The 71,745-nt window shown below is 32.5% G+C and overlaps 6 protein-coding genes across 10 annotated transcripts in view; 3 read left to right on the plus strand and 3 right to left on the minus strand.

Annotated features, from left to right (window-relative positions):
- The first annotated feature begins 7,697 nt into the window (after window positions 1–7,697).
- Window positions 7,698–23,890, plus strand: LOC145319123 (uncharacterized). Its single transcript, XM_080160983.1, has 24 exons — window positions 7,698–7,784; window positions 8,314–8,414; window positions 9,020–9,090; window positions 11,604–11,671; window positions 12,330–12,418; window positions 12,679–12,738; window positions 13,183–13,242; window positions 13,775–13,837; window positions 14,434–14,513; window positions 15,590–15,662; window positions 16,388–16,462; window positions 16,773–16,838; window positions 17,820–17,951; window positions 18,382–18,483; window positions 18,657–18,699; window positions 19,102–19,165; window positions 19,624–19,692; window positions 20,262–20,364; window positions 21,447–21,553; window positions 21,677–21,744; window positions 22,146–22,229; window positions 22,578–22,615; window positions 23,091–23,150; window positions 23,766–23,890. Exons 1-24 carry the CDS (start codon window positions 7,700–7,702, stop codon window positions 23,835–23,837), a joined length of 1,833 nt encoding a protein of 610 aa, XP_080017109.1. The 5' UTR covers window positions 7,698–7,699; the 3' UTR covers window positions 23,838–23,890.
- A 1,950-nt stretch (window positions 23,891–25,840) lies between these two features.
- LOC145319124 (uncharacterized) lies at window positions 25,841–31,317 on the minus strand. Of its 3 annotated transcripts, none has more exons than XR_013879694.1 (4): window positions 30,859–31,317; window positions 30,309–30,389; window positions 28,495–29,727; window positions 25,841–25,960 (listed from the first exon to the last, which is right to left on the minus strand). XR_013879694.1 is itself a non-coding variant. In XM_080160984.1 (3 exons), the coding sequence occupies exons 2-3, from the start codon at window positions 30,384–30,386 to the stop codon at window positions 28,900–28,902; spliced, it is 906 nt and encodes a 301-aa protein (XP_080017110.1). In that variant the 5' UTR covers window positions 30,387–30,389; window positions 30,859–31,317; the 3' UTR covers window positions 25,841–28,899. The 3 variants fall into 3 exon arrangements, 1 of the variants encoding a protein (XP_080017110.1); XR_013879695.1 differs by having other exon boundaries at window positions 28,473–29,727; XM_080160984.1 differs by having other exon boundaries at window positions 25,841–29,727.
- A 1-nt stretch (window position 31,318) lies between these two features.
- On the minus strand, window positions 31,319–33,780 carry LOC145319125 (uncharacterized). 2 transcript variants are annotated; one of them, XM_080160985.1, is made up of 3 exons: window positions 33,685–33,780; window positions 32,316–33,180; window positions 31,319–32,049 (listed from the first exon to the last, which is right to left on the minus strand). In XM_080160985.1, the coding sequence occupies exons 1-2, from the start codon at window positions 33,757–33,759 to the stop codon at window positions 32,542–32,544; spliced, it is 714 nt and encodes a 237-aa protein (XP_080017111.1). In that variant the 5' UTR covers window positions 33,760–33,780; the 3' UTR covers window positions 31,319–32,049; window positions 32,316–32,541. The 2 variants fall into 2 exon arrangements, with proteins under 2 accessions (XP_080017111.1, XP_080017113.1); XM_080160987.1 differs by having other exon boundaries at window positions 31,319–31,986; window positions 32,173–33,180.
- Window positions 33,781–37,199: 3,419 nt separating this feature from the next.
- Window positions 37,200–55,446, minus strand: LOC145319126 (galactose-3-O-sulfotransferase 2-like). The gene is made up of 11 exons (XM_080160988.1): window positions 55,370–55,446; window positions 54,108–54,210; window positions 52,635–52,753; window positions 50,535–50,613; window positions 46,230–46,327; window positions 45,209–45,293; window positions 44,466–44,596; window positions 43,589–43,639; window positions 41,977–42,863; window positions 41,067–41,170; window positions 37,200–37,766 (listed from the first exon to the last, which is right to left on the minus strand). Exons 1-9 carry the CDS (start codon window positions 55,444–55,446, stop codon window positions 42,755–42,757), a joined length of 852 nt encoding a protein of 283 aa, XP_080017114.1. The 3' UTR covers window positions 37,200–37,766; window positions 41,067–41,170; window positions 41,977–42,754.
- A 6,219-nt stretch (window positions 55,447–61,665) lies between these two features.
- LOC145319129 (uncharacterized) lies at window positions 61,666–67,954 on the plus strand. The gene is made up of 6 exons (XM_080160991.1): window positions 61,666–62,865; window positions 63,163–63,341; window positions 64,081–64,227; window positions 65,560–65,652; window positions 65,991–66,068; window positions 66,320–67,954. The coding sequence occupies exons 1-6, from the start codon at window positions 62,766–62,768 to the stop codon at window positions 66,473–66,475; spliced, it is 753 nt and encodes a 250-aa protein (XP_080017117.1). The 5' UTR covers window positions 61,666–62,765; the 3' UTR covers window positions 66,476–67,954.
- Window positions 67,955–68,657: 703 nt separating this feature from the next.
- Window positions 68,658–71,745, plus strand: part of LOC145319128 (zinc finger protein 532-like) — a 15,315-nt gene continuing 12,227 nt past the window's right edge. For both annotated transcript variants that reach the window (XR_013879696.1, XM_080160990.1), the window contains exons 1-4: window positions 68,658–68,764; window positions 69,873–69,940; window positions 70,298–70,441; window positions 70,928–71,017. Coding sequence is in view for 1 of the 2 variants with exons in the window: in XM_080160990.1 (XP_080017116.1) it covers window positions 68,662–68,764; window positions 69,873–69,940; window positions 70,298–70,441; window positions 70,928–71,017 (405 nt within the window). In the remaining variant the exon portion in view is untranslated. The remainder of the gene's footprint in view (window positions 68,765–69,872; window positions 69,941–70,297; window positions 70,442–70,927; window positions 71,018–71,745) is intronic.

A 71,745-nucleotide genomic window follows, 5' to 3' on the forward strand; every position in this document is an offset into this window, starting at 1 on the left:
CCATTTTTGCTGCTCTTGTTTGCTAATAATTGAACTTGTGTAAAAAGAAATTAGATTGATTTTTAAGCTTTAAATCACGCTTGTCCATTTTTAAAAGCGAAGCTTTTCTATAATTAGGGTCGGCCCGTCCGTACGTCCGTAACGGATAGCTTTTTTCGTTAATTTAGGCATGTTAGAATTGTCCTATCGATTTCAAACTTTGCATGGTGATTCCTGTAGTAGTTAGGTACAATTTAGAAAGCGAAGCAACTCTATAATCATTACCAGAATGTCCGTACGTCCATTTTAAATATGTTGATTTTTTAACTTTTTTAACGACAAATTTTTATGTAATATAATTATCCGATTGATCTGATTTTTAGTATACTGATTCAAAGGGACAACAAATTACAATATTATAAGCGAAGCAACACTATAATCAAGTCCTAAAAATGTAAGTATGTACATAAACAATATTCTGTATCAAGCAGTTTTTCAATAAAGAAGTTGTATCAACTTTTTTGCTTTTTATTTAAGATAGCTAGCCGGTCCTTTCAGTAAGTAGTAGATGTAAAATTTTTCATAGAATTCAGATATGCAATCGGTTTTTTTGTAGACCTCTTATTTTTTAAGTAATTTAAGTTTTTTTAAAAAATAATTAAGTCGGTTTTAATGTACTAAAACGCAACAAAATAAAAGAAGAGAATGGCCAGTATGAACAAAAATAGTAAGATCTTTAATTTGACACCTTACTTTTAAAATTCTGTTGAGTAATTATTGAAAAAATCTATTTTTTTAACCTCGGTTTAATAAAAACTTTAGACCTAAATATTTTCTCAAACAGACATAAAAAACATGGGTTCATATATACCTTTAGAATCAGAAAAATATTACGAATCTATTCTAAGCAAAATTGAAAAAGTTTTATAAAACTATAATAAAAAAAAATAAGTTTATTTTAAGAATCATAATTTTCGGCTTTAAAGGGTTAGCTTGAACCAAACCTGAACAAAACCTAAACAAAAGACAATGCAATGTAGCAGATATTTTTTAAACACAAGAAACAATAATGTATTTTTAACTGCATTGTTTTGAAGTTTATAAACAGACTGATGCATATTTGTTCATAATTTTTCATTCTTTACATGTTCTTTAATATCACTATATTTATTGTAGTATCTATTGTATATATTGTATGAACGTTCTCCTTTTTTTCTGGCAATTCTATAGGTTAATTTTATAGATTAAGCTTCCCAATTCGTCAATTTTTGAGATTTGTGATTGGCTAGTTTAGTAGTTACAATTCTTAAAATAACTTTTTTATTTTTTCTATTTTTTATTACAATTTTTTTAAACTTTTTCAATTTTGCTTACAATGGATTCATATTATTTTTCTCATTCTAAAGGTATATATGAACCCATATTTTTTATGTCTGTATGAGAAAATATTTAGGTTTAATGTTTTGATTAAACCGAGGTTAAAAAAATAGATTTTTTCAACAATTACTCAACAGAATTTTAAAAGTAAGGTGTCAAATTAAAGATCTTACTATTTTTGTTTATACTGGCTATTTTCTTCTTTTATTTTGTTGCGTTTTAGTACCTTAAAACCGACTTAATTATTTTTAAAAAAAACTTAAATTACTTACAAAATAAGATGTCTACAAAAAAACCGATTGCATATCTAAATTCTATGAAAAATTTTACATCTACTACTTACTGAAAGGACCGGCTAGCTATCTTAAATAAAAAGCAAAAAAGTTGATACAACTTCTTTACTTACAATTTTGCATAGACTATTATACATTTAAATTCTGATTATTCAGTTCTGATTCTATACAAATGTTAATGTCCGTATGTCCTACCGTTTCAGTGCTTCGCTTTTATGGATGTTGTCATCCTTGTTCAAATGCATATTTACAGCATTTATTTGATAGTTAAAAGAGATTGGGAGTGACCTAAAATCTTAAAACTGACCTATAAGTTGCTTCACTGTAAATAGTCAGATTAGCCTAGTGGTTAGTGAGAACTTTCGATACATACAGAAAGACAGACATTCTTCCTACCTCTTATATAAAAGGATTAACGCCCAAACATTAAGATCAAACTTAATAATATATAAACGATCAAACAAGAACAATAGTTTACAGTTTTGAACAGATCAAAGAAGATATAAGTTTCTGTTTGATAATAAAGACAATTCGAGTGGCTTTTTGACGGCCAAGTACAAATATACACAAGACATTTAGCAGCTGCCCTACTTAAAAAAAATTGCAGCCTCTAGGGGCACTTGAAGGTTGTATATGTGGGCGATTTATCTAGAGAAGTGGTGTTTCTCTGCCCCAAAATAGCTATAAACCTTTCCTGGACCATTGAGAAGCTTCATTGTAATTAAGAACCATATTGTTTCAGTGGTTTGCGAGATCCTTGGGTACACACAGACAGATATCCTTTAATTGTTATATATTTTCATTAACAATTAAATTGTTTAGGTAATATTTATGTTGTTAAAAATTTGTTCAATTAGGAAAAAGGCTAAATATAACGATTTTCCTTTTGAAATATCTGAATAACAGTAATTCTTAAATTAATTATGAGATCTACTTATACTATTGTTTGTTTGCTATTTAGACAGACGTACGAACGTAAAATATTTGTGTGTAAAGAGGCTTTGCTATTTAAATTTACAAGTCATTACTTAAACATCTTAAGAGCATAATCACATGTATATTAAATATACACTCTTAAACATTGGCTTATATGATATTAATACTTTTAAATATATACTCTTTAACTTCGACTTAAAATATAGTTTTTAATAAAATTATGAAGAGCTACTAAATACAATAAATGTATTAAGTATAGCTGTATAACCAAGACCTTGTTCGCCTGCAAACAAATTGCTTTCTGCTCTTTTGTAGCGACTTGGCTGTGTTAATACATAATTTGCGTAGCTATTGGCTAATAATCAAAGACCCAATAAAAGTCGGCACGGGGTCCACGGGTTGGAGAAATACAGTTATCTTAACCCTTCCACCTCTTTGTTTTATTCTAATATCATAGGCTAATCAAACGTCAAAGTAAGTTTAAAATAATAGACTATAATTTACTTGTGTATTGGCGGATTTTAAATGATTAAAGCATTTATTAAATTTAATTAGATTTTAAAAATATATTTAAATAGTATTTATGTTTACTAAATATTGAATAATAAAAAAAAGGAGACACTCTATATTTGTTAATCTTCGTCTGTCTGACTGATTTGATAATGTAATGTTTAAAAGAATATTATAAAATATATCATATTTTAGAAGCTAGTAGTGCAGAAAATACTTCTTATTAAAATGAGTAATGTTATAGGTGCAATAAAAGTTAACTGTACAAAAATCAATAATTTTATCAATAAAATTTGACCATAAGATAGGAATGATATATATATTTATTTCCATTCAAGCATCAAAGACCTAAAATTATCGTTGTTCCTATACTATAACAAATAATTTGCTTTACTAGATACCAAATTTAGGAGTTATATTTAAATTGTAAAAAACCACGTCATTAGGATTATTAAAGCTTGTTTGGGAAGGAGGTGGGTTCCAACTTGGACCACAACTTCTCTTAAAATATCTTTTTTTGTGTTGCACGACACACAAACTATAATATGTTATATAACACCTCTTGTATAAGATCGTGTCATCAAAGGGTTGATTGACTGTTAAAAAAAGTGTTTTTTTTATATTACGGTGATAAATATAGCGATTGTAAAATTAAAATCTTATGTATTATTGATATTAATTAGATTATATTTATATAAAATCTTTACTTGGTTAATGTTGGCTATTTTAGATATTTTCACTTCAATTTAGACATACTAAAATTATCACCTATAAATTCAGAAATAGGCAAATTTATGAAAAATTAAGCCTCTGCAAAATAAAAAAAAAAACTAATATAAAATATAAAAGCCAGTGCAGTGGTAGGATGGAAGATAAATTATTGTAATCATCAATTATGATAAACAAAATTACCTCTCTAAACAAAATTATGGATGGATACTTTAAGATTTAAGCAAAACTCCCAAAGTTTGTAAGCTAACAAATGACAGAACAAGTTTTAAAACCTTTGGGGAAGTATTTTTAAAAGTCTATTTGCTCCTCTCTCCCCGACAAGGACTCTTATTTTTGTGCTTCTAAAATGATAGAGAGATAAATTTTCTTCCCTTTATCCCAGACAGTAACCTATAATAATAACAATAGTTGCCAATTATTTTACCATTCAATTTACAAATATCACACATAAAACAACGAAAAAAAAAAGCACAAAAGAATAGACAACGTTTTTGTATGAAATAAGGCTTCATGGAATATAATACAAAGACTACTTTTCAAAAATTAAATAAAACAAGGATAATCTTATCCAAAAGTAGCGCGACAATAAGAATAGAACAAAAGTCATAACTTAATTAAGTATCTGCTCTTATAATACAAATATCAATAAGTAATTTTAAAAATAAAGACTATAAATAAACTGACCAAATTCACAAAATTGTACTATTATATTAATGTGGGATGGGGAAAAGTCGAACCCTGTACCATATTCAATTTGAGTTCGAAAATGTAGATTTTTTGAAGAAGTGTTAGATTTTATTGGGAGTTTGAGATACCCTTCCCAAAAATAGTTGAAAACCTTCCCTGGACCTATAAGAAACTTCACTTGCTTGAAGCTTGGTTTTGCGGTTAGTGAGATCCTTCGCAACAGAAAAAAAGCTTACTACCTTATATAATAGGAGGATTAAATTTTGCTATTTTCGTTATTTCAAAAATCTACGATTTTGTATTACTATCTTAAATATTATATTTATAGGCGTAAACTGTATTATTACATAACCTGAAAACAATTACTAAGGTTTATTTCAAGCTAATTCGGACAACTTAGTCATTTTTATGATTCTGAGAGATAAGACAACTAGCAAAACAATATGACTTATTCTGTGTTGATAACAATTATTGTTTTAACAGTTTGGACACAGCTAGTTGAAACCAACCAACGAATGAGGAAATTAATTAATTAAAACTTTTATTACGAACAGGTTCCTATCAATACAAAAAAAAATCTATCTAGCATCGTATTATATCCAGTTTTCTACAAAAAAATAAAATGTACATTGTATATGTACAATCATAAGAATAAAACCAGTTTTGATCTTATAAGTGTATATTTTATATCCGCGGAAAGCAGTTTATAATTCGATGCGAGAAATAACTATTTATTATATATTTATATGTCTAAGACAACAAAAAGGTGAATAGACCAATGGGTCCCATACCTGATAAATAGACATTATTTCACTTCTATTGGCCTATTCATGTATATTTGTTTATTTATTGCATTGTCCGAAAGTTTGATCATTTAAAACAAAATTATGAAGTTCATAAATGGAAGTATAATTGTTTTATCAACAAATATACCAGCTGTTAACTTTATATACTGAAAGCTACACTCATAGACTGCAGGAGTTAAATTTAAGAAGAGGTATTTTGTTATAATTATTTAAAAATTTTCTCGGAGCAATGTCTTAAAAAGATAGAGATAGATAAACGACCCTTCAAAATAGCCTAAAAGCTGACCTGAAATTGTGGAAGGAATCATTAAGCCGTCTAAGTGCTTTTATCAGGCATACAATATATTCCCTGAGTTATCTTTTTTAGGGCAGCTTCACATTTGTCATAGGATGGTTATATGTTAGTTTTCTGCACCCACCTTCACCCTATAAATACAAAGCTACTATACAATAGGAGCACAGCCACTAGTTATATAATACATTATATAAGTACCCAAAGAGTTAGGTTATGAATAAGAGAATGTATTTATTAAGCTTTGGGTAGCAGTATAATTTTAAATTTACAGTCCAATCCTCATTCTTTATATCAATTGGGGAGTGTGCATCTTTTTTCGTCCATTGTCTTATCTTTTAAGTGTAATTTTTTGGGAAATTTAGAATTTTCCTTCAATTGTCCTATCCCTGGATTCCTAAAGGACCTAGTTATCTGTGTATACAAATAATGTTATCCCCGTGTGATAACTTGTTCACACCCTTACTCATAAATTCATACAGGGGCGTGCAGAAGGGGATGTGGGGTGGTGTATCCACCACCCTGGCAAAATTACTTTAAACCCTGTGCATGCCACTGTATTCTTGTAAATCTATTAATACACAGTAGTAAAGTTTTTTTTCTATGCGTTAGGATTTTGATAACCACTTAACCGACATAGTTCTCTTTTACATTGAAGCTTCAAATATTTCAAAGGATGGTTTTGGGATATTCTTCTTTTTAGATTTAAGTCTTAGAGTGGTTCTGGGCTAAATAATTAAGTCCTTTCCTACGCCTTCGAATATAAAGCCCATAGATGCAAGGTGCGCAATGCCTATTAATTTATATCGTAATTCCTCAAGAAGGAAGGGGGACGTTAGACTGTAAAATGTACTGGTAATAGGGAATTTAGTGATTTTTGATTGGTTGGTTTATTAAGTCGAGTGTTCTGTTCAAACGTTTCAGCCACTAATTTTGATCAAAAGAAGGGGTAATTTTGTGTACCATAATTGGGAATGTATATCAATTTATCGGCCATTGTCTTATCCTTTTAGTTCCCTTAAAATTACATGAAAAGAAAGAAACGATTATTTAATTCTTTTGATAAAATATGAATAAAACAGGTAGGAAATAAAAGGAAAGCTGCGGTATTTACATAATAAAATAAATGAAAGGTTTTTAAGTTATTCATATTCTGACAAATATTTTGAGAAAGCCCTACAGTAATATTTTAGTATCCCTTTAGTAGTTATTTAGTATCAACATTAAAAATAATAAAAATATATCCTTAATAGTTATTTCTCGCATCGTATTATAAACGGCTTTCCGCGGATATAGAATGTACAATTATGAGATTAAAACTAGTTTTTTTAGCCCCGAGGTGACGAAGTCACCGGCTAAAAAAAATAGTTTTAATCTTATGATTGTACATTTCTATATTCGTAGAAAGCTGGATATAATACGACTCTAGACATAGTTTTTTCGTATGGATGAGAACCGGTTCCTATCCACCGGATTCGAATGAATACGAGAAAAGTTATTATTGGATTTGAGTGTTTTTTATTATTTAGTTTTCCGAATCTATTAATTGGTTTAGGAAAATTTTTGAAATCGATTAGAATCATAATAGTTTGTGTTTTTTATTTAGGAGGTAAAACAGTTTTTTTTCAGCCTTCCATTTCATGCATTTATTTTTGATGATAATGATAGAATTAGCAGTTACAACCAATATTTTAGTCTACAAAAGGGGTGAATTTGTTTGTCATCATGGGATATATACAAATACATACATCCTGTCTTACCCCTTCAGATCTCTGAACCATCCACTTTAGGCAAACAGATAAATAGCTGTTTTAATAGAAAGCTCTGCTGTATTAAACTGTATTCTTTTTATTCCTGTTCAATATATGTACAAATAAGAAAACTAAAATTTGTTTAAATTTTACTAGATACGTGATTTTGCATCTATAGTTATCAACCGATAAAAGTGACGTCATACTGGCAATCTATTGGTCAATTGAAATGTATAAATAAATCTGTGTATTGGCCTATTATTGGTCATTTGTATTGTATAACGTCATTTTTATAGTCCCTATAATTAGCTTCTTATCAATTTATTTCAGTGAATAATGGATAATAATGAGAGTAAGTATGAAGACGCGGTTGCTAAATTAAAAATTCTACTCACTGCTAGTCAACATCAGCAAAGAAAAGGTAAACAAGGTTGCCAAGTCTATTTTGATAACAATTGCTAGCCAAATCCAACAAAGGAAAAAAAGCACGGTTGCCAAAAATTATGAAAGTTTCACCTAATCTTAGTCAAATTCAACAAGCAGGGTTGACATATTTAAAATACTAGCAACTGCTAGCTAATGCTAACAAATGAAAGTAAACGCATGTTTACCAAATAATATAAATTATAAAGACGCAGTTACCAAATTAATAAGTTTACTCACATCTAGTTTACAAATTGATGCCAATTTGATATACTAGCAACTGCTAGCCAACATCACTACTAAATATAGTAAATCAAGATCCCTAATCAGTAAATTTGTCCAATTAGAACACAGTGTAGGAACAATCCGGCCATATTATTGGTTAGCACATTTAAAATTAAAGGTACAAAAGGGCAATTATTTTTTATTTCATTCATATAAGGTCAGCTTTAAATAGTTGATTTTTTAGGGAAATTATATGGTCTAATAATTGTGTGTCGCAGATTCTTATAACGTTTTTTATTTAGATAATGATGAAGAGACTGGTACAAAATCTAGATTATTCCAACAAAATAAATCGGGAGGAGTGGCAAGAAATAAGCATACTGTTTATAATAATGAACCTAAGGTAAAATAAATCAAGAGGAGTGGCAAGAAATAAGAATACTATTTATAATAATGAACCTAAGGTAAAATAAATCAAGAGGAGTGGCAAGAAATAAGAATACTATTTCTAATAATGAACCTAAGGTAAAATAAATCAGGAGGAGTGGCAAGAAATAAGCATACTATTTATAATAATGAACCTAAGGTAAAATAAATCAGGAGGAGGGGCACGAAATAAGCATACTGTTTATAATAATGAACCTAAGGTAAAATAAATCAGGAGGAGGGGCAAGAAATAAGCATACTGTTTATAATAATGAACCTAAGGTAAAATAAATCAGGAGGAGTGGTAAGAAACAAGCATACTATTTATAATAATGAACCTAAGGTAAAATAAATCAGGAGGAGTGGCAAGAAACAAGCATACTGTTTATAAAAATGAACCTAAGGTAAAATAAATCAGGAGGAGTGGCAAGAAATAAGCATACTGTTTATAATAATGAACCTAAGGTAAAATAAATCAGGAGGAGTGGTAAGAAATAAGTATACTATTTATAATAATGAACCTAAGGTAAAATAAATCAGGAGGAGGGGCAAGAAATAAAAAATCATTTAAATTTTTTGTAGTTAAAGAAGAAAAGATACAATTCATGGCACAATTTATCAACTCAAAATGATGCCACACAGACAAATTTTAGGTAAATATTTTGGTGTTTGCCCTGTCGTGCAATTGACCCCACCACTTAAATTTTAAAAAAATGACATTATGGAGGGTAGGTGATCTTCTCCAGTGATCTATAGGGAGAAGACGGTGGCTGATAAATTTATGTAAATCCCCATTCCCCATAGATGATACACAAAATTAACCCTGCTGTAGCATACAATAAGTGGTTTTAACGCTTGGACATTTAACTTAATGAACCAACCAATTAAAATTCAATAAAACTTTGGGGATTAATGTAATAAAAACCTAAAGGCTCCTCTCTCCCTTGTTACCCCTATTATAAAGGTATTAGGAAACAAAAAATTAATAACAGAAAGAAGGTGTATCAACTTTTTTTTTATAGCTAGCCGGTTCTTTTAGTAAGTAGTAGATGTAAAATTTTTCATAGAATTCAGTTATGCAATCGGTTTTTTTGTAGACCTCTTATTTTTTAAGTAATTTAAGTTTTTAAAAAAAAAATTAAGTCGATTTTAAGGTACTAAAATGCAACAAAAAAAAGAAAGAAAATGGCCATTATGAACAAAAATAGTAAGATCTTTAATTTGACACCTTACTTTTTCAATTCTGTCAGGTAATTATTGAAAAAATCGATTTTTTTAAACCCACGAGAATAAAAACTTTGAACTTAATTTTATTATTTCACAGATAAAAAAATATGGGTTCATATATACCTTTAGAATCAGAAAAATATTACGAATTCATTGTAAGCAAAATTGAAAAAAAAAGTTTACAATATAGTATATAAACTACAATAAAAGGAATTATATGAAAATATCATATTATATTGTACAGGCAACGTCTTAATTCTTGAATTGAGTATAAAAATGGGAAGGGGGTAAAGAGGGGGTAAAAAAGGGAAGACGATAGTGTTGCCTGAACAAAAAATACAATTGGCCATTTGTTTAATTTTTTATTTTTTTACTTTTTTTCAATTTTGCTTACAATGGATTCGTAATATTTTTCTGATTCTAAAGGTATATATGAACCCATGTTTTTTATGTCTGTTTGAGAAAATATTTAGGTCAAATCAAATCAAATCAAATCATTTATTAACCATAAGATCATACAGCTTTATCCCCGATCTTTGGACACTCCGCCAATCGAGTTACTAACATGTTATTTAAATATTCATATTACACATAATTTAAGTGATGGGTTAATTTATTTTCCATCTTAATTCATTGGACTAGTTCGAGAATAAAATAAAATAAGTCCTACTCGAATATGATTTCGAATAGAACAACATATAAACAACATATAATAATAATAATTTTCAATATTGTGGCAGGTGTCCTGCGCGTATGGCCAGGTACAGTCGTAGCCCTTCAGGCTGGAGCGTGACCTCGGTGTTGGCGGACACTATTGCTGGCCAGCCATATGCAATTATGACTTGACTATCTCTGTTTTATTATAGCCAAAAGAACATGTTATTATCTTGCTTCCCCGTGCCAGGCTATACCCCTAGCTTTCTCCTCAGCCCCTCCCTTCTGGATTCCCGTACCACCTGCGAATGCCGTCGTGCACAATCTAAACAATATAGTTAATACTCTTGTAACTCACGAATGATTTACATATATGTTATCAAGTAGAATTAACAAAGGATAGGTGAACAGCAACTTTAAATCCAACCCGTTCAAAATACATCATAAAATATTTAAGAAAACCTAAGAAAGTTAAGGAAAACCTAAGAAAACTTAAGAAAGAGAGTCGTAAGAAACTACCTAAGAACTATTAATCCATTCCGGAAAGAAAAGAATTTTATTTCGGGATGATACCTAAGAAAAATATACCTAAGTAACTAATCTCTGCTCTCGGACAAAAAATACCTAAAGAATACACCAATCCCTGCTCCCGGATAGAAAAGAATTTCATTCCGGAGGATGAAAAACTGTTTCTTTGAGCGTTTAAGTTAAATAATAATGGTTTATGAAGAGTAAAGAATACTTAAGTAGTTAATCTCTGCTCTTCGGACAAAAAAAATACCTAAAGGATACACCAATCCCTGCTTTCGGATAGAAATGAATTTCTTTCCGGAGGATAAAAAAAAACTGTTTCTTTGAGCGTTTAAGTTAATTAATACTGGTTTATGAAGAATATAACTTGCTCGTAGCTTTCTAGAGAAAATTTTCCTGAAGATTTTCCTAAAGTTTTTATTAAACCGAGGTTAAAAAAATAGATTTTTTCAATAATTACTCAACAGAATTTTAAAAGTAAGGTGTCAAATTAAAGATCTTACTATTTTTGTTCTTACTGGCCATTTTCTTGTTTTATTTTGTTGCGTTTTAGTACCTTAAAACCGACTTAATTATTTTTTTAAAAAACTTAAATTACTTAAAAAATAAGAGGTCTACAAAAAAACCGATTGCATATCTGAATTCTATGAAAAAAATTACATCTACTACTTACTAAAAGAACCGGCTAGCTATAAAAAAAATAGTTGATACACCTTCTTTTGAAGTAATACCTAAATATTTATTGTTTTTATAGAGATTTACAGAGAAGAGAACTTTATGGTTCACAACCATTTCAATTTGAACATTTCCAACAATTACAAGGTAAAAAAACTTTACAAAATTGAACAATCATTACCAGGAATCTTAAGGGACAGGTCAATAGAGAATTCAGATAATAAAAAACACACCTTTTATCAGGGACAAGGGAATGATATTCTGACAAACAACTCTAAAGGAAAATTTTCCCACAATCCCCTTCCCATTATCCCCCCCTTCTTTCCCACCCCTCTTTAGTTACATGACAAAACAAAATGTATTACCAGATAAATATAAGGTTTTGTGATTTTTTGTAGAATTGTCGGTTAGAATAGCTATCCCTGACTTTTGTAGATTATTAAACTATTGGTAGGAAATTTTAAACAATTCTAGTTAGTATTACCTAACCATTGTTGTGTGGAGCAACTGAAGGAGGGAGGGGACATTGGGCTGTTTATTACAATGGTCCCCAAAGTCGTATAATAACGATTTCCTAACAATATTAGGGACTTTTATAGAATTTTGATTGGTTTCGGTTCATTTAGTGGAGTGTCCAAACGTTTGGAATTTACAGAAGGGGTAATTTGTATATCATCATCAGGGATGTTATTCAATTATTATCAGCAATTGACTTATCCCTTTAGGTCCCTGGGAGCAACTGCAGCAAAAATAAATTATACCAAACCTGAAATAACCCATGTTAACCTAACCTATCTATATTAAGCTGGTTATGAAAGAAGCCAAGTTGGAAGGTCAGGAAATGTACCACAAGAGGATGCTCTCTTTGATCACTCTAATACAAGAAGATTTGAGGTATTTGAGCATAAAACTTTTTGTGAATAATTTGGCTTTTCCCTTAATATGCATTGTTGCGCACAAATAATACCCCACTTATTTTTCAGATGGGGCAGTCTTTCGTTTCTTTGTACATTAATTTTTGTCAGGCTAGGTTAGTTTATTTATGGCAGTGGGTAGCCTCTCAAGGTTAGGCATATTTTTGTCCACGATTTCTAATAGCTTAGTATTCTTTGCTTTTTATAGAAAAATTGTTTATGAATCTTATCAAATTTAAGGACTTTGATTTTATCCATAATGAAGAGAAAGAGATAATGAAAATTGCTTTGCTGAAACAGGTAAAATTTTTAGGTTGTGAGTAAATCATCCTTCTCACATACTTGTCCTGACCTGATGGATTTTTAGTGAATGTTTTTATCCATAGGAAATCCTTATATTAAAGTAAAGGGATCTCTGTTTGTACCGAAGGATTTTGCTAGCCGCCGAACCGATATGGTTCTCCTTTGCAGTTTTGCTTCTCATACGTCCTGGGAATATCTGTAGCTATTTTGGCTGAGGGTACCACGATCCTCCAAAAAATCGCAAAAAATATTTCTAAAGTCCTGCTTGTCGGCGCACCTGAGTGACTTGATTGTTTTCCCTTCCTACAAGAGTGACGAAACTTTATAATTCCAAAACTTATATTGAAAGTAGGGGGGGGGGGGGGGAGGGCCCGGGGCACTAGTAAACTTCAATGGAAATAATACTATTCTTTTATCTGCAATATATTTTTTTTTATTTAGGAAGAGTATATAAAACAACTGGAACAGGAAATCAAAGTAGGTCGTGGAAACCTGTCACAGGTAAAAAAAAATAAGCTTTTATAAGGGGAGGGAGATTTCAATTATAGTTTTTAAAGTAAATAAAATAAGGGGGCGGGTTTTAGGAGTGATTTCTCTTAGAAGGATGGTGGTACTCTCCTCCAAACTAGTTTTAAACCTTCCCTAGTCCTATAAGAAGCTTTACTCTAAAGGAGAACCATATGTAGATGTAGATGTACACACAGATACACGGACTGACATCCTGTTACTTTTGTATACAGATTTTTTAGCTATAATCTTGTGGCCAAAATAGATTTTTGACCATAAAATTTTTTTTATTTATTTAAATAAAAAAAAGTAGCGGATTTCGTCGCATTTTTACAGTAGCTTTTGATAAATTATTTTAAGTTAGGTTAGGTAGATGTTAATGATTGCCCCGCAGGGTTAGGAAATTGGTGCCGCAGTATTAGATCCCCCTGCAGCGGCTAGAAATAGGAGAAAAGCTACTGTGAAAATACGACGACACCCGCTATTTCGTTTTCTTTTCATGATCCAAAAGCATTTCTAAATTAAGGTTATAGAATCAGCTCGGTCCATGATGAATGAAAACAATATGTCATCTCTTGGACAAAATGAGGTACAGTATTGATAAGTCACGTATAATTACAAGTAGAAAATACTTTTCAGTATGGGTCCGATTGATATCCGCTGGATTATAACCGGTTCTATGAAGAAGAAAAAAATAATTTATAGCATCGTATTGCAGACAATTTCCACGAATATCAAAATAAAAATGGTTTTAATCTAATAATCTTTGATTTTAATAACCGCGGAAAGCTGACTATGATACAATGCGATAAATACCTATTCCTTCCAGCCTGTTAGCATTACAGGCTGAACGATCTACAAACAGACTTCCACTAAGAAAGTGAAGATTAGCTTTACAAACAAGGCCATAATCTTCATAAATAAACTATTAGCTTTTCATTTAAGTGATTATCACATAATTACGAGGAGGGAGTGGACATTAGATTGTAAATCATATTGTAATTTTTTACTGTTATTTTAAACTATTTTAAACTGATTCTGCTATTCGTTGAAAATAAACATTGGGATCTAAATTTTTCAACCAATTATTTCAATTAACAGAAGGTTTTTCATAATAGGAAGTTAGTTTAATCTATCGACCATTGTCTTACCCCTATGTATCTATCTGCATAATTATATTTTAAGTTTTCTGAGTTTATAACTGGATTAGAAGCTTTATCTGGAGAACTCAAAGAAAGTGCAAAACTGAAAGATGAAATTAAAAGGTGATAAAAATAAAAAATACTTAATTTCATAAAATAATGGCGTTATCCCTCAAAGTGTCTTATTAAGCACAAATGATCCACTTATTTTAGAAATGAATAGAAAATAGTTTGTTTTTTACTTTAAGCCAGGTTGGCTTATATTATGTACTGGGCACGCAACCCTGCAAGGTTAAGCTTGGGGAAAAAACCCGTTATTCAAAATTAAGGGGGGGGGGGGAGAGTTTTGTGCTCGACAGACACTTTGTGGAAAAGCATTAAATAAAATATTTTTTTTTATATAGATTCAATCATTCAATTCATTGATATAATTATGGGCCATTTCTCCAAGCAAACCTTATTCCTAATAATAAAAGGGGGGAGGCGGAAGTGACACTTTTTAAAACCAAAACTAAAAGTCAAAGGAAGCCAACTAAATAAAGAGTTACAGCTCTGAGATTTAACATGGCAGTTGCTTTAAAGAGGTACAATATGGAACTGTGAAGAAATGGCGTCGGAACTGCCACTCCGGTCGAAAACCACCGTTTCCTGCCGATTTTTTTGCTTTTTTTCGCCAAATTAAAATAAAAGGAACGACAGGAAAGTAGAAGGCTGCTCATGCATACTAGAAGTATGATGCCGTTTGATATATTTGCACTTGACACTTTTTTTGATATTGACATATTTTAAATATTACAAGTGTCAAGTGAAAATATAAGGAAAGTTTTATGAAATAAAAAGTTTATCTCAGATGATTGAAAATTGTCTAATTTGGCTAGAAAATGCAAAAAAAACGGCGGAAAACGGCGATTCCACCGCCGTTTCTACACAGATCCATAATATACCTCTTTAAAGCAACTGCCATGCAAAATCTAAGAGCTGTGGCTCTTTATTTTGTTGAGTTCCTTTGACTTTTATTTTTTGTTTTAAAAAGTGTCACTTCCGACCCCTCCCTTTTAATGGCTGACATCATATAAATTATACTTTTAAAACCTGCACTTACTTATCAAAATGTGTACACATTCTAACCAATATTGTGATTGAATTGTTTCTGCACGTGACATTTTTATGAGAATCCAGTTAAATCATAAAAATTTCAGGTATAAAACTGAGCTGGATGCATTGAAAGTAAAATTGGATCAACAGGCAAACTTGGAGACTGAGGAAATATTGGTAAGTTATCCTTCTGGGCGAGGTAGAATAAAAAAGAAGAGGAAATTGTAATAAAGTAATATCCTATGACATATCCATTGTAATTATTAATATTAGAAATAACCGACATACAAAAAAAGGAAGAGTATTTACAATAGTGTATTTTTTACAGAACTAACTACACAATAATAATGTACAAAATAGTAGGGTTAAATGAATAACACACAATAATTATTAATTATTGATATGCATATAACTAGGGCATTTCAGGGACCCTTTATCCCTCCATACCTGCCCGTGGGCTAGAGGGGGGGGGGGGGATTTGGGGCACCTAGCCCAGGTGAAATAACATAATACATTATTTTATACACAAAAGGGATTCACCTGCAGTCTAAATTTATAATACATATTTAACCCTTAAAATTAAAGGAGCGTAGCTACTCTAAACTTACGTGTTGTGCTTGTCCCTTACTACAGAACCAATCAAGCACAGTGCAAGGGCCCCGGAAAGTATAACCCTCCGCAGCAATTAGGCATAAAAAACTACCTCCCTCTTTTAATTTAATTTTAGTTCAAAAAAAAGGGTGTGGGTTTATCAGTATTCAAAGCACTTTGTGTGAAAGAACCTATCAAATGTTTGTCCAGCCATTTTAAAATTATAATTTTTAGAAATTGCCCGATTCTAGCTATATTTAATATTAACTGCATCCAGTAGATTTTGGATAAAACAATTTTTTTCGTCCTAGGCATTGAGAAGTCAAGTAGATGTACTAAAGAAAGCTGAATCCGAAGCTGCTGATCAAGTTATTAAAAGTCTAAAGGTAAACAATTTATACAGGGACGGAGGGGTCATTGGATTATAAAATATACTGGTATAAATGTAATATCCTAATAATACGAAACAAAATTGCCCCTTCTGTAGATTAAAATTAGTGATTACAAAGTTTGGACATTATTAGTTTGGAACCAACCAATTAAAATTCAATAAAAGTATCCTAATTTTTTGAGTCAACAAATAAGAAAATATGATTAAAAAACTCTGGGTAGGTACCAGTGTAATTTACAGTTCAATGCCCCTACCTTTCTTAAAAAAGAAAAAAAAACACAAATATTTTAAAGTCCATTTATTAGGTGGTGGAGCAAGTAAAAGCTGAGAAGAATGAGCTAGAATTTGTCAACAGTCAACTAACTGGCCAGGTATGCTTTTTTCGGTATGGCTTTAAAACCGATTAATATCCACTGGATTAGAACCTCTTCTTAGCCATGTATCATATCGCATTATATCCAGTTTTCTGCGAATATAAAAATGTAGAATCATAATATTAAAACCAGTCTTGTTAGCCCATGGTTCTCGAGGCTAACAAAACTGGTTTTAATCTTGAAATTGTACATTTTTAAGATTACCCTTTTCATTAAACAACTTATTTTGGCTGTCGGTAATGCTTCAAAAATCATGTTTTTTTATTAAGGTTTCTTGATTTTCTACTGTGAGTATGCTTTTTTTCTCTCTTTTTCATTATCACTAAACATCCTATCTATGATTCTCTTTGTCTGTTTGTCTGTCCATAATTTTTTTGTACTTAGCTTCTAATATACCTATGTAATTATCCTGGTTTATTTTCAATTTTTCTTGGAAAATAAGTTTCTTTTGGGAAAAATAAAGTCTTTCCTTTATACTAGTTATATTTTTTCTGTTTAAATAACAATCTCATGTTAATTTATGCTTGCATTATGACATTCTATTAATCCGGGTCATGTAAATAAGAATTTTTTTCTAAAAAGGCAGAATTACCTTCATAAGATTTTACCTCAGTTGGGAGAGGTATGAGCTGGACTCGATGTTCGGATGTCTATAGAGGCGTCTTGGCATTCTTTTAAAATTACTTGACACAACCTGATTCTATATCTGATATTTAATTACTTAGTATGAGTACTTTGCACTTTAAACGAGTAAATCTATGAAAATGGTTTCAAACAAACACATTACTTAAAATATGATTACCCTAGGTCAAGTTATTCTTAAAGCATGCTAAGACGCTGCTATATACACCTTAACATCGATTCTAGCTTATACCTATATAGCCAATCCGAGGTAAAATCTAAGGAAAGTAATTTCTGCCCTTTTTTAAAGAAAAAAAACTTTGTCTTCTTCACCTAATCCAATAATCCTTGTGTTAGGTTGACCGACAGCAAACAAGGATAAGATCTTTAATAGAAGAGCAAGTGGCGAAAATTGAAGAGGAGCGGAAAATAGTTGAGTCTAGATTCAAAGCAGAATTAGAGTCGCTTAGGAAAGAGCTACACTCCAAGGTAAGGCTCAGTTTTTTCAAAATAATAAACAATTGGTTTAAAAGAGAAGCTCAACAATTTAGTGATTTTAACCTTCAAAGTCTGATCAAATTAAACTATAACAGGATGCATGCTATAGACATACCTGTATTTTTGAACTTGAATATAGATAATGATTTGTTTCTAATGCTATAAAGTGCCCAATTGTCCTGGAAATCACCATCACAAAACTTAAGATAATAGTATTCTTAAACCATGTTTAGAATTGGTGTTGCATGAGCTAAAAAATAATAATTATTTAAAAATTACTTACAGCAGTACTAGTGATGATTATACCTAATTGTTACAAATATCATAGATAGGACACAATCAGAGCTATTCGTTATTAAAGGACTGATTCTAGATGTATCAAAACATTAACATAAAACTTATTTCGTATGTTTTCTTGCAGAGTATCGAGCTTGGTGACACAGGTTCAAGAATAGAGCGACTGCGCCGGTCAGAAGAGGACACAAAACGCCAGGCAGATGATAATGCCAGAATTCAAATTCAGGTAAAAAGACACCAACCCGTTTATTACACATTTGTTTTAAAACCTACCAAAATTGCACGGTTTTGTTTTGCACCCGTTGATATGCCCATACATTTCTCATACATTTAATACTAAAATCTAGCTAAATTTCGAAAAATCACCAAAACGCTTTTTTAAAACAATTATTTTTTTAGATTAAAGAAGATCTTGAAGCGAGATTAGCTGCTTTACAAATAGGTAAATGTTAAATGTTTACTGTTTAGTAACAATTAAGACAACAGCTAGGATCACGGATGGACGGACATATGGACAAAATGAGTTTTAATGGAAATGTTCCGTTGTCACAAAAAAAGAGGAAGAAAATTGATAAAGATAAAAGTTAAAAGTTTATATAATTTCATCAATGTTCAATAAATGTACCAAAATGTTAACAGGAATTAGAGAAATTATCATAAAACATTGGGTACCAATACGAATTAAGTTTAATGTCCCCTTCCTTCCATGTTAAAGGCATATCTTAAATTAACTATATTTTAGATATGTATGTGAAAAATCATCAATTCAATATCCTAAAATTAAATTTGATATTAAACTAAATCAACTGGATAAAATAATTCTTCAACCAAATAATCTTTTTAGAATTAGTTGATTCCAACTCTAAGAGATCAAAAGTAGAGCGTGATTTGAATGCCGTGATGTTGAGGTAAGAATCATTTTTTTCTATCAAGGATGAACATATATCATAGCAGTAAAGCTTGTAATGATTAAAAACATAGTTTATTTGTTTATAAATTTTCTGTTCTTTTAAAAATCTATATTTTACGTTCATTTTCTACTGGAAAAAAAACGCTTTCTTTGCGAAGTGAAAAAATCTCTCCTCTTTCTAGCCCCTGCGGGGCAATCATTTACATTTAGCTAACCTAAGTTAACCTATCAAAAGCTACTGTGAAAATACGTCGAAACCCGCTACTTCGTTTTTTCCATGGTCTAATTTATCAAAGAAAAACAGGCATAGGAAGATATCTGAAAGTTAAGAAGAAAAGATGAGAGTTGTTGATAAAACATACAGAAAATCAAAATTGGAAGCAAATTCTGCAGACAGACAGTCGCATATCTTGTAGAACATCTTAGTCTTCGATTCTTTAAAGACCATTTAATTAGACACGAGTCAGAGAGTGAAGAAAGAACAAAACATTGCCAAACTCTTGAAGATGAAAATAAAAAACTAAGGTATTTATTTTTGAACTTATTAGAATTAATATTCATTTCCTACAAAGTGCTAAGTCAAGCACAGAAAACCCCACCCCATTCCCAATTCAGTTTTTCGTGTGTTTGTTTTTACTTTAGGTCAGGTTATATTGGGTACAGGTAACTCCACAGGGTTATATTGGGTACAGGTAACTCCACAGGGTTATATTGGGTACAGGTAACTCCACAGGGTTATATTGGGTACAGGTAACTCCACAGGGTTATATTGGGTACAGGTAACTCCACAGGGTTATATTGGGTACAGGTAACTCCACAGGGTTATATTGGGTACAGGTAACTCCACAGGGTTATATTTGGTACAGGTAACTCCACAGGGTTATGGCCTCTCGCGGAAGTTTGGCATTCAGTAAAAAAAACCTCCCCTTCCAGAAACACCATATTTTCAATGTGTTTCAAATATAATGAGGAGTGTTGTTCTGTGCTCGCTAGGAACATTGATGGAAACCCCAGTGTAATTTTACATCAATCTAATAAATTTCATTTAAATATCCGCGACCAATGAAACCACACCATAAATATTTCTTCTTCAGATCCAAGTTAGAAGAGACAGAGGATGGGTTGATAAAAGTTCGGAGGGATAATATTATGTTTATACAGACTATTGGGGATCTTGAGGCTCAGCTCAATAGCCAGGTATAGATAATAGTTAGGAGGGATAATATTATGTTGATAGACTATTGGAGATCTTGAGACTAAGCTCAACAGGCAGGTATAGATAATATTTAGGAGGGAAAATATCATATTTATACAGACTATTGGAGATCTTGAGGCTTAGCTCAACAGCCAGGTATAGATAATATTTAGGAGGGATAATATTATGTTTATACACACTATTGGAGATCTTGAGGCTTAGCTCAACAGCCAGGTATAAATAATAGTTAGGAGGGATAATATTATGTTTATACAGACTATTGGGGATCTTGAGGCTCAGCTCAATAGCCAGGTATAGATAATAGTTAGGAGGGATAATATTATGTTGATAGACTATTGGAGATCTTGAGACTAAGCTCAACAGGCAGGTATAGATAATATTTAGGAGGGAAAATATCATATTTATACAGACTATTGGAGATCTTGAGGCTTAGCTCAACAGCCAGGTATAGATAATATTTAGGAGGGATAATATTATGTTTATACACACTATTGGAGATCTTGAGGCTTAGCTCAACAGCCAGGTATAAATAATAGTTAGGAGGGATAATATTATGTTTATACAGACTATTGGGGATCTTGAGGCTCAGCTCAATAGCCAGGTATAGATAATAGTTAGGAGGGATAATATTATGTTGATAGACTATTGGAGATCTTGAGACTAAGCTCAACAGGCAGGTATAGATAATATTTAGGAGGGAAAATATCATATTTATACAGACTATTGGAGATCTTGAGGCTTAGCTCAACAGCCAGGTATAGATAATATTTAGGAGGGATAATATTATGTTTATACAGACTATTGGAGATCTTGAGGCTTAGCTCAACAGCCAGGTATAAATAATAGTTAGGAGGGATAATATTATGTTTATACAGACTATTGGGGATCTTGAGGCTCAGCTCAACAGCCAGGTATAGATAATATTTAGGAGGGATAATATCATATTCATACATTACATCTATAAGGTAAATTAATAACTAAAAGAAAAACAAAAAATCTTATGGCTTGTACAATTACATGGTAGCTTCAGTAGGTACTAAAAGTATATAATTACACTTTTTAGCATCGCATAAGAGAACGTTTGGAGGCTGAAAGGGAAGATTCAACAAGAAGATTGGAATCTGATTTAGATGAAATTAAATGTCGGCTTCAATTAGAACATGATGCCAGGTATTAGTTTACAAAAAAAACGCGCGAACAGATCATGTTGATCCATTCTTTAAGCTGTTATAGGTCAATAAATTCATATTATATAAATAACATACTGTATTTTCTAGTAACATAATATCTTAGGGAAAAAGCAATTCGAGCTGAATTGACCTCAAAAGAGGAAAGATTACGAAGCCAAAACAACACAATAGGTAAATAAATTTGTTTTAGATGTATATGAATCACTTTCACATTCTTGAAGTTTAGAAATGTTACCCCCAACCCACCTAAAAAAAACTTTAATTAAGCTCCACTCCTCTTTTTAGATTTTGTACCTATCAAAATAAAAGCTTTGACGTCCTTGTATGTACATCCCCAATGGTGATTATCAAAGTTAGATTAAATTACTGGCTTAAATTTTAGGCATTACACTACTTTGAACCAACCAATCAAGCTGTAATAAAAGAACCAAGGAATGAGAGAACATGTCTATAAACTTTCTTGTCTTTTCTTTACATACCCAAGGCTGCTCTGGAAATTTATTGGGTAATTCATAGAATACCATTAGTAGAATTTTTGTTAAGAGATTTTTAAAAAAAACTTGAATGTTAAGGAGAACTAAAGTTTGAGATAGAAGAATTGGAGAGGAAATGTCAAGAATCTTCCAGAATAATTCAACTTTATAAAACTAGACAAGGTAAATAAACTTAAAGCTTTTTAAAGAAGTCAAAACATTCAATAGTAACTTAAAATGATATACATTATACATTAGTTTCCATTTCATATTCAGTGACGTCCAAAAGGCCGGGTGCTCGGAGGGGATATCCTCACAATCAAATAAAACGAATATGAATCCATTTTTTTATTTAAAAAATTAAATACCCAATCCCTCTCCTCGTCAATTTTGTAGGGGAATAAATTTTGCACCATTACTCCCCGGCCAAAACTTGAATAATCCTCCTATTAAGGTTATCTCCCCCCCCCAAAAAAAAAAAAAAATTAATACCTATCATGAAGTACGTAATTTAAAACTTTAAATATTTAGATGAACAAATCATTGAGTCAGCTAAATTTACAAGAGAGGTAAATTTTACAAATAAGAGATTATAAGTTTAAAAATATATATATCTAAATATTAAACAGTTATATTTAAATATTTTATCGTGAAGGGCACAGTTTTGTTAAGTTAATTTAAAAATTCATCATTTTGGCCAAAAGCAACGATAATTTGAATTGAACTAATCAAAAAACCTTCACGAAACTCTACCCTGGTTTGTAAATAACATTTTTTCGATTAACAAGTGATAATTCGAGCACAAACCCCCTCCCTTCTTATTTTGAAATAAATTGAAAATTACGGAGGGATACTTACGAAGGTTATATATAATATATTGGGTACTGGTTATCCCCTCAGGGTTAAAGTAAAACCCCTAGTTATAAGTAAAACCCCTAATTTTCAATTCATTTTTTAAAGGGTGAAGAGTAAGTTTTCGATGGACCTTTGTAGGGAAAGCACAAATAAGTCAAAATGCAAGAATTATTTGATCAAAATATTCAGGTTTTTAGTAGAAATCCCAACCTAGGATCTGGTCAATGTGTTTCAGTGGCTCCGGGTCAGGTAAGAGAGAACCACCCCTCCTCCCCCCCCCCCGGCCCCTAATCATCTTTTCTTCAACAAATAGCCTTAAACCTTCCCCGGGCCTATACAGACTTTACTGAACCATTATGGAAAGATCTGTCTAGCTGTTTATGAGATTAAGCTGTTCATGAATACAGATACAATACATCCTGTTACTTCATAACCTAGAATACTGAAATAAACGACAGAAACTATTTTTTAAAATGTTGGGACTTCCAAGATCATCTTATTAATATTGGTGAAACTAAGCAAGTTTTCCTTTAGTATGTGCAACTTTAAATGATGTTAAATATTATTTAAAATCTTTTAATTAAACCAAAAATAAAATTTTTTAAGTTACATTTTCATAGTTAAGTTATCTTTATTCTTTAATACTAAGAAAGACGAAAATACTATACCTAAACATTTTATAGGTATTCATATAATTCAGTATCTAAACTCAGAGAGGGGGGAAAACTTAAAGAAGGGGTAATTTTGTGTATCATCATTGGGGTTGTACATCAATTTATCGGCCATTGTCTTATCCCTTTACATCCCTGATTTGACCTCATAAGACAGTCTTAAGAGAATTACTATTGTATTTATTTATTTCAGAGACCAGACCAACTGCGAGGCTATATCAGGAAGAAAACTAATGCTGCCATATTTATAGAAAAATACATGTGATTTCTATTATGGATATTTTTGTACTTGAATTTGCAATAAATGTTTGTTTGTTATTGTACCTTTTTTATATTTTAATGTAATCAACATTCATGACAACATCCATAAAAAGCAAAGCTTTAAAATCAGAAGGTAGGACTACGAGCATTAAAACTTGTATAGAGTCAGAATTTAATGAGCAGATTGATACTTTGATAAGTCTAAACAAAATTGTACATAATTATATTTTCAAAATTACCAAATTACAGGATATTATATAGTTTAAGGACATACTTACATCACATTAGACCTTGATTTTAAAGATGCTTCTAGGGTTGGCAATCCGAATCTGGGATCCGCCCAATTTTTGGCCAATTTTGGAATCCGAATCCGGAATCCGTTTTTGATGGTTTTTCGTTTTCATGTATTTTTTGGAATTCTAATAAGGTACCTTTTTGATTGAAAGATTTGCAACAAATTTCACATATAAATGGCTTTTATATTAAATTTCAAGTTTAAATCATCAAAGAATGCGATATTTTTTCACCTGTATGTGTTTATGTGTCTAGTTAAGTTATTATTTCTGCTAAATGATTTCTTACAAATAACACATTGAAACTTTTCATTGCTTTGGACCTGATTTGTTTGTGATGAAATATCTTTCTCTATTGCAGGAAAGTGTTATTTATCATCCATATTTGTCTTCTGACTAGAACCTTCCTAGAATAAATGCAAACTCAACAAAGAGACAACATCCATACAAGAGTGAATACAAGTTTCTGTTAAGGGTTTCTGCTTAAAATATTTTTGTCCCAAAAATCATTGATTCAAAATTCATATATACCTATGGGATAATGATATCATACAAAAAAATAAATGTCAAAATATTTGAAATCAGTAAGACAATTCTAACATACCTACCTAATTATAGAAAAGATTCGCTTTTCAAAATGTAACAAAAATCTAACAAAAAGTTGGAAAAGTAACGGCTGTTTAGCCGTTTTTTTTGCCTATTTTCAGGGCAAATTAATCATTAATTGCGTAGGAATCAACTTTTTAAAACATATTTTTGGTTTAATTAATGTTAAAAAAATGATAGCAATAACCATTTTTAAAATTTCTAGTTTTAACAGCTATACTACCGGCTAGAACCATTAGATAAGGTTTTTGAGCGACAAAAATTATTATTCATGCAAAATTTCAGATTGAAATTCGAATTCTAAGTGCCATTTTATCATTAATTACGAGATGGTTGCATTAACCCCCCACCCCTTTTTTCCGTTGTCTATACACATTTCTGCTGCTGACAAATCCAATTTGTCTAAATTGAATAAGTATTTTTAAGGCAAAGTAGAACGATGTCTGTCTGTCTTAAGATTAAGATCTCGGTAATTGCTAAACCAACTGTGCTCCACTCTCAAAGGAATATACATACTGGTCTTGTGGTGGTTTTAAGCTATTTTCTTGGTGATGGGAAACCCTCACCCCAGCAATATAAAAAAAAAATTAACAAAAACAAGTAAGGAAGTGGGGGGGGGGGACTAGAGGCTATGAACAAAGCCGCTAGTATTATAAATATTTCATATTACACAGGTGGGGTTTTAATTAATCAAGACAAGGGAGGGTAAATCTTAAAATGAAAATTATAAAACCCGCGAAATTATCGTAAATGGGAACGTGTAGGGGAAGTATCAAGTTCGAGTTTGGAACACATTTTATTAAATCCATACACAAAAGTAACAGGATGTCTTCTGTGTATATTTTTACCGAAGGATCTAGCTAACCACTCAACCGATATGGGTCTATTTCTAATCTAGCATCAAATTGGTCCTGGAAAGGTTATTAACTGTTTTTACATTCACCACTCTCCCAAGAGGAATCGCCCCGAAAAAAATATTTCAGTGTGTTTTTTTTAACTTGAACCATACCTATTTCTTTCATTTTGATAATCAAATACTTTTACATTTTTACTCTATTCCTGAAAAATTAACATGTAAAAAATCAATATAAAATAAAAAACAATGAAATACAGTAGAAAAATGAGTAGGTATTTATTTACAGATATTAGTATCTTTAAACAATTTGAATATATAATAAGTATGTTTTAACAATATTCATGCATCTAGATTTTCTTATCAATATTTCATCTAAAGATAGGGTTGGCAATCCGAATCCAGAATCCGCCCAATTTTTGGACCCATTTTCGTTCCAGTATCCGAATCCGCAATTGAAATTAAGGATTTGGATTGTTAATTTTAAGGTTTTTGTAGCACTTAAAAAAAATTGTATTTAAAATGCGGCAGAAAAAAAAAACAAAAAAGTATTTTACCTACCTATTGTTAAATAACTTTAGGTAAAATGGTAGGTAAATCAATTTTTTTTGTATTTTATTTTCTCAGTAGCTTTTCATGCTTATTTTAGGCTAGGTTAGGTTAAGTAAGGTTTAGAAAATGGCCACTGTAACCTGTAGCGGCTAGAATTTTAAAAGGGGAGCTTTTCTATACTTAGGGTCGGTCCGTCCGTAACGTTTAGCTCTTTCCGTTAATTTAGGCATGTTTGAATTGTCCTATCAATTTCAAACTTGACATGGTGATTCCTGTAGTAGTTAGGTACGATTTTTAGTTTCTTAGTATTTTTAACTCTATTTGACTCATTTAGATTACCTAACATTATCAAACACATAGAAGAAAGTTTTAAAAACATTTTAGTCTAACTATTGTATAACTGCATTTTAACTGCTTTTTTTTATAGGTATATAAGTAATGGAATGTCTGTCTATATGTACCAAAATAACTCTAACCACTGAACTGATTTAGTTCTCATTTACATTGTAGCTTGTCACGGGTCCTTGGAAGGTTTATAACCATTTTGGGGGAGGGTATCCACCTCTGAAATTAAATTGCCCATGGGGAAAAAATATGTAAATTTACACCGAAAATATGTAATATTAGCGGCTACACCCATATAGACCTTTGGGGGCATTCAATGAGGGAAGATGATGAATTCATTAACCCAATTAAGATTTTAAAGAAAAAAAAATATTTTTTGGCAGGAGGAACATCTTTTTTTTGGGGGGGGGGGAAGGAAATTTTTTTCTAGGGGGTGATTTCTATTTGGAGGTTGTTGATACCTTCCCCCTAAATCAGGGTTGGCAAACAAAAAACCCACCCCAAAACCCACCCGGGTTTTTTGCCTTCTAACCCACCTTAAAAAACCAAGGTTTTTTTTGTTTTTTTTTTAAAGAAGCAAATATTGTTTTAAAAACAAGTTTATTTTTCATTATTTATATAAAAAAAATATGTTTTTATTGACCCCTTGAATGTATTTAACAAAGGAACAGACTCATTACTCTCAATAACATTACTCAATAGCATTCAGATCTACATCTAGAAGTTCATTTTCAATATCATCAACTTTTAGGATCTTTAGATTTTGCATTTTTCTGTTTGTCCTGTAAATGGAAGCCAACTTTCCAGCTTTCGTATGTCATAGCCTATCCTAAATATTAAAAGAATGGGGAATAGTCCCTTAAGTATCATCGCCCCATAAGGGGCGATTCGTCGTATTTCTAAAATGGGTTTTTATAGGTTATTTTAGGTTAGGTTATATTCGGTTAGGTTATTGCCTCACAGGGTTAGGTAATTGGCCCCCCGAAGGGGCTAGAAATAGAACAAAAGCCACTGTAAAAAATACGAAGAATCGCCCCATAAGGTGCGATGTTACGAAAGGGACTATACCCAAAGAATGGACCTAATTGGTTTCATGACACGGTAGTTTTCTTTGTATTTTTATAGTAGCTATTAATAGGTTATTTTAGGTTAGGTTAGTTAAGGGGTAATGATTGCCCCGCATGGGTAGAAATAAGAGAAAAGTTACTGTGAAAATACTATAAAACTCGCTGCGCAATAGAAAGAATCGTCTACTATATATTACTAGTGGCTTCGCCCCTGACCTCTAGGGGCTTTGCCCCAAGAGGTAATAGAAAAAACAATATTACCAGATGCATCAAAAAAATTGAGGGGGATTTTTTGTTTTTTTTGGGGGGGGTTGTCGGTGTCCCACCCCTAAGAAAATAGCTTAAAACCACCACAGGACCAGTATAAATATTCCCTGAAGAGTAGAATTCAATCGGTTCAGTGGTTACCGAGATCTTAAAGGACAGACAGCAGACGGACAGATATCAATACATCATATAGGTATTATTTAAGCTTTTACAGTAAAAAAAACTACCTATAAGAAACAAAAAACATAAAACCATGCAAAAGAGAACCATATTTGGCAGTTATCGAGATCCTTCAGTACAGACAAACATATTGTTTCTTTATATTAAGGATTTATCAATATTTTTCAAAATCCCTAATAATCTTTTTTAAAAAAAAAAAATAAAACCCGAGTTTTATTATTAAGAAACCCACTGAGTTGGGTTATTTAAAAAAAACGGGTTTTTCCAACCCTGCTACTAGTGTTAATGTATGTCCTACAGTTTTAGAGCTTCGCTTTTATGGATGTTGTCATCCTTGTTTTCATTTTAAAAGACTTCAAAATATTGCTAGAATCCGCAATCCACAATCCGAAAATCGACAAAAAAGCAAGAATCCGCAATCCACGGATTATTCTGCTATTTTTTGGGCGGAGTTTTGTAAGAATCCGAATCCTAACCAAAATTGGGCGGATTGTTAACCCTGAAAGAAACTATTTAGCCTTCAAATTTCCCGCCCGTTAAATATATCCTGATTTTCTTTATTAATAAATTAACAGCTCAATAATGTACAAAAACCGTATAAAAAAAAACTTTTTTCTAACGGAAAAGTCGCAGCAAATTTGTTTTCTTGAATAAAATAAACATTTCTAGAAATAAAATAAAACATCACTTACAAAAAATTATCGATAAAAATTTAGCTTGAACAAGTGGCTTTTAAAAGCCCAATATATTGTTATTTACAAAAATTAAAACATTAGGTAGTATGAATGCAACATGGTATCACCAGTTTGATTTTGATTAAGGCAGCCAGACAGCTGCTGAGTGGCTGCTAGGAAGCAATCAGTTAGAGCAGCTGAGTTTGTGGATATGAATCTTTGAGAAAACTCATTTGTAATTCTGACGTGGTACTTTGCGGCCGGTTGGAAAAATAACAACAGACTGGCGGTTGCGGCTAAATTCATCAAAAAACGAGCGGCTGCTGACGGCGTCTGCTTGTGCCTGCGCCTGAGCGGCGGCCAGAGCTTCCGCAGCCGCAAGAGCTTCGGCTTGTGCCTGAGCTTCGGCCTGAGCCTGGGCCTCGGCTTGCGCTTGAGCTTGTGCGCGGGCCTGCGCTTCAGCCTGAGCCTGTGCTTGAGCTCGTGCTTGGGCCTCCAGTTGAGCCTGTGCTTGAGCGCGAGCTTGGGCTTCTACTTGGGCCTGTGCTTGTGCTACAGCTTGGGCCACAGCCGTAGAGGCCTCCGAGGCCCAACCTCCGCCGCCTTGCATCTTGCAGACGTTGGTTTTAAGATGCAGAGTTAGTTTAGTCTTTTGGGGAAAAGATTCCCCACAATCTTCACATTTATATTTTAGTCTCTTGTGATTTATAGATTTGTGCACTTCCAAGTTATACTCGGAGGAAAAAGATTTAGTGCATATTTCACAGGAATATTTATATTCACCCTTATTGTGTGTGCTCTTGTGCCTCGCCAGTCCACCTTGAGTTGTGAATGTTTTGCCGCAAATATCACAAGGATTTTGCTCTTTCGGAGGCTCCTGCTTTTTCTCTGCCTTAGGGGCGACAGCGGCCAAGTTTGCGCTGGTGGTGTTGGTGGTCACATATTGAGTTTGTCCACTAGATACGGCGGATGTCACGTATTGTAGAATGTCATTGCTGGATCCCTGGATTCCGATGCTGGGTATGTTCAGAGTGGCGCTCTCTGTGGTCACGTGATACTGAAAATATTTTTTTATTATAATAGTTACCTAAAACTGACTATCACCCTATTAGTAACTTTTTAAATCTAGCACAAAGATACTTAGCTAAAAAATAACAAAATAACCCTTTCGTGTATTTTAAGTATTAGTGACATCAAACGTTGTTACCAACCAATTAAGATAAAATTAAAGCTCTCGTGATTTTTGATCCAGCGAAGAGGAGTATGTGTTAGTAAACTGTGGGGACAAGAATAATTTACAACCCAATATAACCTACCTCCCTGCCGTAAGCTAACTTTATCAAAAGAAATTAATAGATAATAAGTCTTATTCAATCTGGACAGGATAGGTAATAGTTATTTTTTGCATAGTATTATAGACAGTTTCCCGATGATAGGAAGATTAAAAATTATGAAATTAGGTTCAATTCTGTTGGCCCCAATGGAGGGAAGGTCTGAAAAAAATTGGTATTAATTTGTTATTTCAATTTTATTATTCGTGAAATTTGTCTATATTACGATACGATGCATGATTTTTAGTATGGGTTAAAACCAGTTCTTATCCACTGGATATTAACGGTCTTCGAAAAAAATTCTTACTCTGATATCATTTGACATCCTATTGTGATCTTTCATATCAATATCTTCACCATACAGAAATTGCCTCGTGAAATCCATTTTCTTAAAAATATTACTTATATACTTTTTTAAATACAATTTTTTTTCCTCTGAAAACTGACACCCTTTGCATAATATCCAAAGAAAGGTTGAAAGTTAGCAAGTCAAAAGAAAATAAAACAAATCTAAAATCCGATAAAAACTTCTTAGATACGTCTTTTTTCAGGAGGGGTAAACAGACACATCCTAATACTTTTAGAGTCAAAGAAAAACTAAAATTCAAAGGGAAAAAAAACTAGCAAGTGACTCTTACAGCAGCGCTACCAATTACAACATTAAAAAGCAACATTATTTTGTAACATTACTTTTACAGATAGAATGCAACCCCTTACCCCTTTCCCCCCAATATCAAAAACTTGTTGGTCTCTCTAAGGAGGGGAAGGGTGGGGGAAAGGAGAATACCTAATAAGTGACAAACTTTCAAAATTTGATATTTTGTCGCAATTTCCACCTCTTAACAGTTTGTCATTACCTGGCAATAAAAGATCTGGACAAATTCACGAAATATCACTAAATGTTATCTGAAATAAACATATAGGTAAATTAAATATCTGTTACCTAAATAATATTAAAGTTCAGGAGTTAGAAGTTGATTACATTAGGTGAAATAAAATGCATTTATTAAGTATATCTAACGTTTCATGGATAACAAAGGGATACATTTATACAATTAAAAGAAATACCTAGTAATAATGGGATAGTTCCATGAAAGGCAGTTAATGGATTTAGGTTATTAACCTAAGGATCCTTAATTGATTTTAAATTTAAGTTTAGTATTAACTGTAGGTATTAAAAATAACTTTTTACAATTATGTGTTTTTGTAACAGTTTCCATTACAGCAAAAAGAAAATATCTTTTTTAGTCCCGCATTCCTTATCATTATTATTATCTAAACCTGACTCGTATTTTAATCTCCTATCATTTTAATTAATTCTGAAAATAAGATTTGTTAGAGTAAAAACTAACAGAAAAATGCTTGTAATATACAGCAAATACTGATTTACATACTATCTACAATCAAAGCTTACATTATATACAGCGAACTAGGATAATATCAATAATTTCATATTCTGTGTAAAAGAGAATAAGGGAAGAACATTACAAATACAACAACTTTAATCTCATGGCGAACATTTTCTTTTTAAATATTTACAAATTAACAAGTAAAGTAATTTTAAAAGGGATAGTTTTATGAAGAGTATTAAACTGTATAAGTTAATAATAGTGTTTGTTTTTGTGTAACTATTAAGCTAGAATAATGAAATTAAGAGAATTAAACTTTCTGATTTGTAATAATTAAAGACCTCATTGGTTTGAAATACTTATCAACATAAATCAAAGGACACAATGTAACTTTTTATATTGATAAAGTAAGGCATAATACAGTTCAGTAAAAAAAGGGGCGAATTAAAAATTTTATTTAATACTCTCCCTTGACTATCCCTATGTGAATAATTCAAACATGTTATTTTTACATTTACATATGTATAGGTTAAATTGAACAGGTGAGTTTAAATATTAATTACATTAATTAAATGGCTAAGTTTACGTTATATAGATCTGATGTTTACATTGTTTAGGTAACTTCTTAATTAAGAACTTGAGTATTTGCGATATTTAGTAGAATAGAGAATACAATTTTTGGTTTGTTTCTGAATATATCTATAGTTTAAAAGGTAAATACATGGAACAACAATTCTCTATTTCTTATTTTCAAATATTTAAAATCTTTAATCATTATTTTATGTTTTAACGATTTAGGAATAATTTTAATTAGAAACTAACCTAAATTGAAAAATAAGAAACATTCCATTTTATCTCCCTAATACCTACTTGTTGTAGCTATTTACTTTCGGTAGGTAATTGAAACATTAATAATCTAATTTTTATTCATTATTTTAAAGTGAGTTTTGTTTCCTTGTAAACACATTTAAAAAAGAAATGGCTTAAAATAATAAAAAATAGTAAAAAACTTTAACATTAATTAGGTATTTTTATATTGATTTAATTTACTGAAAAACTAATAAAATATCCTAAAAGCAAGATAAATGCTGAATAACTTTGAGTTTCCGCTAAATAATTCAACTTATCTAATCAACTTGTAGAGAATCTGCTTTTATGCGGCTGCTTCAGTATACTGCGACTCATTGGCGGCTACGGCCGGTATCCCTGGAAATAATTCTGCTGGTGGGCGGTCGGGGCAGTTGGCCATCCCTGCTTGACGGCTGCGTGGAGCTTTATGTGATGGGCCAGTTTGGTCTTCTGAGAAAATGTTTCTGAGCACATGTCACACTTGTACTGCTTGTGGTTGATAGATTTGTGAACCTCCATGTTGTACTGAGATGAAAAGGTTTTGTTGCACACATCACAAGTGTGTTTAAATTCGCTAGCATGAGTTGTTTCATGTCTTGCCAAGGTCTCTTTATCTTCAAATATTTTCCCGCAAATTTCACAGTTAAACTGGGGAATCTTGTGCTTGATGGACTTGTGCACTCCCATATTATATTCCGACGAGAAAGATTTGTTGCATATGTCACAGGAGTATTTGTAGTCGCCGGTAAAATGAATACTTTTGTGCCTCGATAGGCTTCCTTGGCTATTGAATGTCTTGCCACAAACGTCACACGGAAATTGTTCTTTTGGCTCCGGCTTCTTTTCAACCTTGCTAGTGGTAGTAGCTGCTGTCGAATACTGAGTTTGTCCGCTTGAAGCTGCGGAGGTCACATATTGTAGAATATCATTGCTGGAGCTGGGTAGGCCAACAAGATTGTTCCGGCTGGTAACAGCTTGATACTAAAATATAAAATAGCTTCATGATTTTATTCATGCACGATTATGAAAAGTTAAATTTAATTGAGAGTAAGATTAATTTTTATGAAAATTCTGCCCTTGAATACTAAAAGCCACTCGCAATTAACGCCGATTAAAGAAATTTTATTACTTACATACCCACAAAGATTATTTTTATAAAATTCGATTACTACAATTAATGAAGGAAAATAATCTAGCACCTACTCGTGACTGTGCATATATTTACAAAAGCGTAAAAACAATTCAGAACGAAAGTAAGTTACATTCACATAGTTTAATTAAACATCAGCAACAAGTAATTAAACATTTAGAATCTTAAAGAAAACAGCCTATTCAGATGCATAGTAATTATAAATTTTATAATTAGACAGAATTAAAAAGGCATGAGAAACCTTTTGGAACCAAAGCTCTATAAAATAATTGCATGATCATCAATGTAGTTATTTAGGTATAAACCATTAAAATTTCCATGATACACAGACTTACTCTAGCATTGTTAGATATATTCTGCTGGACAAGTTGAATTCCTTCGTCAAAAGTAAATTGTCTGTTAAAGTCCATATTCAAACTTCTGAAATTAAAATTTATGTTAGATATATCTTTTTATTTAACTTTTAAACACAACATTATTTGTTTAAAGGAAATAAGTTATAAGTGAGAAATTTTATAGATATGTCGCTATATAAAAGTAGCATTCTCTATAATATTTACTTCTAATTAACAAAAACATAGAGCTTTTATGGCAAAAAAGGTTTTCATAATTTTATGTAACTTTGGACGCCGTGTTTACAAGTTTTTGTTTACTAGCGCAAATGCTCCGTATTCAAATTATCAACTTTTGTCGTCTTTGCTAGAAACATGATTTTTATCATTCTTATTCTCTCATATATACATTTTTAATAAAAAAAGGTTTGATATAATTATCAAATAAATTTTAGATATTTTATATTTAAGTATTCGGATGTACGTGTGCTTTTTACAACCGTTTCTAATATAATTTTTTAAAATTATCAAACAAAGATGACTTTTGAGATAAATAATTTGCTGAATGTAAACAAAAAAAAAGTTTTTAAAAATTATTTACTTTTATAATTTTTACGTGATTTTAAGAAATAAGACAATAATAAATAAATCAAAGTTCATCCCAAATCATGATGTTCAAACTGATCCTTACTTTAGTAGAATAAAAAGTCAGTGGCGTGCGAAGCACTTTGTCTAGGGGGGGGGGGCATTTTGATTATATATACTAATTCTAAATAAGGGCGTTTTAAGGGGTGGGATTATTTGATTATGGGCCTCCTAGTCCTTATCCCTTCTTCCCCATCCCTATTTCCCATTTATATCCCCCACCTCTTCCCCCCCCCATCTCTTCTCCCCACCCTGCAATGACCGAAGGGAAGGGAGCTAGAAAGCATCTTCGAAAAAATAGTACAGAAGATAAATTAACCTTCCCCCCCCCCCCCTCCACCACAAAACATTTTTAATGGGTGGAAGGGGATGTTATAAAATCTCAGCAGGAAGGATGAATAACCCCAGTAAAAAAAATTGGGGGGGGGGGGGGAGATAAAAACACTCATTTTCAGGGAGTAAGGGAGGGGACAATGGATCGAATAATCAATTTTTAGGAGTCTCAGACTTTGGGGACTGGCTTAAAGGGAATGTGCAAGAATTTAGCAGTTTCTGACTGAGTTTGGGGACTTGCGCATAGAATGCCGCTACTCGTTATGTATGTTTTGAATATTGCAGACGGGGAGAAGGAATAAGGGAAGTGGGGGGAAGGGAAATAAACACTCGTTGTGTTAGTTTGGAATGTAGCAGACGGGGAGAAAGGAGAAGGGAGGTAGGGCAGGGGGCAAGGGAAATAAACAGAATAAAAAGGGGCAGTCATATTCTTGCTAGCAGCTGGCCGGGTCCAATAATCTTTTAATATAAAAATCACACCAAAAAACCTCAATATATTTCATCAAAAACAAGTTGTGATTTCACTTTACATGACGCTATGAAAATCTATTATTCAATTAACAATCCCTTTATAATTTCCTACAAATTTATTGGATTAAACTGGATTTCATGCCCTTTCTTTGATAAGTCTTATATTGAATTAATTGCCCATTGTCCCCTCCCTTACTCCCTGCTCATTTTGGAAATAATTTACCAAAAATTAACCTAATATGAAAAAATGATATTAAATATTTCTTTATTGTTTGACAACAAGGATGACAACATCTTTAAGTAGCAAAGCACAAAAAATCATTAATAAGAATACAGACAAGTAGATTTAAAGAGCATCTGTTGAAATAAATATATATTTTAGGTAGAAAAAGTCACAAATCCTTTTTCCTGTATGTTGTGTGATGACAGTCAAAGTAAATTACATACTGGATGCTCGCAACAGCAAAAATTTTATTTTTTTAAACATTATAATCCACAAAAAAATTTATCATACCACAAAAACCAAAGATATAATGAACTGTGTAAAAAATTTTAAAAAATTACTTGTCATTTCATTGTGATAAAAAGCAGAAACCATTTGGAAGGGCGCGAAGCGCAAATTTTTGTCTTCAAATATGCAGGGAGGGAGGGGTTTTTGGGCTATTTGTTACACTAGTCCCCAATATTTCATAGCAGAAACCATTTGGAAGGGCGCAAAGCGCAAATTTTTTTCTTCAAATATGCAGGGAGGGAGGGGTTTTTGGGCTATATTAATTACACTAGTCCCCAATATTTCATATAAAATTTTCTTATTCGTTGGATCAACAACTTTGGGGACTTTAATGGAATTTTGATTGGTTGGTTAATTAAGTCGAGTTTCGAGTTTCCATACATTCCACTAATTGTAATCTATATAAGGGGTAATTTTGTGTATCATCATTGGGGATGTACAAAATTTCTTTGGTAAAAAGTTTATATTATACAAAATAAAATACTTCCTATAACCTGGTTTGTTATGTTCAGTGAAAAAAGATTATAACCTAATTTCTACACTAATTAAAAAATTTGGTAAGGTTAAATGAATAGTAACTGTCTGTTTGGCGCGAAGCGCCAAAATTTTTTTTTTTGAGTATTTCTTGATTTTTTTTTGGGAAACTGGGATAGATTTGCTTTTTGTAGGGTAGGGGGCATTTTTGTTGACCAGGGGGGGGGGGGGGCAAAATGGGGCATTTTTTAACATTTAGGGGGGGGGGCGGATGCTAGGGGGGGGCGTTTTGGTCGCTAGGGGGGGGCGATTGCCCCAAATGCCCGCTTCGGTTCGCACGCCACTGTAAAAAGTATAGGAATTAAACGTTCAAAGAGAGGAAAATATATTTACTAACAGTCTAGTGATCTGTTATTTTATATTTAGAGGCCTACTGTTTTATTCATTAGTCTTTCAATATTATAATTCGTACAAGCGAAGCTCTGAAGTGGTAGGACAAACCAGTGTCAGAACTGAATAATGAAAATATAATTGTATAAAAGTCGTAGCGAAAGCTGAAGTAAATTAGTTGAAAGACTGTTTATAAATGCAGGATACTGTTTAAGGACAAACATACTTACATTTTTAGGACTTATATAATTATAGAGATCCTTCACTTACATATAACATTGTCCTAGGAATCAGTATTCCAAAAATCAGATCAATCGAATATTTTATCACATAAAAATTAGCTGTTAAAAAAGGTAAAAATCAACATGTTTAAAATGTATGTACGGCCATTCTAGTAACGATTAGAGAGTTGCTACAGAAATCACCATCCAAAATTGAAATCGATAGGAAAATAATAACATGCTTAAATTAACGAAAAGAGCTAACCGTTCCGAACTAACGAACGGGCCGACCCTAATTATAGAAAAGCTTCGCTTTTAAAACGAAAGAGAGTTGGTGAGTTGATAGTTGATTAAATAAACAAAAAATTTAATTATATTAAAAAAATATCAAATATATTTTATTGATTTTTTGTTATTGTAAATATCACAGATTTACATATATACAACACATATGTACATAATGTGTAATTATGGGGTTAGGAAAAAAGGCTAGAAAATTTTTTCTTGAATGCGCACACAGTAAAGTTTGCATTAATTATCAATAGGTAATAATTTATACAGTTTATTCAGCACATATATGTAGACAAATATGTGCTTGTTCATATGAACCGTTTAATAGCGAAGCAAGACTATAATTTACTTTGTCAGTCCGTCTGTGACGCAATGGAGTAAATGAGATTTTTTCTGCTGTTATTAAAGTTAGACTGATGATTATTTTGGTGAAGATAACCATTACCAGGGAGCTTCCAGCATACAACTTACTTTGTCCGTAGGTATGTCGGTCATGATACAAGAGACATTTTTTTTAAAATTTCCTATTGTCAATCAATCACATATTCTCTTTCTTTTTCATGACCTATGAAAATCTGATCTATAAATCACTTTGTATGTACATTGCACATCCATCTATGATTTTTTGTTTCACTACTTATGGATATTCTCAACCTTGTTGGTTTTTATTTCTCATGGTATTATACGCTCTTGCTGTCTGTGCATCTACAACTTCTTCATTGATAGCCCAATGCTTCATTGTTAGCAACCTAAAATAAAGTATTCAATTAACCACAAAGTTTATAATTTTCCTCAAAGTTCCTTATCAAGCACTGAAAACCCTTCGCTTTCTAAATATTCAATTTATTTTTAAAATAATATTTTTTTTAAAAATGATTTATTTGTTTTACAGAAATAATCATACATGTTAAAATAATAAGTAAAATACGAAAAAAAAATTATAAATTAGATATGTGTTAGTAGGTTAAGGGTTAGCAGTTATACATATAAAATATTAATAACTGACTACAATATTAAAATAATAATGTTTAAATTGGTTTGGTGTTTGAGTTTCAGTTTGTTAGAGTTCACGCCAGGCTACAATTGAATCAAGACAAAAGTAAGTGCCGAGCTCTGGGAACTATGTATGGTGAAATTAGACATAAAACCATGATGATTCCAGGTAAAACCAAAATATTTCAGCGGGATCTTTTTGAGAAAATTAGATTTGAAAATTTCAGGTTCAATTTTCACCCCCTTGGAGTTGCCGTATAATTATGACAAGAAAAGCAAAGATTAATTATTTAAAATTTTAAACAACTTTGCTTTTATGAAGTCTTTCATAAAACCTCTCTATATATGATTTATTTAAGGCTGAATTTCCGTGACCTTAGCAAAACAACTGATAAAAATGGCCATTAATTAACTCCCTTCAGGAGTGGTTTTATGAAGAACTTTATAAAACCAAATTTGTTCAAAATTTTAATTAAACAATCTTTGCTTTTCTTGTCATGATTATGCGGCAACTCCTAGGGGGTGAAAATTTAATTTGAAATTTTTAAATCTAATTTTCTCAAAAAGATCCTGCTGAAATATTTTGATTTTACCTGGAATCATTATGGTTTTATGTCTAATTTCACCATACATAGGTCCCAGAGCTGGGCACTTACTTTTATCTTGATTCAATTTTAGCCTGGCGTGAGTTGATTGGTTTGATTGATAGCAAGCATTTTGGGCAGGAGTTAATTATGGAGTTGGAGGGTTCCCAGTTTCAGCTTACTGGACATTTTTTGGGACTTACAGCATTGAGGAAAAGTCAAAATTGTAAGGTAGCCTACAAAAAAAGGCTACAAAAGTTCTTGCCACAGATTTCTAAATTTCACTTGATGTGTCCCGCTCCTATAGGCTAAGCAGGTGAAGTTTACCCCATGAAAAATGGGGGAGGCTGCAACATAATGAAAGGGAAACATAAACCCTGTTCACACACACTAAATAGATATAATTAAGCACAATTATTTCTGGCAGGAATTCAAAAGCTCAGGCGTAGATGTAGAAAGGTGAAGGATAGGGTTGATGGGAGAAGTTTGTAGGGGAGAGAGGTAGTGAGACTGTCATGTTGGTGATGAGGGTGGGGAGGGGGGGGGGCATTCTTCTCATCTTGGCTTGGGGTCAGATTTCCAAACAATGTTTACAATAAAGCAGACAAAGGAAATTTAATGACTTGAAAAAGCTTGAATTGATGAAGCAGGAAATAATGCAGACAGACAGAATGTTTCTTCTAATCTTCTCCTGTGATGGCAGAAATTGTCTGTGCCCAATTACCAACATTTTCTTCATACCACCTATCAGAAAACTGCGAAGATTTTTTATCTCACTCATAACAAAGAATATTGACACAAATACCACGCAAAGCGGTTAGAGCGTCACACATAATGTGTGTTGCTCCCTCTGCATCCTAAGAAAGTTTCAGTGCTTGATGGACACTTTAATACATAATAGGGAAAGCAAATAATATTTATTTGTTTACATTATAATTTGCACATGCGATTTTGCTTTAAAATATCTAATTAAATAAACCATTCAAAAAAATAGCTGTAATATTTTTATCAATAGCTACAATCTCCTAAAAATTTGGGGACAAACAGCAGCCGCTGGCTCATCAATATCATAGTATCTTATTTATTTATGAAAATATATAGGTTTATGCAGTGGCATGCTTAGGTTTTGCCGAAAATTTTGACAACCCCTAAGACCTAAATCTAGGGGTGCATGAGCTAAAGGTGGTTGAATTATAGACCAAATTAAAAAAATGATGTTATTTTAGGCACAAAGAGAATGGATACACGCTAGGGCTTCATTGTGCTGCATGGAAAGGCCTTGAGGAGCTTAATCAGGAACTTTTGTCCGTTTCAAAATATCTCGTTCCTAGCCTTAGAAATCACTAAAAAAACACATTTTTAAAAGGTTTATTGAGAATTGTCCAATTTGTAGAGGTTTTTTTAGATTTTCTCAGGCTAGGAACGAGATTTTTTGAAACGGACAAAAGTTCCTGATTCAGTGGTTTTAAAACTTAGGATAAATTTTAAATCATCCATAGGTGTATTATACTCATACAAATCATTTGCAGATCCCCAATTTGGCCTCAGAAAAAAATGCTCAAATCGACCCACCCTAATACACGCCTCTGGTTTTCTGTGTTCACTTTTTAGTAGCGAGGCTACTCTATAATTCACAATGTCCTTCCGTCCGTCCGTCTGTCAGAGACAAAGTGAGGGAAACATGATTTTCTCAGCTCCTATTCATGATAGACAGCTGAAATTGTTAGTGAAGATTCCTATGACATATGCCCATCTAATCTATACATTGTTTTGTCCATCTGTCAGTTATTTGGGGTGCTAGATCGATTCCTAGATTTTTAAGTTTTTGCAATTTTCTTAACTCCTTCTCAAGATGAAGGGCTGAAATTTTTAGGGGTTAATTAATTTTACATTCTACATATTTTTACGAAGTTTTATTAAGATTTGTCTATTTATTGGGGTACTGGATCGATTCCTAGATTTCAAAGTTTTTGTGATTTTTTTTATTTCCATTTAGGATTGACGGCTGAAATTATCAGGGATTGAATATGCTCGTGTTCTACATATTTCCATCAAGTTTTATTTAGATTTGTCCATTAATTGCGGTGCTAGATCGATTCCTAGATTCATATGTTTTCGTGATTTAAAGGTTGCGTAATTTTAAAGGTTTGGTAATTTCCCTATTTTATGGAGTTTAATGTTTATTGTATGACACTGCTCTATAGTAAATTCTTTCCTGATTTACATTCATAATTTTTGAGCTTCGCTACTTATGGATGTTATCATCCCTGTTATTTTATTTATTGTGTGACCAGTAATCAGCCACTTTCTCACACTTATAAAACCTATAAAACTTATAAAGCCGCCTGCTTTTACAATGGCTATAGCAGCTGAATTATATGCGGCTACCTTTTTACCCACTGAACTGCATAAAAAGCGTAGAGCTAATGTAATTTCAAAATTCCGCAGCGGCATTCCTTTTGTTTAATTTACCTACAATACTGTAAATCTGAATCTGTTCTCTGATCAATATAATCCATATCATTATAATTTTCTTCATTCAGATGAACAGCCACCTCTTTAACCCCACACTTTTCCTAAAATTATTTTTAAAAGCAAATCTTTTATAATTTCAGTCGGTCCGTCCATCCGTACGCCAGTAAACAGGTTATAATTGTATTATCGATTTAAACTTTGCATTATGATTTCTAAAACAGTCTGGTACGACTTTAAAAGCGTATAAACTCTATAATCGTTTTTTGATACTGATTTCTATTACAACAGGGTAAATTCTTATGAGCGAAGCATCGGTATATTCAAGTCCTAAATCTGTACGTATGTCCTTAAACATTATCATGTATTTAATCAATTTTGCAACAAATTTACTTACGATTTTGTTTAATCTTAAGCATTGATATTCTGCTTATTCAGTTCTGACACTCTACAAGTGTTAATGTTTGTTTGTTCTTCCATTTCAGAGCTTCGCTTTTATGGATGTTGTCGTCATTGTTAATATAATGAAAACATTTGTATGAGGGGAAGCTGTGTGTGCAGTGCAGGTATGTTTACAGTGGAAACTCTTACATTGATTACGTAACTAAATTGAAATGCTATGCTTGCCCTAGGAATCACCACCTTAGTCTATCTTAATAAAGTCTATTAGAATTCTGAATCAAAAAAGACTAGAAAATCAACATGTTTTGAATGAACGTACATTTGCTAAGTCTTTAAAAAGTATGATAAAATTATTTTAATAGTAGACTAGTAGGATGTGCAACTGAAAATATATATTTCTTTATTTAAATTATTTTTTGAAATAAAGAAGAGAGTGGACAGACAGTGCTCAAACGGCCACTTGTGAAAAAGCAACTTTCCAGCGAACAAAAAAAAAAAGATAATTTACCTGCAATTTTTTGTTATGTTCTTTTAATTTTACTTTGTTGATTTCCATTCTTATTTCTCCATATTCTTTTAATTTATGTTCAAATATTTTTTTAAAATGATCGTATAGTTTTATATCTGCTGCTAAATAATTCTCTAAATGGGTAGCAATAAATTTAAAATTTTTAAAATCTTTAATAATTTACAATGATTCCTTTCCTATGTCTCTAGTCCTAGTAGGGATCTTAAGGGATAAGACAATGGTCGATAAATTTAATAGGATAAGTATGGTTTGTATCAAACAATCCAGAGCTGGATCTTTAAATCATTTTAGTGGTGAGCCAGATCGGGGTGAGCCGAATTTCAGCCAATCACAGCGCGGCATTTCATAAAATGCTGTGCTCTCATTGGTGGAAAGTTGGCTCACCACTAAAATGATTTAAAGATCCAGCTCAAGTATAATTAGAGTTCGCAAAGATTTTAATCCTAGTGTCTTGGCATCTAGTAGCTTTGTATTCGAAAAAGTAAGGAAAATAGCCTAAATACAAACGTAAATACGCAAATTTAAAAGCTTAAAACCATCCAGGGACCTATAAGAATATCCATAAAATGGAGAACTCAGTCAATTCAGTAGCTATCAAAGTCTTAAGCTAAAGAAAAAAAAACAGATAGATAACAAAGCCTTTGATTAAATAACACTTGACAAAATCCTAATACGAAGTGTTCAAAGACAGTAGTACCTACAGACATATCCTAATCATATAGTAGCTGCGCTACTAAAAGGCTTTCACAGAAATATTTTATTGTAAAATTATATTGCTAGTCTTTCCTAGGAATTGTATCGAGTCCTGGGACAACTTGGACTTAGAATTGGGGTGCAGGGCGTTCAAATGTAGGTGCTCTATGTCACTAAATATTTACTATTGGGTAAGTCTTTTAAAAACCAAGCTTTTTATAATTATGGTTGTAATCGGACCGATCGTTAGTAACGCGTTCCAGAGGCGTGCGAACCGAAGGGGGCATTTGGGGCAATCGCCCCCCCCCCCCTAGCGACCAAAATGACCTCCCCCCCTGCACCCCCCCTAGCCGCCCCCCCCCCCCTGCCCACCCCTAAATTTTGAAAAATGTCCCATTTTGCCCCCCCCCCTGGCAAAGCTTCTCCATAAGCAAGACAATATAATAGGATAATTATATAATTTGGTAAAAATTATAAATATTCTTTTAGAATCCCAGGGAAAAAGAGATGATACTTGGCAATAATTATTTGTTTGTTCTAAAACTTTAGGTACTTTTATTGATATTGGTTCCAAACTTTTTGTGTCTAAACTTTTTAACCAATATATTTTATCTTCATAATTGGACCTCAAATCAAAATTAATGATTTACTTATAAATATATCGTCCATTGACTTATCCCTTAAGACAATAAAATGGAGGATAATTAGATGTACAATGTACATATATTATGCAATGCTGAAAAACAAAATTACCCCATCTGTAGATTAAAACAATCGGCTGAAACGTTTAGAGACTCAACTTATTAAACCAACCAGACAAAACTTTTGAGCCAACGAATACAAAAAAAATATATTACAAAATTATCAGTCCAATGACCCCTTCCTTCCTGAATTTTACCTCAAACTCCAACAAAGTTTCTCTGCTAAAAGTAATATTGATTCAGCAAATCTAAACAAATAGTTTATTTTCGTTAAAGTGAAGTTACTCTGTTAACCCTTAACGGTCGCCCCTCCCCCCCCACCCTCCGTTTTTTTCTATCTTATTTTCTGTGTGAAAGTTAGAGGGCTATAACTGAGTGACTTTTTAAATATAGGTATGACACATAACTGAGAGTTGGAATGTTTTGAATATCTCCATCCTGGCGGGCACAGGATGTCAGCAAACCTGGCAGGGTTATCCAGGTAAAGAGTAAAAATTTCTTTTTGACTTAAACAAAGCATTTATCTTACTAACATACTAAAATATCCTTTAGTATTAAACCCTTATATAAGATATAGGTTTTCAAGTCAAATTCAGGTTCCAAGTATGATCCTGCAGGTCCTGATCCTCCAGGTCTCCAGAAATCTTTAAAAGCCTTCTGTAACCGTAATTTCGAGACTTAAAATTTTAAACTTAAGCTTTTCTTGTATGTATACATTACGTATTAAAATTTTATAAAGATCCGCCGCCGTTTTCCCGCCGACCGCCGACTGCGGCAGCTAACAGCTTCCAAGTACAGCAGCGGCCGCCGAAATTTATATTTGGAGATTTCTAATATAAAATTGACATAAAGACAAACATTTTCTGAAAAAATATTTTTTATAGCTTTAAAAATATGAACTTCATTATCAAACAGGGGACAAGTACAAAAAAAAATTAGCCCTCTAGCTCTAATAGGATCTGAATATCATTTTTAATCTGCATAAAGAGTTATTTATAATAATTGTGTGGTACTTTATTTCTCGTTCATTGCCCTATGCCTTAAGAGCCATGAAAAAAAAACATGTGTCATTACCTTTCAACCAAAAGAATAAGATCAAAATCTTTTTCAATTTGTTTAATTTTATTGTTTATTGCATTGTTGTTATCCATATCATCTTTCTCTAACCCAAGCTCATATAGCATAGTATTTCTCAACTTTTCTACCTTAATTATAGAATATCTATTATCTTTGTATGAAAGTGTCAGAATGTCTGTAGGAAAGAATCTGGCAGAACTAGAAGGGCTCTCTTTCACAGTGGAGCTTCCTTATTTGAGAGAGGGTATCTCCACTATCCAAAGTTAATTCTTCTCTAGAAGTAAAAAGAATTCCACATCAAAATTTATTTATGCACATTTACACTTACCCAACTTTTTCTATGCAAGGCTAATAATTATTTCTTAATAATCCCCCCTCACCCTTATAATCATTTTAAATTTTTTTTTATCAGGTCAGACTATCACGATTTAAACCTTACTCCAATTGGTCAACATTTTTGCTCTGGCAAGGATGAAATCATTGTCCAAGAATATACCTGGGTATCTACCACATCATTTCCAAGAATATACCTGGGTATCTACCACATCATTTTCCAAGAATATACCTGGGTATCTACCACATCATTGTCCAAGAATATACCTGGGTATCTACCACATCATTGTCCAAGAATATACCTGGGTATCTACCACATCATTTTCCAAGAATTTACCTGGGTATCTACCACATCATTTTCCAAGAATTTACCTGGGTATCTACCACATCATTGTCCAAGAATATACCTGGGTATCTACCACATCATTTTCTCCATTTTTCTTTTGTTGAACTAATTCATCTAATGAAGGCATTCCTTTGGGTACCCAGGGCCTAAAAATTATACTATAAATATGGAAAGTCTAGATGATCAATCATCTAATTTGACCAATAAGTAACACAGTTTAGGAGGAAAAATCTAAACAATTTTTGTTGCACATTTTAGTACAAAATAGTATTAATTGTTCCTTTCAATTCGTACATATATTGAGTCAGCTTTAAATAATTAAATATCTTGGGATAAAGTTTTTTCTTGATGCATAGAAACTTCTCCAATTGTTGGCACCCGTAGAGCATTTACGTATCATTTATCGTTTAAACAATCAAGCTGTATAAAATCCTCAGTATAGAGTACTCCTACAGAAGCACAGACAGACAGAGACAGAAGGATGATTATTGAGCAGTTGTTTAATTCAAACCGTGGCTCAACACATAGTGTATACACTCGTTGTTTGGTAAGTTATACGGCTAAGTTAACTAAAGGCGTAACAAATATTCCTACTGCGCAAAATTAATATGTAAAGTAAGGGGAAATGCCTTCACCCAAAACAGGCGCAACATTACCATGTACAGTTAGCACTTACAGACGAAAGTTGTGTAATAAAAGAGTTGGTTGTCTGTTGGGTGTTACTTAACCTAATACCCTGGGTGTTTTGATAGAAAATGAGAATAGTTATTTCTCGCATCGTATTATAAACGGCTTTCCGCGGATATAAAAATGTACTATTATAAGATTATGACCAGTTTTTTTTAGCCCCGAGGTGCCGAAGGCACCGGCTAAAAAGATTGGTTTTAATCTTATAATCGTACATTTTTATATTTGTAGAAAACTGGATATAATACGATGCTAGACATAGTTTTTTTCGTATGGATACGAAAAAATGGTTTCCAATAGTTATCCTAGGTTGTTGGACCTGACGTTAGAGTGTCATAGACATGTCGAGGTAATTGATAGGTAAAAAGCAGATGCACTGCGAAAATAGAACCAACCTGTATAGATCATCCCATATGGATATAAACAAATCCACAGGATGTCTCAGCATGGTAAAATAAACAGTTCCTTCGCCCAGTGTCCGAGATATCTCTTGCTAAATATGAATATTTGTATAATGTCTTAGCTTAGACAAGCTTGGCTTGGGATCATTGTAGGCTTTTTCTTTAAGACACGTGTCCTAACTTTTGTGATTTAAAAAAAATAGCTAGTCGGTGCTTTTAGTAAGTAGTAGATGTAAAATGAAATGATCCATAGAATTTAGATTGCAATCATTTTTTTTGTAGACCTCTTATTTTTGATGTAATTTGAGTTTTTAAAAAATAAGTTGGTTTTCAGGTACTAAAACGCAACAAAAAAGAAGAAAATTGCCATTATGAACAAAAATATTAAGATCTTTACTTTGACACCTTACTTTTTAAATTTTGTTGAGTAATAATTGAAAAAATCTATTTTGTTGAACCCCAGTGAATCAAAACTTTGAACTTTGGGAGCTTGTCACGAATGGTTTAATAAAAATCACAAAAGTTAGGGTAAGTTCTTTAAGTTTTAGAATGGTTCAATAGTTAAGGTTTAGAAACATTTATAAAAGTATCAAAATAGCAGTATGACATTAAAAACTTGCTCCCTCATTTTACCCTAGATTTTTTTAAAAAAAGTACTTCAGATTAACCACCTTAAACCATTGAAACTTTTCATTTACCCCCCTTGCATATGTAAAAGAAAACTTTTTAAAAAACAATTACGAAAAACATAGTAGATCTAGATAACCAATCAGTAAATTTGACCAACAAGAACACTATGTAAAACAGGGATGACAACATCCATAAGTAGCGAAGCTCAAAAATTATAATTGTATATCAGGAAAAAAATACTATAAAGCAGTGTCATATAATAAATATTAATATTGGTAAAATAGGAAAATCATCACACCTTTGAAATCACGCAACCTTATAATCAGGAAAACTTAAAATCTAGGAATCGATCTAGCACCGCAATTAATAGACAAATCGGATCATGGAAAGAAAACAAAGTCATTCCTAATTAGGACAGAAGTCACTGGAAATTGGTCTAAGGAAGGCTACTTATGTCCTTCATCTAACAAAATCTAACTTAAGGGAGGTGACTTATGTCCTTTGTCTGACAAATTCTTACATTTGGAATGCTGCTTATGTCCTTCATCTTGCAAAACCTAGCTTTTCTGTCCTTCACATAGCAAAACCTCACAAAACATAGCATTTCTATCCTTCACATAGCAAATTCTTGCAAAACATAGCAAATTCTTGCAAAAAATAGCATTTCTGTCCTTCACATAGCAAATTCTTACAAAACATAGCAAATTCTTGCAAAACATAGCAAATTCTTGCAAAACATAGCAAATTCTTGCAAAACATAGCAAATTCTTGCAAAACATAGCAAATTCTTGCAAAACATAGCAAATTCTTGCAAAACATAGCAAATTCTTGCAAAACATAGCAAATTCTTGCAAAACATAGCAAATTCTTGCAAAACATAGCAAATTCTTGCAAAACATAGCAAATTCTTGCAAAACATAGCAAATTCTGGCAAACATAGCAAATTCCTGTAAAACATAAATATAGGGGTTGTGGGAGAGTGCTGAAACTCCGTTTTTGAGTTTGGGACCCCTGTATATATGTTTTGCAGGAATTTGCTATGTTTTACAAGAATTTGCTATGTTTTGCAAGAATTTGCTATGTTTTGCATGAATTTGCTATGTGAAGGACAGAAATGCTATTTTTTGCAAGAATTTGCTATGTTTTGCAAGAATTTGCTATGTTTTGCAAGAATTTGCTATGTGAAGGACAGAAATGCTATGTTTTGCAAGAATTTGCTATGTTTTGCAAGAATTTGCTATGTGAAGGACAGAAATGCTATGTTTTGCAAGAATTTGCTAAGTTTTCCAAGAATTTGCTATGTAAAGAACAGAAATGCTATTTTTTGCAAGAATATGCTATGTTTTGCAAGAATTTGCTATGTGAAGGACAGAAATGCTATGTTTTACAAGAATTTGCTATGTGAAGGACAGAAATGCTATGTTTTGCAAGAATTTGCTATGTGAAGGACAGAAATGCTATTTCTTGCAAGAATTTGCTATGTTTTGCAAGAATTTGCTATGTTTTGCAAGAATTTGCTATGTTTTGCAAGAATTTGCTATGTTTTGCAAGAATTTGCTATGTTTTGCAAGAATTTGCTATGTTTTGCAAGAATTTGCTATGTTTTGCAAGAATTTGCTATGTGAAGGACAGAAATGCTATGTTTTGCAAGAATTTGCTATGTTTTGCAAGAATTTGCTATGTGAAGGACAGATATGCTATGTTTTGCAAGAAGTTGCTATGTTTTGCAAGAATTTGCTATGTTTTGCAAGAATTTGCTATGTTTTGCAAGAATTTGCTATGATTTGCAATTTGCTATGTGAAGGACAGAAATGCTATGTTTTGCAAGAATTAGCTATGTGAAGAACAGATAAACTATTTGATGCAAGATTTTGCTATGTGAAGGACCAAAAAGCTAGGTTTTGTGTGGTGAAGGGAGGCTACTTATGTCCTCCATCTTGCAAAATCTTTGTAAAGGGAGACAAGTTATGCCCTTCATCTAACAAATTCTCACATAAGGGAAGCTACTTATGTCCTTCCTAGGAAGGTGACTTATGTCCTAATTAAGGAATGACTTTGTTTTCTTTCCATGATCCGACAAATCTTAATGAAACTTGATGAAAATATGTATTACATGAGCATATTCAATTCCTGATAATTTCAACCGTCAATCCTGAATAGGAATTGAGAAAACCTTGAAAACCTAAAAAAAAATCCCTGAAAATTTCAGCCCTTTATCTTAAAAAGGAGTTGAGAAAATCACAAAAACGTAAAAATCTAGGAATCGATCTAGCACCCCAAATAACAAACAGACGGACAAAACAATGTATATATTAGATGGGCATGTATAGTCGGAATCTTCACTAAAAATTTCAGCTGTCTCTCTGAAATAGGATCCGAGAAAATCACGTTTCCCCCAATTCATTAATTACAAAAAACGGACAGACGGACGGACGGACGGACATTCGGAATTATAGAGTAGCTTCGCTACTAAAAATCCCGCAAATTTAAGTATTAAATGAATATCTCTCAAATGAACTATTCATCCATCAGGTTATCCCCATGGAGTGAGGGAGGGGACAATGGATCGAATATTCATTTTTTAAGAGTCTCATACTTTGGGTACTGGCTTAAAGGGAATGTGCATGAATTCAGCAGGTTCTGACTGACTTTGGGTACTAGCGCATCAATGCCCCGCTAACTAGCTGAGTTAGTTTTGAATATAGCAGACAGAAAAATTTGTTATTGATGGATGGTTTTAACAAATATTTTTTCCCAAAAAAATGTCATTTCATGTATAGAAACTCTACTGTGATATTTATGTATTAAACAATCTAAGAACCCCTTGAATTTCTAGTGATTAATTACAGAATGTTTATTACATTGTGAAGTATTGGTAATTTAATTTTCAAGTAAATGATTTTTTTCTTAGAACTAATTTTGTTCTAAATTATATTACCATGATCCTTTTACAATTTTGGTCAAATTTTCTTGATAAATCTGGTTTTCATTGCTTTTCAGCGAAAACTCTGAAATTGAATTAATTGCCCATTGTCCCCTCCCATACTCCCTGGTCTATCCCTCTTTTTATTACCTACCCAACCCATCCATTTATTTAAATATATATATCCTTAAACTAAAGTAACAGGATGTTTGTGTGTCTGTGTGTTTGTGTGTTTGCGTGTTTGTTTGGAACGAAGGATCTCGCTAACCGCTGAACCGATCGGGTTCTCTTTACTAGGGTAGGTCCCAGGAAGGTTTATAACTATTTTCTTGGGGGGTGGGACACCCCTAACCCCCTCCAAAAAAACGAAAAATCCCCCCTCCCCCGCAAATTATTTTTTTTACTTTTTCTTTTAAAATCTAAAATAAGAAATTGGGTTATCAAATTCGACTATCTCTTCACGTGCCCCTAGAGGCCTCTAGGGGCGTAGCCGCTAGTATATATATATATATATTGCAGTAATGCCTTTTGCTTATTTATCCATCCATCTTTATCTTTATGTGTCTATCTATCTATCAAACTGCCTTTCTATCCTTCTCTCTATTCATATACCTAATTCCATCTAGCATGTAAATGGAAGATATGATAGTGTAGTCATGCCTTCCTCTTATCTATTCTTCCATCTATCTTTATATATGTCTGTCTGTCTTATCTAATTATTCTTATTCCTTTATCTATCTATATACCTGATCCCATCTAGCATGTAAACAGAAGATATGATATTGTAGACCAGCTTTCTCCCAGGGGGTTTCAGATATCATCTCTCTAATTACAAATATGAATATCAACATCCATAAGCAGCAATGCAAAGAATCAAAACTCGTTTTATTAAAGTACTTAATTAAGGATTTTTTTGACTCATTTAGTTTGTTTAGAGCTTTTTGAGATCTTATTGAAAACATGTACACACACGCAAACAATTTCTTCCTTATTTCATCCTAATTTATTTTGGGACGTTGAGCCAGACGTCCAAGCAATGGCATACAACCAAATCTTTGATTTATAGACCTTTGTCTGTTTGTTCTAACTGAATTGAATTTCCAGTTTCGCCTGTTTTGGGAATTACTTTCCACAGACGTTTTCAGTTGATGGCGTGCATATGACATAGCAGCAGTAGATAAAAATTTTAATGTCTTTAGATATTATATACATAGGCAAGGAATTAAACCCCTCATCCACCAGATAGGTTATATTTTTAGTAGCGAAGCTACTCTATAATTCACAATGTCCGTCCGTCCGTCTGTCCGTAATTAATTAATTGGGGGAAACGTGATTTTCTCGGCTCCTATAAAAGATAGAGAGCTGAAATTTTTAGTGAAGATTCCGACTATAATTTTTTGACAACATTTCCATCATTAAGAAGCATAATTAACTATAAAACATCAATGGCGGTCGGACTGCTTTTTAGCAGGTTTTAGGCTATTTTTTATATTTTCCAAATTTTCCCCATATCTTTGGTGTTTATGGTCCGATTTTCAATATTTTTTCAATTGAAGATATCACAATTAAATTTCCCGTCATTTAAAGAAAACAACAATGACGGTCAGACTGCCTTTTTACAGGTGTTTGGCTATTTTTATATTTTTCACATTTTTCCCCATATGGTGTTTATGGTCCGATTTTCGAAATTTTTTGAGTTAAAGATATCAAAATTAAATTTCCTGTCGTTTGAAGAAAACAACGACAGTCAGACTGCCTTTTTGCAGGTTTTTAGCTTTTTTTTATATTTTTCACATTTTTAGGCGTTGCTACAAAAGACCAACTCTACAAAAGACCAACGCCTACAAAAGACCAACTAGTCGGTTCTTCAAAAGACCAACGCCTACAAAAGACCAACTCTACAAAAGACCAACTCTACAAAAGACCAACGACTACAAAAAATCGTATGGCTAGAAGGTCATGGCCGCAGAGCTTGGCCCCCTGGCCTGCCTAGCCGCGGGCGCTCGGCCCCCTTGCCTTTAACCTAACCTAACCTATATGTAATAATGTATTAATGTTTGATGTACGTTAACTTAATTATAGTTAAGAATTTTGTAGATTTACAAAAAGTGGTTGGTAGATTTTTTTCTTCAAATTTTTAATATTTTTTTTACAATATTTAGGTAAGGTTAGGTTAGGTTATAGGCAAGGGGGCCGAGCGCCCGCGGCTAGGCAGGCCAGGGGGCCGAGCGCTGCGGACATGGATTGATAATGTATTAATTTATTAATGAATGTTATGTTTATATAACAATATATATTTGTTTGTCTTTTGTAGTCGTTGGTCTTTTGTAGAGTTGGTCTTTTGTAGGCATTGGTCTTTTGTAGAGTTGGTATTTTGTAGGCGTTGGTCTTTTGTAGAGTTGGTCTTTTGTAGCAACGCCCATTTCTACCCATATCTATGGTGTTTATGGTCCAATTTTCAAAAATTTTTCAGTTAAAGATATTAAAATAAAATTTCTGGCGTTTTAAGAAAAGAAACAATTTCGGCCAAACTGCCTTTTAGCAGGTTTTTGGCTATTTTTATATGTTTGACATATTTCCCCATATCCTTGGTATTTTTGGTCCAATTTTAAAACTTTTTTGCATAAACAGTTTCAAAATATTTTTTCCCATTGTTATGTGCATCTAGTATATAATTTACTTTAACCGTCTTCATCATACAAAATAAAACAAGGTTTCGTGTTTATTTTCTCCAATAAATCTATTCTTGATTTTAATAAATACACTTTAAATCTACTTCTATGTATTCCCAACCACAATTTTTTGTGCTTCGCTACTTATGGATGTTGTCATCCTTGTTTGATAACCTTTTAAATGTATCCTCAAATTTCCCGAAAGCACCAGCCTCGCCAGGACCAAGGACGACATTCAGATTATTGACCAGGGCAAATCTTATTAGGATATTCTGTAGTGTAGAACTTGCACACTAGATAGATAGATATATATATATATATATAATTAATACATTGATAGATAGATGGATGTATACTTATTACATAATTATACCAGGATCGATAGACATAAGTATATGGATATGTAGTTAGTATGATTTTATGATTGATTGTTAGATAAATTGTTTAATTGACTTAAAGATAGAAAGATAGATTGATTGATTGTTTGAGTGAGTGAGTGAGGGATAGATAGATAGATATATAGACAGACAGACAGACAGACAGACAGACAGACAGACAGACAGTCATACAGTCATACAGTCATACAGACAGACAGACAGACAGACAGACAGAAAGACAGACAGACCGACAGTCATACAGACAGACAGACAAAAAGACAGGCAGGCAGACAGACAGACAGACAGACAGTCAGATAGTCAGACAGTCAGACAGTTAGACAGTCAGACAGACAGATAGATAGACAGACAGACAGACAGAGAGCTAGTTAGATTTTTACTTAAAGTTTTTATATATTATACATATATACAGTGTGTTTTTTTTATGAGAACTTTTTTGAAAGCAATTTTACCCCACTTACAGTTATCAGATTTTAATGATTAATGGCTTATTTTCTTCGTTTTTCAATGCAATTAATAGAACATCAAAAAAATGTATCAGTTTTTATTTAAAAAGTACAGTAAAATCTAAAATTCAAAACTTAGGTGTCAACATCTAAAAATGGTTTTAGCGCATTATTCTTATGCCAAAATCTTCTACCCTTTGCAAGAAAAAAAATTGGATTTTCTGTAGTCGACTTTGGGGGGCCAGTACTCCCTGGTTGAGATATGACCTTCAAACTTTGATATGTTCTAGTACATGTCCCTAATAGTATCTGTATACATTTAGCTCTACATCTCAACTTAGAAGTGTTTAGCAGCCAATCTTGCAAAAGGTTGAATATTTTAGCATAAGAAAAATGCGCTAAAACCATTTTTAGATGTTGACACTTAAGTTTTGAATTTTAGATTTTACTGTACTTTTTAAATAAAAACTTAAATATTTTTTTGCTGTTCTATTAATTGCATTAAAAAACGAAGAAAATAAGCCATTAATCATTAAATTCTGATAACTATAAGTTGGGTAAAATTGCTTTCAAAAAAGTTCTCATAAAAAAAACACACTGTATAAACTAGCGGCTTCGCCCCTAGCCTCTAGGGGCTTTGCCCCAAGAGTTTTGATCAACCTATTTTTGTGTTATCTAAATATAAAAAGAAAAAAAAAATTGGGGGGGGGGAGGAATTTTTTTTTTTTTGGGAGGGGGGGCTAGTCCACCCCCTTTTTTTAAATTCAGACAGACAGACATCGTACTACTTTGTATCATAGATATACCTTATGTAATTTAGGATAACCAATTTTCATAACTTTTTCACATGGATTTTTCTCACTTCCAACTTTTATTCTTTCTTCATATAGATTATTTTCTCCATTTAAACTAAAATAATTAAAAATTACCAAGAAATATGGTATAACTAACAACTAAACCAATCTAAGTAATTTTTGGGGGGCAGATGTAGAGGTAGTATATTCTACGATGTGTTGGCCCCCAACGACAGCTGAAATTACGTATAGGTTTCGTGATTAATTTTTTTGAATTAATTTCGTTGTTGGTATAAACTGAAAATTTACTTAATCGCGAAAATTCAAAAAATAAGGATGGTCACACGGACACAGTGAGTTAGAGAATAGATATTAAGTAATAGTAAATAAAAAATATTTTTTTTTTATAAATTCACGAAACCTTTCAATATTTAAACTTTTGTAGCAAAACTAACTGACTGTTCAACGGACCAAGTAAATTATATATATACTGGAAACTAATGGTTGAAATCGAAGCTTTACTTTATACTCGGTCCGTCCGTCTATCCGTCCAGGACAGTTAGATCTTTTCGTTAATTTAGACATGTTAGAAAAGTTCTATCGATTTCTAACTTTGCATGATGATTCCTATAACAGTAAGGTACAATTTAGGAAGCGTGGCACCACTATAATCATTATCAGAAAGTCCGTATGTCCATTTAAAACATGTTGCTTTTTAACCTTCTTAACAACAATTCTTATTTGATATAATTATCCCATTCATCTGATTTTTGGAATACTGATTCCCATTACAACAAGGTACAATATCATAAGCGAAGCATCAAGTTCTAAAATGCAAGTATGTCCTGAGACAGTAGCCTGTATCTAAGCATTTTTTTTTAAATTTACACTTCGTTTATCCTAATAATTATTTATTAAATAAGCTTATTACCAAATATTAATATGCTGCTTACGAGCTAATTGCCGGATTTTGATTAGATTTCAAAACAAATTCCAAGGCTCGGCATCCGAACTTCAGCTGCACATAAGCTTGTATGCAAAGAAAATTAAATTCTATAAAGTTTGATTGTCTGTTTTAGAACAAGTTTAGACATCAAACTGAATTTTAAAATTATAATATGACGATTCCACTAAGTCTCTCACACGGCTGAAGCTAGACTGCCGAGCCCTGTAATATTCTGTTTCGCTGTGAAGTGCAATCACTCTATATTTACGAATGTTCGTTTGTCTGACTTGTTGAATGTTATCATCCTTGTTTTGAAGTAAATATTTACCTTAATGATAATAAAGAAAATGTGAAAATTATTGCTACAGCACTAAAATATAAATATTTTTCTTTTGTCCTTAACATATTTCTGTAATTAAAATTATTATAATTTAAATAAAAGTTAGATATGTATATATGTATATCTGGTTAAGAGCGAAGATTCTCTACGTTAAATTAGGTTGTACCTAAGTCTTACAGATACCTCTAATTGTAAATTCAATTATGTTAAAAGCGTCCTATAAATTCAAAACCTTGCGTTAGAAGGGATAAGTGTAATTAGGGAAGAGTTAGACGAACAGTTACTGAGATCTTTCGCTTCAGATAGACAAACAGAAAAGCATACAGACGTACGGACAGTCAGGCATTCAGTAGGACAGACATTATACGAAATTCTATTTATTAAAGTATTTAGTTTCTGTATAAATGTATTTCAATATCATTAAGATCTTGTAAACAACAGTTCACAATTTTTTGAAAAACTTATAATAAGTATTTGCAGGATTTAAGCTATTTAGCAGTGAAGGGGGAAGTCAACTCTTAATATCCTATTATATAAAGTTGAAAGCTTTTTTGTCTGCAGCGAAGGATCTCGCTAACCGCTGAACCTATAGGGTTCTCCTTCACAGGGAAGCTTCTTATATGGCAAGGGAAGGATTATAACAATTTCTACGAAGGATATCTCAACCCCCTTTTTTTAAGTTTTCTTTTTGAAACTAATTAAAAATTTGGGGGAGGTCGACTTCCCCTACCCCCACCTTAAGTGCCCCTAGAGGCTTCTAGGAGGCGTCGCCGCTAGTGCCTGAAATAATAATTATCACTTAGACTTTCATTTAGTTTCCTTATATATTTTATACACATAATTTTTGTTTGTTACGGACGTTTGCGTCCTTGGTTTGTCGAATGTACGATGTGTTTTTTTTGTGTTGTTTGACCAGTATGAGAGTGAAGCCTTTACTGACACATATAATAAAAGAACGTAGGGGTTCTGGGATGACTTGCGATATAAATAGAGAGCTAGATAGAAATATATGTAGATATATAGAAAAAAGGCTAGATTATACTGGGTGTTTCAATAGAAACGTCTTTTTAAAATTCTTAATTATGCATAGAAAATAAAACAATTATGCTTTATATATTTGGAAAACCTATTCTGGGACATTTAAGTTTCAAATAATTGAAAATTATTTTTTCAATAACCTATGCCTCAAAAACCAGTTTTTCCAAAGACCTTATTTATGAAGATTTATGGATTTAAAGATTGTGGAAAAAATGTGCACTGCACATTTTGAAAATTCAAATTGCGCGGCTTGTATTAATAGTAGAAAAACGTTATGATGAACTCTAGTCTGGATATATAAGAACCATTCATGTGCTATGTATTGTAAAGGAGCTACGTGGTAAAATGTTTAAATTTTCTTTAAACTTTTCAATATTTCTCACATTTTTCAACGTAGCTCCTAAACTACAAATAGCACTTTATAATAGTACATTTATTTTTAGAAACTAGAGTTTATGACAATTCTAACGATATGCATGACGTTTTTCTACTATTAATGCAATCCGCGCAATTTGAATTTTAAAAATGTGCGCATTTTTTCCACAACCTTGAATCCGTAAATCTTCAAAAAATAAGGCCTTTGGAAAAACCGGTTTTTGAGGCATAAGTTATTGAAAAAATAATTTTCAAATATTTGAAACATAAATGTCCTAGAATAGGTTTTCCAAATATATAAAGCATTTTATATAATTGTTTTATTTTCTATGCATAATTACGAATTTAAAAAAGACGTTTCTATTGAAATACCCAGTAGCTAATAGCTGAGATAATATAGCTAGATAAGGTCTTTTAGCTAGTAGGTATTTTTGGCCCATTAGGTCTCTTTCTTTAAATAGTCTGTAATAAGAGGCTTTACATGATTCTGAGAACCGAATCTAATCCATTCTAATTGGTTTCGAAGCCATACTGAAATGTTATTTTTTTCTTGCATTGATCTATCTTCGCGTCCTTGTATTACCCCTTAGTCATGTTAATTACTGTTTGATTAATGACCTACATACTTCTTCACAATTTGAATCTATCTATATTACAAAGTAGATCGAAGTCTGTCTGTCTGCCTGAAGCTTTAGATCTCAGTAACCACTGAACCGATTGAGCTCTACTCTTTAGCTTTTTTTAAAGGTTTAAAGCTGTTAATGGGTAATGGATAATGGGACAGCCCCTCCCCCACAAAAAATTTCTTTTTAAAACGAAAATTAAAAAATGGGGTCGTCTCTCCTTTCCCCCCCAAAAAAAATTATTCCCCCCCCCCCCAAAAAAAAAAAAATCTTTACTTTTTCTTTTAATTCTAAAATACGACTTTCCCCCCTCACCTACTGATCCTGTGGTTTAAGCTATTTTCTTGGGGGATTGGAGACCCCCAATTAAAAAAGAAAAACCTTGAATTATAGACTAGCGGTTGCTCCCCTAGTTATCTAGGAACCCAGAATTGTAAGGTAACAACAAATAGCCTAAAAACATCTCACGGCTAAACGTAAAAATAAAATAACTTAAAGCCATCTTGAGAGCCATGTAAAGCTTTTATAAAAAGGAGAACTTAATCAGTTCGCTAGTTATTGAAATCATAACCTTCACAAAAAAAATAATATAAACAATATAAAAAATTTGAATGTAATTTGTTAAAGCTACAGAAAATGTGTGTGTATTGCAAAACATATCATGACTTGCAGTTTTTTTAGAGAAAAGTCAGAAGGTTTTTTTTTACAATAGACAGCTACATTTCAGTATTGCATGCACAGTCATCATCATTGCCGGTTGTCTCTTCTTTCCTAAGCATAGGCCACTGTATGTATTGAGTCTCTCTATAAGGTGGGACATAACAACTGAAAGATGATAGATTCTCATCTTCCAGTTCATTCAGGAATTCCCTCCTCCAGATTCCCAGCGAAACTTTAAAAAAAAGGTAGCATGCTTCATTGTTCGATATCGTTGGCGATAAACATTGCCCAGCTAGAAAGTAGCGTCACTATCGCGCTACTATAGCGTACGATATCGTGTAGCAATCGAGCACGAGTTCTTACGATATCGCTAAATAGTCGTCCAATGCACATCAACGATATGTTACGATAAATGGTCGAAAAGGTCCTTAGAGGGCGAATATAGGTTTGATATAATATGAGCTTATTTCAAAGGTGCCATTTTATAGATTATAAATAACTTAAAGATATTGACATATCTAATTGTATAAGTCTGTTTATAGCTTAAAACCTGTCTAACTCAAGAAAATATTATGTAATTAGTGTGGTTCCCTAAGAACTCAAACACCCTAGCATCACACAAGGCTTCAAAGCAAGGTTGAATTTAAAAGCTTTTGTTAAAGGATAGTCGTAATAACGTGGAAACCAATTAATCAGGGGTAAATATACCTATCTTCTACCTTCATACAAATTATATAAAGTAAAATATTTAAAAGTTTAAAAAAACATCAAATAATGTAAAAAGTAAAAAAAAAATAATTGATAAAATTTTCTTGGAAGAAGAATGATTTCAAATCCCTGTTTTTTTAAGGTTCGTGTGTGTGTGTGTTAAAATGGCGTACTTGAGGGTTTTTATATTTTCCAGAATTAACCAATGATCTTTGTACAGAAAATAAACTTTAAGACATATTATTTACCCTAGTCAAAACTATTGGCGTATTTTTACGCAAATTATTTTTAAGATTTTTAAAAATTTAATTAAAGAGTATATAATCTAAAATAATAAACATTTAAATTATCATTTAAGATGCGTGCCATTGTAATAGTCAATCAAACTTAAGCAAAATAGTAAAAAAAAGTCTTGTAAAGGGCTAAAATAAACCATTTGTCGTCAATCTCATTTATCATATGTTCAATTGAAACAGAAAATTGCAAAATCTACTTAAGGATTTTTTTGAATTTTTAGATTTGGCATAGATATTCTAAAAGTATGAAATGGCACCTTTCATATAAGCTCATATCATATTGAACCTATATTCGCCCTTTAGAGCTGCGCGATACACCTACGAACTCGTAAGCAATATCGTAAGATTCGCGCGCGATATCGTGCTAAAATCGAGTATAACTCGTACATCAAAAAAATTTAACATCCTGTAGTTTAATGTAAGGAATTTGTTCCGTAATATAATCAATTTCATATTAAACACAAATTGTACAATTCATACAGAGATTTAGAGAGAGAGAGAGAAAAAGGGTCTCAACCCATATGTATCCTCAATAATTATATGAGGTAATAATACATCTGTTCCCAATAAAATTACATTAGAGAGGAAGTTGAGTTATGATAAATATTGGTTATTTTAGGTACCATTAAGACATTTTTGTACTTTTACTGTTGTTTAAAATGAAAATGCTTTCAACAATTTTTTTAATAATAGATCATTAACACATTATGATATTATGTCATACCTACCAGTTTTGAATTTATTTTGTTTGATAACAAAATAATTCAAATTGTCTACATAAAGTAATGGGAATACCTAGCGGCAATTTTATAAACTATATTTCTCACAGAATGATGTTGATTATATGTTGATTGTGTGTCTGTTTGTAAGTGTGTGTTGACACACATAAAATGCTATTGTTTACGATTTCTTAGGCAAATCGTGGTTGCCGCGATTTTTACTACAAATTCGAATTAATCTCTAGCGATTTTTTTCGATTTTTTCTATAAAATCTTAAATACAAGTTTGGCGATAAAATAGTATACATCGGACGCGAGTTTTCTTACGACGTCTCTGGCTGGGTGGAAAATCGTCCTTTCAAGCAAAAGGTAGCTTGCGAGTTTGCCATCAATATCATAGCAGAGTAGTACTTATTTTAAAAAAAGACAGAGAGAGAGAGAGAGAGAGAGAGAGAGAGAGAGAGAAGAAACATATCTTACTCTTTATTAAATTAAGCCGGGAATAGTATGATCTCTCTCTCTCTCTCTCTCTTGCTCTTTCGCTCTTTTAATTTATGCTACTCTGCTACGATATATCTATGGCGAACTCGCATGCTACCTTTTGCTTGAAAGGACGATTTTCCAACGTTTATCACCAAAAAATTAGGTGGTAATTGATGGCAAAGGGGATTGGAGGTAGCATGAGACTCGGTACATATATTGCACGAGCTCGATGGCGATTCCATGGCGAAGTATCTTGCTGGGTTGTTTTTGGTCTACCGTTTCCTCTTTCCCATGAAGGGTTTCCAAGTCAAGACTTGATTGGTGTAATCAACATGCCCTTTCCTTAGAGTGTGTCCCAACCATCTGCATTTTCTCTATTTTATTGTCAGTTTAATGTAAGGGATTCCAAGTCAAGGCTTGATTGGTTAAGGCATCATGCCCTTTCCTTAGAGTGTGCCCCAACCATCTCCATTTTGTCTGTTTTATTGTCAGTTTGGTGTCTTGACATATCACTGCGCTCTAAAAGCTCAGCATTTGTGAACTTATTTAGCCAACAGATCTTGTGGATTCTCCTGAGACATTTATTGACATATGTCTGTTGCTTGGAGACCACTGCTGTGTTTAGGAACCAAGTTTCGGCCCCATAAAGCAAAACAGAGAGAATATTTGACTTGAACAGTCTTAACTTGGTCCTTATGGAGATGTTATTGGAATTCAAAATTTTGTTCAAGCTGGCAAAGCCTGTCCTAAATTTGTTAATTCTTGCTTTAACATCTGTCAAAGTGCCTCCAACTTCATCAATTTTACCTCCAAGATATACTGAAAGCAATCTACATCCTCAAGAATTTGGTCTCTAATAGTTATTGGTTCTTGCGAATTTGCATTTAATCTGAGTATTTTAGTTTTTGGAACATTTTATTCAAGACCAACTTTCTTGGAAGTTTCAGTACCATGTTAGTTTTTCTTTGCATTTGACTTTTATTGCTTTCAGAGAATTAGCTTAAAACCACATCAAGATATTCATGTAAAAAATTCAACCAATTAGGAAAGGATATTTCCGAGATATTTAGCTTCAGACACAAAAAAACACCTTACTGCTTTGTTTGATGTTACTAAGCTGGGAAGCTATAGCGCACAGAAATAACGATCTCCCCCATCCTCTCACGTCCAAATGAATAAATGGCCCAACCAATAATCGACAGGGAAAGGCAACCTAAATTGACAACAACTTTTTTTTGTCATAATATGTATTATATTCGAAATCGACAACCATTCTTTTGTTCACTATTTTAGGATCGCTTATGTGTTTCTAATTACAACGACGACATTTTATTCTACAAATGCCGCGCTTATTTTTTGTCTGAGATTTGTTTTGATTTTCTGCAACCAAAAACAAAAAAGAAATCCGGTAAAATTCTTCAATGTCTTAAATAACACTAATTGTATGTATACTATCAAAATCTTACCTAGATTTTATCTCACCAAAACACCAAGATCCAATCATGTCAATACCAGAAATTTGTCCCAAAACAACAACCAGAAATAAACAACCGAGTTTAACCAGCGAACAGAGTATTAGGCTCCTTTCTAGCTTGCCTCTTGCCAATCTTTTCACTACCAGAAATTTGTCTGTCCCTATAGAAGCTTCTAAAAAATTCTGACTACTTCCTAAACAAATAATTTGAAACAAACAATCAAAACTAAATTTTCTCAATTAAGCCTTCAACAAAAATTAAATTATTTTTAGAAAACAATAAATTAAAACGTATTTACCCGGAACAGAAAAGGCAAACTGAGAAAGAACTAAACATTACAACCCCTTTATATACTTTTGCTAGCTACACGTACTAAAAATCTAAATTTTGTTTGCGCCCGCGAACGAAATTAAAATTAATATATCAATTGTTTTTATTATTGAAGTTGATAAAATAAAATAAATAATATAAAATATTTTGCTTTTATTTGATTAAAGCTATATAAAAGTAGAAGGATGTGTGTCTATTTGTTAAGTAACAATAGTTTTTAGTTTATTATATGGAAATAGACCGTTGCCAAATTATAATATTACTTTAAAAAATCATTTTTAGCTAGTCCGGAGCCGGAGCCGTTTTTAACGAAAAATACGGCTCCGGATCCGACTTTACCAAAAATGTTGCTGCTCCCGGCTCCGGCTCCAGAACCCTGAGTAAAATCATACGTTATTCTATAATTACTCTTGTCCGTCCGTCTGTCCGTAATTTACTCACTGCAAGGTTAACATTTTAATTATTAGGTGAAGTTAAAATTTAATTTAATGTGTTTTCAATGATTCATGCAATTGGGATCCTAAATTAAAATTTTTTGACGATACCTAATTTTTTTACCCAACGAAAACTTTGCGTACAACACTTTCAGTTTTTATATAGTAATTTCAGATATAGAATAAGTAAAGATCGATTGTTTAGGTTTATGTATCTGATTAATTTGAATAAATAGATTAAAAATGGAGGAGACAAGAGCAGGTCAGATAGACAAAGAATATATGATTCAACATTTTGGAACAGATCCCAGCTTTCTCATTGAAGATATTTGTGAAGATTTCAAGGAAATTCTGCATTTATTCTATTTTAGTGTTTAATTTAGGTACATTACAAGGAAATATGAAGGTATTTTTGTTTCAACTACTAGTCCATAACCTAAACACTGTCTTTAATCATGAAGTTATAAACTTCTGAATAATAAGCAGTGATTGTAACAGCAGTTTTTAACATTATTATTATTGAATAATAATGTGGATGTAAATATGTGGTTACCATAGTAATTTACAGTCCATTGTTCAGTGTTCTTTCCCCTCCCTATGTGAAAGTTTAGACAATAACATAAAATGCAAATATTACAATAGGACTGTTTAACATCCAGTATATCTGGTATCAAAGACGTTGTGAAAAAGAAACAGGCTGGCAAATTTGATGAATCAGAATTGGACAGAAAACTTGGATTATTGGAGGAGGATTATAAAGCTTACTTTGAGAAGAAATGCCTCACCCTGGATGGTGCCTTAAAACAGAATATTTTTAAGGTAGGAAATTGATTTATTTTTCATAATAATGTAGTTACCTATGTAAAAAATAAATAAAAGGGTAAAAGGATCACCAAAAATCGTTTATCTTAAAAATCATGGCTACAACTACCTAATACCCTTTTTTAATTTATACTATTGTACATTTTCCGTTTCGATTAACAATATTTATGAAGGATTAAAATATAAAGATTAGGGATGGCAATACGTCAATTTTTTGGACCGGATTTGGATTCTTACAAGAATCCGTCAAAAAAATTCCCGAGAATTAAACCAGATTTTAAAAGATTTTATATATAATGATGATACTCTTTGCCTTCAAAAAGCGGGAGTTGAAAGAAAAAACTCAAGATGTAATTAAGAATCCGAATCCGCTATTAAAAAACGGATTCCGGATACGGATTCGGATGCCAAAATTGACCAAAAATTGGGCGGATCCCGGATCCCGGATTCGGATTGCCAGCACTAATAATTTAAAAAGATTCCATATGAATTGTCCCAAGACTTCAGAGGCACACATACGTAAATTCAGCGTGTCACAATATTGCAATTCCTATAAAAGAAAAGGAACTGAAATAAAGAAAAAAGGATTAAGGTAAGATGTAGACATTCTGTAATACCCGGTGTTTGTACATTGAGGAGGTTTTTGAAATTATAACAGAACGCAGGGCTAACTGAATATAGTCATAAATCTTATTGCCATTTAGTTGTCTGCTATTGTTTTTTTTTTAAATTTAAGGTACCTCAAAATGTGTTGCTGAAAGAAGATTTGGTTTGGGAAAATTTAACAAATTCTGTGGCCAAAGAAAAGAAAACCACTCTGTCCATAAATATGGAAAAACAGAGAAATGAATATAAAACAGCGCTGTACAAGAAAACATATCTTAGGAACATTTTGCATTAATAATAAAACTTGCTTAGATAATACCAAGAGAAAAAGGGGGGGGGGGAGGGGAAATGTGGTGACTCGTGCCACGACATACCAGCAATATTATTTTGGATGTTACTCCCTTGGTTTTTAGAGATAATTGGGTAAAATCTTTTGGGCTGGGTCACTAATTACCCCAAGTTTTGGTATCTTTCAAAAAAACTCCCGCCGTTCACCGCCATTTTCCGTCGTCGCCAAAAAATTTTTTTGTTGCATTTCTCGCCGAATTAGGCAATTTGAAATCATTTGAGACAATGTTTTCTCAAAAATTTTTCCCTTTATAAACAACCCTGCGGGGGGACTTTTTCCCCTTACAAGCCATCCTGCGGGGGGACTTTTTCCCCTTACAAGCCATCCTGCGGCGGCGGAAAACGGCGATGGACGGCGGGAGCGGCGGTACCGCCGCCATTTAATTATCAAATATTTTTTACTGACCTACCTAAAAAGATTTAGTTTCAATATTCCAAATTGCCTAATTCGGCGAGAAATGCAATACAAAAATTTTTGGCGGCAGCGGCGGAAAACGGCAGTGGACGGCGGGAGCGGCGGTACCACCGCCATTTTTTATTAAAATATTTTTTACTGACCTACCTCAAAAGATTTTGTTTCAATATCTTTAAAAGCTTAGGAGAGGCACTGAATTTCAGATATACCTTGATAAACGAAATTTGAAAAAAAAAGTCCCCCCGCAGGGTTGGTTATAAGGGGAAACATTTTTGAAAAAATAACAGGGTCTCAAATGATTCCAAATTGCCTAATTCGGCGAGAAATGGAAGAAAATTTTTTTTTGGTGGCGGTGAACGGCGGGAGCGGCGGTCCCGCCGCCGTTTTTTTTAAAGATACCAAAACTTGGGGTAATTAGTGACCCAGCCCAAAAGATTTTACCCAATTATCTCTAAACCTAAGGGAGTAGCATCCAAAATAAAATTGCTGGTATGTCGTGGCACAAGTCACCACATCCCCCCCCCCCCCCCTTTAGTTCTATTTTTACCAAAGCTGTTATATGAAACTAGGGGATTCTTTAATGCTGCACGATTATCTCGTATCCCACATAAATGCGCGAATAAGACTCATTTCATGTGTGATTTCTTTCCCCTGGCTCTCATGATCATCATTGGATGTTAGTTATCCCAGATAATCATAGTCTTTCTCATGGCAACATTAACAATGTGTGGGCAGGCATGGCATGTTTAACTGTTGGGCAGCTAGATCTTACAAAAAAATACTTTTGGAACATTTTACTGCTAGCTGCACCAGATCTAAAAGTTATAATGCAATTATACCTAACCCAGGAACTATATTGACAAGCTAAAACAAGCTGCTGTGTATCAGGAGGAATTGATTCAAAGAGAAGCTACACTCAAAGAGAAATATGGACTTCAGGCAAAGACAGACAAAACTGATATAAACTTTTGTATTTAAACTATTTATTAGCACAGCTACTCATATCAAGGTGATGTCTATAAAACCGTCACAATGTAGTTTTAGACACAAAGTGGAAAAACTTTTTAATCTAGTGTCCGCTTATTATTTTTGCTTACCTTTTTTGCTGTTAAGTAAACCATCCTTGCCTTTTTTTTCGTTTTTAATCATATTTTTTGACCTCATCCAAAAAATGTTTACTAGGTAGGTACCTATTACAAAAAATTTTGGTTTGATTTTACTGCATGATTTATTGATACAATTTTCATTGTTCTCATATTGACCCGTCTTTGTCTTAGGATTCCGTAGAAACTCTAAAATTTTTAGAAAGAGAATGGCAATCTGGTAAACAGCAGCTCACTGAGCTAAGAAACATCAAGGGACGCTCAATGACTTATTATTTTTTAATTGGTTGTGGAAAAATGGTTTATTTTCTTTTATAATAATATTTCGTAATACTTTTTATCCTCTATATTTTATTAAGTATAAAATTAATTCAATTGTTATTTTGGTGGGTTTTCAGTATTTCTTTTGTAAAAACGACAAAAAAGAGAAAAAAATTATTTAACAATTTTTCATTTAAAAACAATTGAAATTTTGATTTAATTTTTCATATAGTGTTCGTGTAAAGGAGCAAGTAGCAATTTCTGTTGGTGAGAAGAAACGATCACACCCCTCTTCAAGAGGAGAAACTACTAAGGGACCAATCCTTAAAACTTATATTTTCAATTGTGGAAACATGTTCTTATATTTATTTTTTCTTCACATCGTAAAGACTACCTAAAGACTAAATCATTTTGTTATTCCTCTTTTTAACCTAGTTTTATTGGTAATCCTATTATATGAAATAGTAAGGCTTTTTTTTGTTAAGATCTAAAAACTTCTAAACAAATTAAGTTCTTTATTTTAGGTACACTTCACTTGTATTCTTTAATTAATATAGGCAATCTTGTTTTTAGATTTAAGTCTTGGCATGGTTTTAGGTTTTATTATGCCTCCTCATTAAGCTATATAGGTTGGAAAGAATTTTAATGTATATAATAGATTTGAAATCTGCATAAAATTTTAAGGATTTTTTATAAAATTCGTTTTTTTATATAATTCTTTATTTAAAAGCGCAAATACAATTTAAGTTAATTAATTTTGACCAATAGGATAGGTTGATTGGAAACTACCTGAGCTCTAATTGGTTGAATGATGTACGTAACTTAAGCTTCTCCAATCAGAGCGCAGATTGTTTTCAACCCACCAATCACAGATGTCAATATTAATTAACTTAAATTGTATTTGCGCTTTTAGATAAAGAATTATACAAAAAACGAATTTTATAAAAAATCCTTTAAAGGGGGGAGGCGAAAGTGACACTTTTTGAAACCAAAACTAAAAGTAAACAAAGGAACTCAACTAAAAAAAGAGTAACAGGTATGAGATTTTGCATGGCAGTTCCTTCATAGGGGTAAAATATGGAACTGCGAAGAAACGGCGGCGCAACCGCCAAAAACCGCCGTTTCCCGCCGAATTTTTTTTTTGCCTTTTCTCGGCGGTTTTCGGCGGTTGCGACGCCGTTTCTTCACAGTTCCATATTGTACCCATAAAAAGCAACTGCCATGCAAAATGTCAGACCTGTAACTCTTTTTTTTAGTTGAGTTCCTTTGACTTTTAGTTTTGGTTTCGAAAAGTGTCACTTTCGCCCCCTCCCTTTTATGCAGATTTCAAATCTATTATATACATTAAAATTCTTTCCAACCTATATAGCTTACTTCTCATTCCCCTTCGAATACAGACACAGAGCCCCTATATTACTACGCTGCATTCCCCTAGTGTTTTAAAAGTACATCCCTAAAGGATTGATTTTGTCATAGGAAGGATACATGTTTACAACAGAAAAGAGGTTGAAATTAGAGGAAAGACTTAAAGAGGAGAAGAAACGACTGGAAGATATAAATGGATGCAATTAATAAATTATTAGTATAACTAACCACTAATAAAATGTTTGAACTGCATACTAACATAGTTATATTATACCCTAAATCATTGAAAATACTACGCTTATTGTATTTCTATTAGGGATGGGAATCCGTCGAATTTTTGGGCCGGATTCGGATTCCGGATTCTGAAGGAATCCGTCAAAAAAAGTGACGGATTCTTGCGGATTCCGGATTCTTATTTTTGGCGGATTCCGGATTCGGATTCCGGATTCTAGCAGTATTTTAAAAGGCCGTCCGTCACAGAGGGATAGCTTTTTTCGTTAATTTATCACTATGTTACTTGGTTGAAGCCTTGATTTGTTTAAAGTGTTGACTTTCAGCATAACTAAAACATTTACATCACATAAGTAAATTTAAAAATTTAAGTGCTACGTATGTCCTAAAAATGTGTTTGGTATTTTCTAACCTATTTAAATTTAATTTAGCCTACCAATTTAGAATCCGGAATCCGCTATAAAAAACGGATTCCGGATCCGGATTCGGATTCCAAAATTGGCCGAAAATTGGGCGGATTCCGGATTCGGATTCCGGATCCGGATTCCCATCACTAATTTCTATAAAGTATTAATCTATAAGTTAAAGTTAGGTTTTTCCCTAAAAGTGCCTTGTTGAGCACCTAAACCATCATTCCTTTATTTTGAATAGGTATTTAATTTGGTAAGGGAGAGCTGAGGTAGTTTATCGTTTGTCTGTAAACTACTTAAGTTCAGGGTTATATTTGGTACTGGGCATGCAGTGTTAGGACAACGCAATTAGAGCAGTTAGAGGGCTCGCAAGGGTTAGGCATAGAATAAAATAAACCCCTCCCCCTTTATTTTCAGTTTATTTTAAAAAAAATAATATATATTGCTTGGGTGCTCGACAGGCCTTTGGGGGAAATACCCGGAAATTATTAACAATAACATGCAAATTCGTGTTGAGATACGCTTATTGGTAAAACTGTACCTGTATTAAAGTTTTTAAATATATTTTCAGATAAAAAATGCCTAGAGCTGCAAAGCAAAGATCAAAGAAAAAAGCAGTTGTAGCTGAAAACATAAAAGAAGAACCTGAACCTAAAGATAAAACTGAAACAAAAAGTTCAGGTATTAAAAATGTTTTGTTTTCCGTAGAAATATAAAGCTACATTTAAATGTAGCGATTTAGCTGGGGGGTCAATTTAGTTAGTTCTTACATATCATGCTTTGTCGTCCATCCAATTAGCATTGATAGGTATATAATTAAGGGGGGAGTTTTGACACATTTGCGTAAACCTTGGACTGAGAGGATAGGTTATTAAAGATAAAATCTTTCTTATATGATGAAATACCCGCAACTTTAAGATTTTTTGGATAGGCCTCCAGGTTCCGGAGCTCCAGGACTCCAGGTGGTTTCTGTACTACAGGTAAGAATGAGAAAATTAAAAAAAAAGAGTTAAAGGTCGGCTAATGAAACAAAATATGCATGTTTTTCATCAAATATGTGAATAACATTCAAAAAGATGCATATTTTGTTTTATAAGTTGACCTCTAACTCTTAAAATTTTTTTTTTTCATTTTTACCTAAACAGAGACCACCTGGAGGCCTGGAGCTCCGGAACTCTTCAAGCTTCCCTTCGACACGGAGGTTCTTTTTTGAACCATAGTTGAGCTAGAACGATGTTCTTTACCTTTTTAGAAAAAGCATGAAGATTCAGATAAGGTTGTAAGCGCAACCCATTGTCTAAAACGACTTTCAAGGTTCCAAAAGGGTCCCTGAAGTTGGGATCCGAGAAATTTTACGATTTTTTACGACTTTTTTACGTTTTTGACACCTCAAAATATGCCAGGTCTCACTTTGCTGGAGTACTAAGACAAAGCCAGTTGAGATAGAGAGCTCAAGTTTTTTCTGGTGTCTTACTTATGTATTCAATATTATCTCCAGAAAGTTTTATAACTTATGAGCCTATCTCACCTACAGTGAGATGGGCTGAGGTCAGATTTAGTGGGCCCCTGTCGAGAATCCAGAGTAAACCACCTCCCTTTTTGAAAATATGCGCGGCCAGCTCGTAGTACACGTCCTCCATCGTCCAAATTTTCATGGGCGAAAAGATCATTACCTAGGCATTGGTCAAGAAGTTTTTACGGTATGGCCGTTTTAAAAAAGTCCGGATTTATGTGCCGCACCCTGTATATATATTTAAATGTTCTTATAATTCTTTTTTGTATTTCCTAGATGAATTTTTCTGTATGCTTTGTGGGGATGGCAAATCTGTTTACTTTGACACTCAACAAGAATTGCAGGTTAGGGGGGGGGGGGGTTCTAAAACAAGGATATCATCATCCATCAATGTAATTAAAGATTTAGAAATATTGATTTTTTTGTAAAGTGACTTAAAACATAACTAGAAATTATTAACATCAGATTTTCTTAACAAAGAATAAAAAATCCATGTTAATGTTCAAGACAAAGCCAATTAATTTGATATAATTGGTTGGTTGGTGGCTATCTTTTTTTATGTAAAAGGACTGTCTATGCTTATTTTAAGGGAAATATTTTATGTGTGTTGAGTATTAGATAAATTGATAGGTATCTTCAAAGTCGAACGAACAAACTAAATGTAGAAAATTAAATTCTCTAGTTAATACAAGTATTTTTAGGCACATTTGCACGGTCATGGAGGAAAATTTGTAAGAACAAGCGAGGTTTTGCCAAAGAATTTTAAATGTGATTTCTGTGATGAGATGTTTGCTAACACGACACTAGTGATTAGGCATGCTTATAAAGAACACCCAGATAAACAGGTTTGGTATTTTATAAGTAACAGGATGTCTATCTGTATTGTCATGATTTCTGTCTGTAGCAAAGAATTTCGCTTAACGCTGAAGCGATATCATGATCATAGTAAAGCTTTTATAGATTAACTATTTGGGGGATGAACGTGGGTACCCTCTCCCTCTCAAAACAAATACAACCCATCCTAATACTAGAATTTTAAGTGGAGAATCGACTTCCACCAACCACCCATTACTCTAGAGTGCTTCTAGAATCCTCTAAATTGGGCTAACAAACCTTTTTTAAATGATATCTTTTACTCACAAATTGAACTATTTTTTATTTTAAACTAAATGCATAAAAAAGATTAGTTTTCCTTTGAAAATCGTCATATGTTTTGTCATATAGAGAATCAATAGGTACAATACAATTATCTTTCGTGGAAATAACCCTTTAATTATCTTTTTCATCAAATCAAAGAACATAATTCATATTCCCCTAGTTATCCTTTTTAGATTGGGTACAACTGTATGTTTTGTGGTACTAGCTTTCCCTTGGATTCTTCAAGACAAATACACATCAATTTTGAACATAAAAATAAAAAGGTAAAACTCTAATTTTAATGAGGTGACATGAACCCACTCCTCTCCTCTCAATAAAAGTGAATCAACTCTTGAACGTGAACGTGCGTCCATATGTCCAGGTTTTTATGTCAAATGACCTTGCTATCTTTTTTGGTGCATTTAAAAAAAAAACTTTTAAATCATGAATTACTGTAAAAATAAAAAAATATAAAATAATAATATAGATTTCTTCCCATAAAAGCACAAACGTATCAATACAGTTATTTTAGAGATCATTGAAGAAAATAAAAGGTCGTAGTAGCGTTCACAGAATTCCGTAAAGGTGTGTGTTTCAAGACTTTAAAATAGGAGTCTCTAAAATTTGGTTTGGCAGTTGCTTTAATGGGGCATTACGTGAATTTTTTTCTCGTTTTCTCGCTAAATTAGACAATTTTGAATCATTTAAGACCATTTTTTTTTGCTAAAAAATTTCTCCTATGTATATTTTCTCCTGGCACTTTGTGGTATAGTTAGGACATGTTTTTTATATTAAAATCCAAAAAATCAAAAGTGTCTAGAGCAAATAAAAGGCTAACGTTAGTAGACATAATAAGTTTGTCTTAAATGATTCAAATTTGTGTAATTTAGCGAGAAAAGGCTAAAAAATTGCCGGGATATACCAGTTTCCGTGGTTTTGCTGCCGTTTCTTCATAGTACAATATTGTACCATATTAGAGCAACTGCCATACAAAATTTTAGAGTTCTACTCC

Source organism: Acartia tonsa, chromosome 5 (genome assembly GCF_053477335.1).
Source record: "Acartia tonsa isolate MP-2025a chromosome 5, ASM5347733v1, whole genome shotgun sequence".
NCBI classification, from domain to species: domain Eukaryota; kingdom Metazoa; phylum Arthropoda; class Copepoda; order Calanoida; family Acartiidae; genus Acartia; species Acartia tonsa.

Coding starts and splice junctions, on each gene's coding strand:
- LOC145319123 (XM_080160983.1), top strand. CDS start 7,700: ATGGATAATAATGAGAGTAAGTATGAAGACGCGGTTGCTAAATTAAAA. Junction 19,166..19,623: donor TTGAATGCCGTGATGTTGAG/GTAAGAATCATT, acceptor CCATTTAATTAG/ACACGAGTCAGAGAGTGAAG. Junction 21,554..21,676: donor CAATTAGAACATGATGCCAG/GTATTAGTTTAC, acceptor ATAATATCTTAG/GGAAAAAGCAATTCGAGCTG.
- LOC145319124 (XM_080160984.1), bottom strand. CDS start 30,386: ATGGATTTCACGAGGCAATTTCTGTATGGTGAAGATATTGATATGAAA. Junction 29,728..30,308: donor GGATGTCAAATGATATCAGA/GTAAGAATTTTT, acceptor AAATATTTTCAG/TATCACGTGACCACAGAGAG.
- LOC145319125 (XM_080160985.1), bottom strand. CDS start 33,759: ATGGACTTTAACAGACAATTTACTTTTGACGAAGGAATTCAACTTGTC. Junction 33,181..33,684: donor ATATATCTAACAATGCTAGA/GTAAGTCTGTGT, acceptor TTTATATTTTAG/TATCAAGCTGTTACCAGCCG.
- LOC145319126 (XM_080160988.1), bottom strand. CDS start 55,446: ATGTTAAGGACAAAAGAAAAATATTTATATTTTAGTGCTGTAGCAATA. Junction 45,294..46,229: donor ATATGGGATGATCTATACAG/GTTGGTTCTATT, acceptor TATAATTTTTAG/GCCCTGGGTACCCAAAGGAA. Junction 43,640..44,465: donor CTTATTCTTTTGGTTGAAAG/GTAATGACACAT, acceptor CTATTTGTTTAG/ATTTGCTGAATCAATATTAC.
- LOC145319129 (XM_080160991.1), top strand. CDS start 62,766: ATGGAGGAGACAAGAGCAGGTCAGATAGACAAAGAATATATGATTCAA. Junction 62,866..63,162: donor AGATATTTGTGAAGATTTCA/AGGAAATTCTGC, acceptor AAATATTACAAT/AGGACTGTTTAACATCCAGT. Junction 65,653..65,990: donor AAGAGAAATATGGACTTCAG/GCAAAGACAGAC, acceptor TCTTTGTCTTAG/GATTCCGTAGAAACTCTAAA.